Below are 72,089 nucleotides of genomic sequence, written 5' to 3' on the forward strand. Positions count from 1 at the left end.
AAGCTACAGATCCCGTGGACTCAAACCTCAGGCCGTGCCGATAAAAAGTTGTTTTGTCGGAGTCTGGAAGTTGGAAGTATATACATTTCAGTGCCTCGGAAAGCACATTAAGTCTTTGGTCCTGCTCCCGATATCATTCCATGAGATTAATAAAATGATGGAATAGACACAGAGCACCTGTGCTTGCGCTAACACTTGTGCACTAAAGTATAGCCTGTTGACTCGTCGCGCTTAAATACTTTTGCTACTAAAATGATTTATTCTGCTCTGATTCTATTTCTTATCGACTGTATTCGAAAATATGCTCTTCCTTTATTTTTGAAAAGACTTTTTATTCTATTTAATATTGTACATAATGTTATTATATAAATATATAAAGCATAAACGACGAGATATAATACACAGATAGAATACAGTAAACGAGTATTACCTACTTCTGGTAACCCTATGCAATAATTCACACAAACAAGACGGTTATTAATATTTTATTTCCGTTCGAGTCTCGATTTATTTTCGTTTCACACTCATTTTAAGGTTTCAAAATTACGTCAAGTATTATTACCACAAAATTCTGCAAACTATAAATGGCTACTTACTCGCACATTCAATCTTTATCGTTTTATTTTTGAAAATACAAGGGGTTTCATGTTCAAACTATATATTTTTTTTATAATGAGCTTATAGGCCAACTGATGGTTAGTTGTCATTATGCCAAAGTCATTAGAAATAAATATCATCCATTCTTACATCGCCAGTGCGCCACCAACCTTGGGAGCTAAGGTGTCACGTCCCTTGTTCAAGTGTTTACACTGACTTATTCACGCTTTAAATCGGAACAGAACAATTTAATATGCTGTTTGGCGGTATATCTGTCGAAAACTTACCACCAAGTATATTACAATACATATGGATTCTTACCTATTTAAATATATCTTGTGATATACAACCCATCTAGTTAGTTCTTATTATACTTACGATGCAAATAAGTTTGTCTGAAATAGACATACTTATAAAAAGCATAGATACTTACTCTCTGCTACTAGATAGCATGCTACTTTACAGATAAATGTCTTTGTGTAACTGTATTAAAACAAATCAAATAAGCGTTATAAGCAGGTAAGATGCAAAGGTTCCGCTATTAATAGTACACATAACTTATGCTTTATAGAATGTGGCTCAAATCTAGGTAAACACTGTTTTAATTGTTGTTTATATTTCATATCGAGCTTATTGGTAAAATAAAAAGTTTCAACGGTATAAAGGTTACCAACCTACAGTGAGGCAGCGTTTGTTTATGGCTCGTTACGTAAAAGTAAAGAGCAAAATCGATGAAAGTAACTTGCACGGTGATTCTGTAAAAAAGTCACTTCGTATCTCACTCGTGATATGTTGACAACCGACTTACGGCGACACGCCATTTTGATACGCGTATCCTTTTAATTTTAGTCCATGTCGCAGATCACATTCTGACATTTGACGCTTGTGTTCTGAGGTGAGTTTCGAATTTCTTCTTACAGAATACTTCAACTTAAGTAGCTACATTCACTAGTCGATTCCGTCACACGTCACCGGTCCACTTGTAATGTAATCATGTGGGAGGCCGTATGTCATTTATGACGTTATCGGATTCAAAGGCTCGCATCAGAATCACGAACATAATAACCGATGTTATCTCGTCTCTATGAAAATTATTCTTAGCCTTTTCCCAGTATCATGCCAGAGTCTCGTTGCTATTTAGATCTGCCGGACCTACAAAAACCATTAAAGTCAAGTTAAAATCAAAATCTTTATTCAATAAAGAAGCATTAAACTTGAATATTGATCGTCAAAAATCTACCAACGGTTCGGAAATGAACTCCTCGGATCCGGAGAACCGGAGTAAGAAACTCAGTGGGCTCTTTTTATCTTAAATTTAACAATTGTAAATAACAATAACATTTTTTTTATTTGTTTAATTACAATAACCTGATTATTTACAATAGTGGTTCTAATTCTGATTATTTATATAAATACTTATACAAATATTTTGATATTCGATAGTCGAACTTCAAAATCGACTATCAAAATCCAAATTCAAAATATACCTTCCGTAATCTCTTGCAAGCACTTCTACCAAAAAGAACTGTCAAGTAGCTCAGTCATTAAATTCAGTAAGTTAAACGACCCCAGTCTTTATATAATCGATTAGAAAATCGAAATTTTTTAGGTTGATATTCGAGGTATCACTATATCACGACGACCTCCGTGGTCGAGTAGTGTGTACACCGGTTTTCATGGGTACGCCACTTCGAGGTCCCGGGTTTGATTCCCGGCCGAGTCGATGTAGAAAAAGTTCATTAGTTTTCTATGTTGTCTTGGGTCTGGGTGTTTGTGGTACCGTCGTTACTTCTGATTTCCATAACACAAGTGCTTTAGCTACTTAAATTGGGATCAGAGTAATTGTATGTGATGTTGTCCAATATTTATATTTATTTATTTATATGTATGTACATATGTACATCAGATTACAATCGGTAACAGAACAAAGGGATGATAGGCAAGTGTGTAGGGGTACTGGTCCTTGGCTTACTTGTAGTACTCCTTGGTAATAAAATAACACTTGCTTGCCTGTCGGATCGCAATGAATTCATTTAAAAATGTGTCAATATATATACAAAAACATAAAATAGAATTAACCAAGATAATTACACAGCATATTTACAATTTTGTCCAAAGAAAACGCTTACATTTATACAATTTAAAAACGATAAAAATTTACATTTAGCCAATTAAAAGTTATACATTAAAGTTGAAAATATATGAGAAATTAAATTACAAATTAAATATCAGTTTTTCTACCAATGACGAAGACTCAGTATTATCGTATGATTCTGTAAGAGCGCGACGGGTGAGCGCCGTACAGGTACACTTCCCGTTTTCGCACGATATATACGAAATGCAGTATTTTGTTTGACTTACTCGGAGCGCGTCTCTGGACTCTGATGGTCGTATGTGATTAACTAACGTAAATCCTATAAGTATTTATTGATAATAAAACACAGAAATTTCTTATTAGATTTATTTTCTTGTGTATTTATTTATCGATGTAACATAATACGAATCAAATCAAATTCCCTTATTGAATATAGAAGCTTTATTGATGGACAAATTAACCACTACCAACGGTTCGTGTTTTCCGAACCGGACCTTAAAGATTTCAACGGTTTATTATTATACGGTAATAATTGAAACGTTTATAATTTCCTAGTTCAATTCTGAAATACATGGAATGAAGTATGTGATGGAATACGACGAGGGAAAATAGGCACATGAGTATACAACAAAGTAACAATACGTTGATGGTGAACTCTCTGCTCAGGCTCGCTCGTCGCTCGGGGCTATAAAACTGCAATTGTTATAAAATATAAACTCAAATTAAATTTTGTAAGGTTACAAAGGACTCGTTTGATTTTCGGAATTGCTATTTGACGGGGAATGTTTACATTCCCGTGGCCATTCCACACAATCACGATTTACAAGTGTTTCTTTTTCAATACTTCTTCTAAATTCGTGAGGCCAAGGTACGAAACGATTTAAAAGAAAAACTAAACGTCCACACTGTCAAAAACGCAAAATTCGAGATCGTACTTACACGAAAATATAATAATAATACAGAGGGAAATAAAAAGCATAATTAATAAATGTATATTATGTTAGTAAGTAATATCACATGTGTCATCTTCAATTAAGATATATTATAAAACTGATTAGTATATCTGAACGCGTTACTCTTAGGACCTACCAGTCCAATTGGAAAGATTACTTTTGCGTCAGTTGGTTCATTTATTGTAAGCAGCCTCCAGGCGCGGTCCGAGAGGGGACCTAGGGGTCGTTTATGTGTCGTAAATTCAAAATCATATTCTATCTCCATAATGTGCGATTTGTTGAAGCGTCATAAAATATAGAACAAGAATGTTATCCAGATAAGCCCAGATGTCTCAAATATAATCAACTGACTCACTTATCAATCTATATGCAATAATATCTTATTGAATAGAAATAACAGCTTCAAAGTCTCTGGCTGCGAACGCTCCTGATTTTGAGAATGGTCCTACACTAGATACCTACATAAAATAATTCTCCGACCCATAGAGTCAAAGCATTTGAGTTTAACGTGCTATAGTACCTAATTGCTATCAGTAGACCTACTCCGTAAAGAAAAAGAGAAATTCTGTGATCGTGAAATGTTAGAAAGTGTTATGCGACGTAGCTTCAACAATTAATATTTAAAGGTTATTCAAATAAAGCATATGACCGAAGGCAATTTTCAATATTTCACGAATAAGTTCTCACAGAATAACAGTACAAGCGACTGCCTTAGTTAGTAGATTTAACTACCTATAAGACCATTCAAACATCTGATCTAGCAGCTGATGGCTTGCCTGATCGTTGTCCGCCTTATAAATAACCCTCTCATCTCGCCGGCGGGCGTCACGCTCCACCGCCCGCCCTACGGGACGCCTTTACCCATAACTAACAAAATATTTACAACCTTAAATGCTTACCTATTAAGTGCATTTTACAATAATCACGAATAAGGAATTTAAAGATGGAAGGGGTACAGTTAATTTAAAATCTTATTACCTTGAAATAAGAGTTCTTATAATATTACAGATTTATAGAGATCTCTGTCAAAAATGCGGTTCATTATGTTTAGTTTGAAAGGATTTGAACCTTATCGACCTGAAATAAGGTATAAAAAGGGCTGAAGACAACGGAAGTAGATATATGATAATATCTGCAGTTTTAATTAGTTTGCTTAATTAAGAATATCGAGTCATTCGAAGCGATAATTGGATCGTTTATTTGAATTTCACGTCTTTGCGGTGTTGCCATTTAACATAACTTTATTTATTTTATTGTATTCTGATATTTACTTATCGTATTGTGTTATCATAGGCTAACGATGACGAATCTCACGTGTAATGATATTTTTGACGTAAAGGATCATTTATTACAGTAAGTCCATCTCAATCTTTAAATAAAAACTTATAAAGTACCGTTATTTAATAATCATCCGATAGGTATTTATTATTAACGAAATGTAAATTGTACTCGTCTTTTAAATAGACTTCTTCTATTTAAGACAATTATATAATATATATTTGAGTCTGTATATAATATATAAAGCTATTTAAAAACATGTGTAGTTTTAAACAGAAGCACATCCGCGACGTCTCGACAAACTGACAAGTATCGATATCAAAGAGACACCGCTTCCCACAACTATGTCGACATTAAGTGAGGAGACGCGGTCACGATATGTCGATACTTTTAGAAAGATCATAATTTAATAATTATTTACGCAAAGGTAATCCTTTGCGTCGTTTATTCAATTGCATTTTCCGCTGCAACCCCGACCTTCAACATTGATTTCCTGTTATGAGACATGTCCATAAGTCGACAGATACAGCGTTTTTCAAAAGTGGCCCTCATTCGCAAAGAACCAGTGTCAGCCAATCACGAGGACTACTTCCACAGGGTTCGACCAGGGTAGCAGAAACGTCTGTAATGGGAAGAGCCTTATATTATAGCCTTAAGTGAACTGACCGCCAATATAAAACAACTTCGACGAGAAAAAGCGTGTGAACCGGAAGAGTCTTCTTTTTTTATAAGTGCTTAGGTAAATTAAAGTAATTAAAGTATACATTAAAATTTTATTATTATCCATGTTATTATTTCAACATATTTGTCTATTATTGACGTGAAGCACTTAATATTGTTGTGGGTCCGTTTTTGTGCCTTCACTCCACTCCTTGCGATTTATCTGGTTTACCCGTACCAAGATTACTTCAATAAAATTATCCAAAGCTGCTATATATACTTCTGCTGTTCTAGAGTCACTGGGTGAAGTTGACCGTATATATATATGCCTTTTATATAATGAAATAATTAAATTGATATTTGAATCGACAGGTCCATGTTACAACACTACGGCGTCACATATCGCCAGGATAGTGTTGCGACAGCCACATGCGACTGATTAGGCACTTTAGGCGCCGTCCATTGTTGACTGTCTGTCTGTCACAGTTACACTCGCAACAGAATACGATATGTTTGAACGTGGTTGACATGAAATTGTATATCTTGAACAGGTTCATCCGATGTTACATATGTTGATACTCTTAATATGTTTTTCTGTAAAATCGATCAAATTTAAACGTAGCGTTAAAATTACTGGAGTAGGTCATTTATAACAATCAATGTCGGATTCACGCTATATTTCTATGAAGGTAAATAAGTGAAAGGTTGAGGAACACCAAAATCAAATCCAATCAAATCAAAATACACTTTATACAAGTTTTATTTACTTGATACTTTTTTAAACAATAAAACTAGCCATATACTTAATATTCTATAGGCCATAAAGAAAGCTTGTACCTCCTTACAAAGTCACACCGAAAGGCTCGCCTATATATGGGCAATGGAAACAACGATTTCAAAGTCTTCGCATGTAAATTCTACGGACGGACACCATCGGACAATCCAGGTGGTCACCACTGCTTATAGACGTTGAAGCTGTAAGAAATGATAGGTGTAAGTACTGCAAATCTTTTCAAAGATAGATTAACTATTGTACATATCTTTTATCTATATCTTCACCATAGACACGGTTACGTGCATCAATATCATTACATTGTATAAAACAATGTCGCTTACCGCTATCTGTGCCTGTGTACGCTTTAATCTTTAAAATTACCCAACGGATTTTGATGCGGTTTTTTAATAGATAGATTGATTCAAGATGAATGTTCATACGTATAATACATGCACAATATAGTAGAGAAACACTGATAATTTTGCAAACGCTGGCTGAACCCAAGAGATAGATCAAAATAATGTACTACAGTATTGTACACCTTAAAAGGTCTATGTCTGTCTCTTGGGAATAACCCTCAATAACCATTTTTTATCCTTTACTTTTTACGAGAAATAATGGCTTATTTTCGAAGCGATTTAACCACCTATCGTAGAAAAAGGCACATCGTGTGTCTATTGAGACATATCGGATAGTTCTCATTAATTATTAATCAAAGTTTTTCTCTCAACGCGCCTATAAACGCAATCGGCCGCTGCGCCGCTTGCCTTTGTAGTAACGCCAGTTGGTAACGGCACATACGTCAGTCGTTCAGCGACGCCCGCACTGCCTGTCCGTCGCTTGTCAACGGTATCATTTTAGATCATTAAGGAATAATTTAATTTAATAATTGTAGATACATATAGATATAGATAGAGCATTAAGGTGAAGTAAGTATTCTCGATATACTTATAAAAATGAAATAATATTATTTATTGAAATAATTTTAATGAAAACTAGGTAAACTTAAAGCAAATTACAATATAAGTAATATTTTAATTAAGTAATTATAATATTTATGTAACAGACTCAGATATTTTCCACGAAATGCTATAGCCGACAACACCATACCATTCAGCCTAAACCTCAAAACTGTGTCAATTAAAAAAATTTAAAGAAATTCTCATGATTTCGGACAAAATAGATATAACAATTTATTCTATTTTAATATAAGTGTAATGTAGAATGTTTAAAGAACAGTTATATCATCAGTAATGTAATCCAAGTTTAAAATACATGCCTCTTTATATAATTATAAAGCCAGCGGCGCACTAGGCGACGCGCCGCCGCGCTTCAGTGGCGCGGCGGCGCGTCGCGTGTCTTCGAGGAAACGGGCTTTCATCTTCACCACCGTAAATACGCAAAACTCGCCTGTTCACTGTCATTTAGCAAATTAGCTCAATTCTATGACCCCTTGCCAATAAAAGGCGGTTTCGCAGTAAAAAGTAGATACTAAAAACTATTTAATACATATCCATTAAAAGAAACGAAAAAGTAGTTAGAATATATTTTAATTTAAGTTACTCATATAGTTTTCCTATGACAATCACAAAGTAACCAATCAATATCATTATTTACATAGTATAAAACAAAGTCGCTTACCGCTGTCTGTCCTTATGTAGGCTTAGATCTTTAAAATTACACAACGTATTTTTATGCGTTTTTTTTAATGAGTAGATTGATTCAAGAGGAAGGTTTATATGTATAATACATGCACAACATAGTAGAGAAACACTGATAATTTTAGAGTTTTCTAAAGTGATGTCGTAAAAAAAAATACATTATTTGCGCTTACATTGCAAACGCTGGCTGAACCCTACGAGATAGATCAAAATAATGTAGTACAGTATTTGTTCACCTTTAAAAGGTCCTCAATAAAGTCCACGCTAGTATATGTCTATCTCTTAGGGGTAGCCCACGACAACCATTTTGTTATCCTTTACTTTTTACGAGAAATAATTTCTTATTTTCGAAGAGATTTTAAGCAATACAGCATTAATCCTTATCCTTAAACACTTTGTAAATTTGATATAGAATCAATATGACCCTTTACAGCATGTAATTTAAATGAATATTTTCGAACATATTACGGATTTAAAACGCAGGGACATAGCGATTTGTATTGTCTAATGACAAAAAAGCTGTGAACGTTGTATACATTCTGTAGTATATTTAGTATCAGCATTCCACCCGTGCGTAGCCGGGGCGGGTCGCTAGTATATAATAGACCACATGAATAAATTATATAGGTATATAAGTAGTTACTTTCAGTAATTAATTTCTTGACTGTTGTTAAGTAACTAAAACGGATTTTTTCTGCATTTTGTTCAAAATAGGTATTATTATTTTTAGTGAAATAGACCGCGCTACATTTAAGTGATTTCAGGTCCGATCATAAAACAACTTTGCTTTAAATCATTTCCCGAACTTCATGAAGATATTACTCATCGTAAATATAATTGTACATAAAACTAATATCAATTAGAGTCTGTCAGTACATCAATTGCAGAGTAACGAGGTGTGCGTTAATTGCGCCGCGATGCGTGGCCGCGGCGCGTCGCGATGCGTCTGGCTGCAGGCCATTGCGCGGGCGCGAGACGATACACCTTGTTGAGGAGCGTTCGCGTCTACTGAGCGAGCGTGCGCCATTGCGTTTGCTAACCTAGTGTGGCGCTACACTTGACATTTTTGAAAATAAATTATCATGGCACCCTAACACAAAGACAGATACACTTTAAAGATTCCCTTTTTAAAACAATAGAATTATTCTTTGACAAATCTCCACGTATTCATTTTTACAGAGTTAAATTTTGAGTTATATCTCTGTATGCGTATCTGCAAGTATACGGTATGTTTCTTTTTAAACGCTAAGGCTAAAATTTTTATTTAAGCAACGAACAAAGACAGAAATAGGTACTTGCTATACTAATTTGATCATTATATAGACTAAAGAAGACTTTATGAAACTGATCTTCATCGTATATGACACTGACGACAGCGATGCGAAGCAGGCACAAAATACGACTAACAAGGAACTTCTGGACTACAACCTAAACATAACGATCCATATTAGGATGATCTCATCGTTTATATACTGGGCGAATGCCACCAGACCAATCTAGCAATCCAGAATCCCAAGAAAATCGCCATTCCTTTAAAAAGACAACTGGCAAACAGTACCAAATTAGTCACAAATAAAATAATAACCACGACTGAAATCCAATTTAATCCTCAAAATTCGATTGCAACGCTGCCTGGCAATAAACAAGTGGGAAAATAAAAGATAACCTCAATCAAAACAATAGAAGGTGTCAAATAGATAACATGCAACTGGCATGGTCAAGTATCAAAAATGTATTATATTATACAAATCCTGTTAGAACATACTTTCAGAACGATTTTCTTTCGTCTTAATATCAACAAAGATCATGAGTCGTACAATATAAGAGTTAATATGCCTATTTTTACAAACGTAAAAAGCCGAAAACTAACCAATAAATTTATTAAAAGACGTGTGGAATACAATTATTTCCAAACTTTTAAAAAAATGTCGATTAGTTACGGACGTTTTCGTCTCAATTCAATATGTTTCGAGATCTAGAAATATAACGAAATAATCCGTGAACGAGACGTACCGCGCTATTTATCAGCTAAACGTTTTATTTGCAACGGTTACGCCAGATACGTCTTAAAAACAAACAAACAAGATGGCGACTGTTTCGGCGGGAAGCGGTCGTAATGGCGGCGGCGTGGCTCGCTTTGATCGCGACACGACAGATTGATTAATTGTTTCGTTTGTTTTTGGTTTTTAATGTAAAGTACGACAAATCAAAATTAATACTGTCATAACATGGTGGAGTGTCTTTTGTTTGCGAGATGGCAGTAAATTGAGTAGGACAGTAGTAAATATATATCGAAATAGTCAGTTAATGTCATTCTGTGCATCTACACGTACATTTGTACTGCACGTGATAAAACGGTAGACTATGAAATCAACGTTGATAGATACATTTAATAAATGACCAAATTTATCTAAGTTAGAGGAGGGGTGGACCTTCACGCTTATTTGTAATATGCATATATTTCATACTTAATCAATATTAAGCTTTTAAAGTATTTTTATCTGTATTTTCCATAATCATAAAATAACTAAATAATTAATTTGCTTAACCATCGTACCGATAATAAGATAATGTAATTACGATATTGCACTTCATCTATATTTGGCTAACTAATAATATCCGGTAGTTCAGCGACAACCGCATCGGCAGCGGGCCATCCGTCGCAGGCATCAATTACGGCAAGCAGCGTGACGGGAGAGAGAGACAAAAATGCGTGATGGAATACAAACAGTCCCGGCGCCGAGTACACTCGATGACAAGAGTGCCTGAGTTTTGAAAACACTGTACTATTTATTCTAGGTGTCGAGTCAAATACATTTTGATGATATACATTACATGATACCTCCTTTATATTAGTTGCTCTAGTTTGTACCTTTTAAATCGTTAATTAAGATATTTTTTCGGCATTAAAATCACAAGTTACTTTTATGAATTGTAATAAGTATTTTATTTACTATGTTTTTTATATGCTGCATGAAAATCAACGAATTTTATGAATTTTATTGTGTGTGTAAATATTAACTACCTCTTAAAGCGTACTAGTAGCTAGCTTAAAATATGGCTATAGATCCGGAGGTCCTTTAATCCCTGAATCGGCCCACTAAAGTTACTGAGTATATCAGTTGAGAAATTCTATTTTGCAGCTCATGGATTCTGAATTTTAACTTTTAATACAATTTCGAATACTTGAATACTATAATTTTATAAATAATCGATAGTATATTTTGTTTTTGATTTTGAAGAACGGATTAACCATGTCTGGGCCCTTTGGCAACGCACCTTTCGGAGCTGCTTGACCCTTTTCTATCGATTATATATAAAATATTATTTTCTAACTCAAAGCAATTTTATTCATAATTTTAATGTTTTTTTTTTGTATTTATTACTAAGTATTGCGAAAAATATCATCACCATCATCCTAATTTCATGATTGTTAAAATCAAAATCAAAATATACTTTATTCAAGCACCTTTGAATTGTCATTAATAAAAGTATGACAGATAAGTTTCACTAAAAAACCATGTAATGAAATGACTTGCTTTATATACTTGTCGGAGGAGCAGGATGCCGAACAGTTGGGTTCGGGCCTCGGGGATTGATCCAACATTTGGAAGACTATGTGGGCGTGAAATGCAGATATTCATAAAATAAAACGTATTTAATATCGTCTAATCACTGTATTAATTGATTAAATAATCGTACACCACAATAATATCAAAAGATTACAACAATTCATCTCGATTAAGAGCAAATGGGTTTGCAAGTAACCATTGCATTCGAATCGCTTGTCAAAACATAACAACTCGCGTTGCCATGACTCTTACAACTCCATTCGGGGTGACCCGCTCTTAAAAGTAAATCAGCCATCAAACATTATTGACAACTAATCGATTAATTAATTATCCAAATCAACGACCAAGGTATACTTATATTTTTTATTTTAAAATAATAATAACAATTATTCTTGAACATTGTCACTGTATTAACAATAAAAAAAATGATAACAATTACTTCGTATAGGTACTACAACATTTCTTGTTAATTCTATAAAACTCACTACAATATTAAAATCAATTTCTGACTGAACTTTTCGAAGCCCACGCTCTATCGTCGTCATATCTAAAACATCTTCCGAATAACAAATTTAATTTTTAATTAAACTTATATTACACCCGACATGAACGCGCTCGTCCTGACATTCGTGCGCGAGTTCCAACAGACAGCCATTTTTCATACACGCGTGAACGCTCGGCCGCCGTTCGGATTTAGACGACGCCTCACCGCGCATTACAGCTAATTGCTTTTTTCATTGCTACCACTACCACGGTACCGAGATACCACTTTGAAATATCGGTGCTTAACTAAACACCGCACAAATTTAGTTATTTACATCTCTGTATGTCATTAAAAATAAAGTTTGCCACGCTTTCGAACTTTTATTTTTAAATGTATTAATATAATTACGTTTGCTTCTGAATTTACTTTAATTAAGGTATTTCGGTAATCAAATCCTTATTTTTATTATTATTATGCTTAAATCATTCATATGCTAAATATTACATATAAGCAAGTATAGGAACAACTCTCATTTCCTTATGTTGAACCTTTAAGGGGAGGATTAATTCTACGGACTTTCCGTAGGACTAACCCAAAAGCCATGGCTTAGAGCTCATTTCACTACGCTGCTCTATTGCGGCTTGGTTGTCATATTATACCTTTACCATAATTTCATCAGACACACGCAGATAGGGCAGTAAGGACGATTTTCTTTGATAGAGCACGACATAAATTCATTACAAATAGGGTACATGGAAAGTCAGGGGTTTTTTAGCATCGTTCTATCCACTTTGCGTTCTGGGGTCTCGTTTTACTTCCCCAATAATTATATTTATCAAAATAACAATGTATGTACTAAATATAATGTTATTCGAACGTGGACACATGTTTATCTTCTTCTTAAGTACAGATGTACGTGCAATAGATCTTTGCGTCAGCAAGTTGTGACAGTTACAGTCGTGGGCGTACAATTCGGAAATCATTATATGCCAAGCTGTAGGGAATGAACTCACCTGACCGACTGAGGCAAGCGAGAGTTTTTTTTATTAAATAATCTACATTAAGAAATGAGCAGTTTTTAACATACAATAGTATTATAGATAGTATATATATATTTAAATAAATTTTTATATTAAAGCGTGAATTTCCAGTCTTGTGTATTTTCAACAAAATAAATTAAAGATTATAACGTCGACACTAAACACTATGAATTTTCGTTTTACTCTGTAGAATAAAGTAAAGTAATCGAAAGCTATATGGATGCATGCCAGGGTTCACTAGGGAAGCGAAACCATATATATGTATACGTATTCCATCGGTTAAACATTATTTAGAAACCAAAATTCCGTTACGAAAATGCCGTAACAGTTATCCACACTCATAGTGGAGGCTTAAACGCCGGTTTCTATTATTCAACCTTTTAAAAATGACGAACTAAAACATTGAGGAGGAAAGCTGAATGTCTCTCATCGAGAGTCAGGACGAGATTTAAAGCTATAAAGGAATAAAGGCCCTGGAACAACAGAGGAGTGGGGGCAACTAAATTGGCACAAATTAATTTGAACAGTTTCATTTCTGTCAGTAAGATTTTTGTCAATAATTTATTTACTCTTTGTAATAGTCAATTTTAAAACAGCAATTAGTGGTATTACTATAATTTGACTATATCTAGACTATATCAATTATGGAGTCCATTCTCTTGTGGAAACCCCAGTCTAGTTGCTCTGATTGCCCTCTCCTAAGTCCGGCACTATCGAGAGTAGAGGGGTTTATCCACGTCGAGAATATTTACACGCTGCGAACTACTCTATAAAGTAGGTATAATGTACACATAATTATGCTTGATGATAAATTGCATACTTTGTGTTATCTTTTAACATTTTATAATAATCATATAGAAGCAACTTACTCCCTAGCTTATTTTTCATTTCAAACTGTACACGTACAAAAAATAAATCTGTAGTTTTATAAGAATTATAAATATATTAGTCGATTTAATCGGGTTTTTTTTTAAATATAATAATAAGTTTATTGTAAAATTATTGACGGGCTGCACGATGTAGGTACTTGTCATCTGTCAAATGTGTCGACAGCTGACAGAAATTGCGGGTCGCATCCCGCGTGAAATTAATAATCCCAACGGAATATCCTTGATATTTTTACCAGAATATGATGAACAAGAAAACTTGCTCCGATACTCGACTTTGTTATTAGTATTTGTTGTGTATTTTATAATTTTAAAATGTAACAATCTGTAAATGTTCAAGTTCTGAAACACTTAAAAACTATAAAAAGATGCGTATGGGCAATATCGGCAATGGGGTAAGACCGTAGCGATCGAATCCCGGCTACTTTGACCACTTTTTATATGCTGTTATCCAGTCAATAGATGCAGTTTTATTAGCTTGTATTGCCTAAAGAACGAGGTTAATAGAAGGTGCACGAATCAGTCAAAAATTAAGTAAAGAAAATTTAATGATAGCCCGAATTTGAACCCGCGTTCTTCGGTTAATCGTATACTACGAATGACAAATTAACGATTAATCAGTTATTCTTCTATAAAGAGTAGTGTATAATTTAATCAAGTAGTTAAGGTGGTATTTTTATTATACATGCAATACATTAATGGATGTCATTAATATTTACAAATAAACGTGTACCATTTATCAATTTCATTAAAAAAATCAAGAATATGTTTTGGTATATAATTTACCTTGATTAGTAAAAGACTAGTAAAAGCCTACTTGAATAAATAATATTTTGATTTAGGTGGTTAGGTTCTTCATGGTTTACTATGTTAGTACCTACTTCTAATAGGTATATTGAGATATATACGTAATAATATATTTAAATGTTCATTTTTACTACTATATACTGCCATCTAGTTGTGAATAGAGAAACTTAAATAATAAATTTTAGACAATAGAAAAAAATATATATTTTTAAGTAATAGTAATAAAATAGTACCATTTATGTTTAAATATTTAACTTTTTTTAACAATCACACCTTATGGAATAAATACAGATAGCTTAAAAATTTAATAGCATAGTACAAAGGAACGTATTTATGTAAATATTCTATTTTATCTGTATGAACAATAGTCAAAAGCAAACTTGCGATCGTAAAGTATAAGAAATGAAATTGAACATTTACTAAATTTTATTTATAATCAAAATATGGGGACCGAGATAGCTATATCGTTTAGTACCTTACGTGCTCAATTAGAGAGTGAAAAAAGTAATTTGTATAAAATTGATGAAAACATTAAGAAAATTGTACAAACCTCAGGACGGTTTTCAGATAGGTTAGTGATCTTTAAACTTATACCCTTTTTTTAAGTTGAATTTAGTGTTAATTACTTATTTGCTTGCAGATTTAACGCTCCTGCCGATTACACAAGAGGTGGTTCGCGGTTAGGTGGTAGAAATGCTTACCCTGACGTAGCTAATAATTACAAAAATGAAGATCAATCGAAGCGCAAACATGAAACCAAGACAGTCTTTAGCAGGTAAGTGTTATTAATATATTTTTAAGCGTATTAGTGTAATTATTCAGAAATTAATGTGTACAAATTTTACTCTTATCCATTTTGCATTATAACTAATACTATTTTTTGAAAATTTGTTTCCTTTAAATATTAAACTATTTATAAAAACTTTAGATTATCTGCAAGATTCAATGACAGTGATGGAGAAGATGACGGCCCAGGACCAAAGAGGAACAAAGTACCCTCAACAGTGTGCCGGGAGCTCCCGACCAGAGCTGCAGTTCTGCGAGCCCAAGGAGACGACGAACAGGCAAGGAAACGTAATAGGAGAATATTTGGATCATTGCTTGGAACACTTCAGAAGTTCAAGCAAGAGGAGATTGTCTTGCAGACTAAAGTGAGTTTACGTTACTCTATTGAAAACTTCATAGACTCCATGAAACATTGTTGAAACTATAATCAATTTAATATTTTTCAGGAAGATAAAAGAGCACTAGTTGAAAAAAAAATCGAGGAGCAGGCAAGATTAGAAAAGGAAAGAGAATTGAAAGAGCGAAAGACATTATTTGCTGAGCGGGATCATAAAAAAGCCACCATAAAAGCCTTAGAAGCAAAGATGGCACGTGTGCATGAGTTTGAGAAGTGGGAAGCATCACAGCAATGCTTAAGTAACTTCATTCTGACTAGAACCAAACCACATATATACTGGCTACCAAAGAAGATATCGGAGAAAGCGACCGAAAGATTAAATTCCAGTAGAAAATTCCATGAGAGTAAGTTCTTTAGTACTATAGGTCTAGTGACTAAGATGTCATTTTAATCAGAACTGTGATGCATAAAATGTTTCTATATGGCATAAGTTATTCTAATTATTTAGTTTCTTAAAATTTGCAGCTAAGTATGGTCCTATTTATCGCAGTGAGTAAATAATTAAATAATTAACTTTCTGTAACTTTTCTGTAACATATGTAAAGAACATGAATGCAATTAGTTCTTATATGTATTTACTAACATATTATGGGGCTTATTGGAACATATTATAATATGAAATCCTGCATAGGTTATATGGCGAGGAAACGGGAAGAATTACAAGATGAATTACAACGGATAGAGAATAGGTGTCTCCGGCCAAGGGGTCCCGGTGCTAAGGAGAATGATCTGGAAAACCATCATAGGAATTATGTTTTTGAGAAATCTCCTATCATTGAGGAAATCAAGCAGGAGGATAGGGGAAGGAAGAGAGATAAGTTTGCTATGGATGTGGATGAAAAGGATCGAGATGAAAGTGACGGTGAAGACAGACATAACGAAGTTCAGGAAAACGAAGCGGAAAAAATAGGTAAACAGATTGTAGATATATTATTTAAAAAAATCCAAAAAATAGTAGTGAATTCTTCTACTTGGAAGTCACTTTTAATCTTAGTTTCTAATTTGCAGTAGAACCTGATGTGAAGTAGTCTTCATTACACATGGACCATAGGCTAATAGCCTTTGCGTAAACACAGTAATATCATCGATCCATTGCAATTTAATAAACATAATTAGAATAATTGAGGATTGGTAAATACCTAAACAGACCTGCACTGTTAACACAAACTTGAGTTTGCTCTGAAATACCATAATTATCATTTATCCTTGAAAAAAGATTCAATATAAATGGATATTGATTAAAGTACAAAATTGATGTCCAGACATTAATGTATTACAATAATATGTTCAAATGGTTTTATTTGAAATATAATTTTATATTCAACAAATGTTATTAAATGTGGTCCCTGTTATCTTTTTACTCATAATTGTATAAATTCTCTCCTCCTCCAGAATCAGATGAAAACAAAATGGACACCAGCACAGAGCAGCAAACTATTTCTGAAACCGAAGAAGCAACAAACAAAGAAGATACAAACGAACCTATCACTGCTAATGAATGTGAAGAAATGAAAGATGTGACATCTGATCCGTAACCAGCTTCATGTACCGACTATATAAGGGATATCTTGACTTTAATAAAAACTGCGAAAATCAAGCAAAATACATTTTATTTTTGGCACGTGTTTATGAAAAACTGGCACTTGTTTGTAGCTTTTATTTTGTCTCCTTAATATCTCTCATTATCAGAATTTCATTTATCAAAAATGTATCGCAATATGTATATATATATATATATCTTTATTACCCACATATTGAATCTTAGGTATGTATCACATAAAATAATTGAACAACATAAGACTTATTTTTCAATTGATAATCAGTTTTTATTGTTTTAAATGTCATGCAAAGGCTACTGGACCTATTGTGATGTAACTTCTTGTGTTTATTAGGTTATTATTGGACTTAACACTGGTATGTAATATAACTCACTATGTTGAATAGAACTGGAAATATAACAAGAAAAACATACTTCTCCACAGCCAAATGCACACATAAAATGTGCTCGCACTTTACACAATCCCCTGTTAGTGTCCCATGTACATCATCAACAAAGATTAGTATTAAATCTTTTTATTAGGTATATATGAGTGCATTAGTTTGGTATATCGCGAAGAGATATAGACTACTTTTTATCTTTTTTGTATGCTTTAAATACAATAATTAATTAATTTCAGATCTTTTTAATTAAAGAATCATTGAACAGATATTTGTGTGACCATTGTAACAGAAGAACATACATTTTGACATAAATACCATCACCATTTGAATATCAATTATTTTTTATATTTTAATATGAGAAGTATTGGCTATGGTATATAGATTGTTGAACTGAATTAGAATATAGGTAATGAGCATTTACAATTTAAAAAATTATACAAAGTAAAAATATATAATATCCTTTAGAATAGTAAAAGTTTTTCCAAGTTTAATATAAGCACTAAGGTTATTTAAAGAGCATGTTATGTAAAATATGGGATTGTGTTTGCCACAACATTTTTCTGGGTATATCTATGATACACTATCTTATGAATCACATGTTTTTATAAATATCACTAAAATTAATGTACGAAAATTTTCGATGTTACATAATATGTAGATTTATTTATTATAAATGAAGAACTGACAAGTGTACCAACATTTTTTAAACAAAATTAAAAACAGATTTATTTCCGAGTGTTATTTTCATGTTTGACCTCATGTATGACCTATCAATAGATGTAAGGAATAGCGAAAAAGGCAAATAAAAGAGCTGTTTATTATTAAGAAATATAATGAGAAAAATAAAGATCACAGGTTGCATGAAATGTTCACATCATAGGCACGAATATAGTACAAAAAACACTGTGTGATATTCATTATGCTTTTAAGAATAATGGTAAGCTGGAATTTCTTTATATGTAATGTAATAAATAATACTATAATGAAAAGTTTAATTTTTAATATTTGTTACATTTTCAGCAACTACACTACATGAGTATGTAATTCTTAAATAAACAAAATTATGCAATTCATAGTTTTTTAATATTTTAAAGTTAATTTAAATGCAATATTAATTATTATAATTACTATTAATGTTTTCAAATAAAACATATGTATTAGTTAAATAACGAATCAAGACAACTTTACATTGTTCAGTCAAGGGTAAATATCCTGGATGCTATATCATCTAGCATCCAATCCATTCCCTCTAGCAAGTTCTCTCCAGTGACAGCTGAGCAACGCAAAATACGCCAATGATGTGTTTTGATGCCATCCAGCTCAAGTGCCTGAAAAGGATTATTGCTAATAAAATAAGTATTAAGTACAGAAAGTTGTTTAAAAAATTACAATTGCAGTTCGTAAATTAAAAAAAAAATCAATTCGAATAATTAAACATGGAACATAATGAAAATTTTTATTTATAAGATTTATCAATTATTAAAATAATTCCTGCAAACAAAAAAAATGATACAACACTAGCGACCCGCCCTGGCTTCACACGGATGCAACGCTCTTACTAAATATACTAGTCTCTTACAAAATTCATAGTTTTTCAGTCATTAGACAATACAAAACCCTATGTCCCTGCGTTTTAAATCTGTAATATCTTCGAAAATATTAATTTAAATTACATGCTGTAAAGGGCCATATTGATCTATATTAAATGCACAAAGTATTTAAGGTAGATTAAGATAATAAGCCATTATTTCTCATAAAAAGTAAAGGAAATTGTTATTTTGGGTTATCCCTAAGAGATAGACATATACTATCATGGACTTTTACTGTAGTACATTATTTTGATCTATCTTGTAGAGTTCAGCCAGCTTTTGCAATGTAAGCGCAAAGAAATGTTTTTAAGGTCATAGCTCATTAGAGCCACCCGGCACCCACTCCGCACCGCCTCGTCGCACGGCGTCCACTCGTTGTCGACAGGTGGTCCACGGGTGGACACCGTGTTATCACCAATAAACGTCGCGCGGTCAACCATTGGACCTCGCATCGTCACCCAGTGGACCCCGCGCTGGCCGCTGGTGGACCCCGCGTGGTCTACGACTGGAGACCGGTTAGGTAAGGCTGGGAATGAAGGGAGGGTGGGGAGCGATGCATCGCCAACGCGTCGCCCTCGAGTGAATCACTCGCAGGCAGCGCGCGGTCTACGTGCGGCAAGCATGCGAGTTGCGAGTTGTCACCGAGTGGTCCACGCGCCGCCCGCGCGTGGGCAACTTGCGAGCGAGGCGATCCGGAATTGATGTAATGAGCGTATACCCATAGAAATCCATACACACAATATCAACCGCACTAGTTGAGGCGGTGAGGGTCGGGTGCCGGGTGGCTCTAATGAGCTATGACCTTTATTTACGACATTACTTTAGAAAGCTCTAAAATTATTGTTTCTCTACTATATTGTGCAAGTATCACACATATATACTGCTTGAATCAATCTATCTATCAAAAAAACACATTAAAATTCTTTGTGTAATTTTTAAGATCTAAGCATACACAGGGACAGACGGCAGTAAACCACTTTGTTTTATACTATGTAATGATTACCACATTTTTTAAAGAATACTCTTATAAATTTTTTTTTTTTATAACCTCTCTTATTTCCTGCAGTGTCAAAGCACCCGGGAGGTCTGACTTATTGGCCAAAACCAGTAGTGTAGCACCAGCTAATCTCTCCTCTCTCAGCAATGAATGTAGTTCTTTAGCGCAGTCTGCTAATCTCCTGGCATCAGCACTGTCAACTACCCAGGCCACCCCATCAGTGCTCTCAAAGTAATTCTTCCAATATGATCTGTATTACAAAATGCTAAAGTAATGATTTCATATAAGATTTTAATACAATGGGACCTCCTAGGAAGTGGTCAAGACCACCTATAGATATTGCTGTTGACCATGTGAAGTAAGATGTTATGTCCCTCGTGTGTGTAACACAGTAATACTTTAGAATAAATGTATATTTTCTATTACTTTGTGTCCTAGATGAATTCTATAAGATAAACAGTATCTGGCTCGATATCTACCTCGATAAAAAAATATAAATGCAAAATAGAAAATAGAGCTTATAAAATCATGTATTATAACAGAGACATGATTTTTATTTGATCTACTTCACATCAATAATAATTTTATGCAAAATTTTTTTTGGAGAAAGTTTTTGTTATCAACTTTGCCGTAGATCTGTAATGGCTTGTACATATTAATCTTAAATGATCGCAGGTTCAAATCTGAGCAAGCGACACTGCATTTTCAGGATGTGAAATGAATGTCTTTTATATGCGTTTCATTCACCCAAGTTATAACAGTGGTGGAATAAGCATCAAATTATGAGGGATGGCTTTAGTCCATCATTGACAAAATACAAGCTGTTTCTTTACTGTGTTGTAACTCATCATTAGATGATGATGCAGTATTGTTTCTATGCCATTAAACTGATTGAACTGTTAATTGATATATATTTGAGCATAGATAATATTTTGGCACAAGTCATATGGGATAGTAGCTTATTTAATTTGTATCTAAGCTATTATACTAGCATATGGCATTGCATTAAGTAGTTATATCATAAAACTTCAATGTAAAACAAATAACAACAACGATATTAGCAACATGTGTGGCAAGTATGAAATTAAGTATAGATTACAAGCAAATGCAGGTTGTTTTACTATACTAAACCTTAATGATTTTTGTCCTCCCACATCCCATATATTAAGTTTATATCCTCGGTGTTCTAAAGTCTTTATGTTGAAGCCAAGTGTTGGGGATATAGTGTCTATCGGCTCTCCGTTAAAACGTTTTAAAATTGTCGTTTTGCCTGCATTATCAAGACCACTGTTTACTTCATTAAGAAAACTATATTTTTCAATGGTTTAACAAAAAGTAATGCTCTGAACATAAAACATATTTACAAAAATGAGTCATAAACATAACCTTTACTTTTAGAAAGTTAATAAGTAATGATAAAAAAGGATACAGCATCAGTATACGCATTTCTTTTTCCTTTTGGCGGAGTTTCTTTAAGATAGTTAGAAAACCCATTGTTTAATGTAAATGCAACTAACTAGCATTGTTTTTATTTAAAAACTATTACCAGCCTGAAATAAACTGCTTATTTCGACAATTGTTTGAAACTTAATGTTGTTTGACAGTTGACGTCGTTGACGACTGTCATGACTTGCGAAGGTTGTATTATTATTTATTATATTAAAACTGCATGCAGAATGACACAAATATTATACGATACCCTAGGTACTTTTCCATTGATAATTCAAATAATAATTACTGTTTAAAAGTGTGAAAACGTCTTTCGAAATGGCTACAATTACCATTATTTAAAGCAGAACTTACAGTAAAAATGAGCGGTCAGATATGTGAATACATTTAAAAATAAGAAACGGCGTGAAACGCTAAATTTGAGTATAAATCTTGATTGTTTAAGATTTCAACTAATAATATCTCATCAACTATAAATAGTTTCTATACCGTAGGTAGTATACAGTATCTAGATTATTTTATTTATAAAGAAATACTGCACTAACACAAAACATTCTAGAGCGAGTTAATAGAATCTTACGAGACCATTCAATCACCTGGTTTTTAAAGAATGATGATGTGGATGTGATACATCGTTATTATATCCGTTAATGGTTATATCGACATAGCTTAAATTCGTATAGACTGATCGGGTGGACGAACCATCTAAATACTAGATACAGAACGTAAGCTTATAAGTTACAACCCGTTAGAACATACAATTTTTCGATTGGGTCTACACGTTACATTTGGCCGCACCATAAAAATCTTATGTATGATAAAACAAGAACAAATATCTACTATGGAAAAATTAAATTTAGAACTACCGACTCAATTTGATAATATGTTAATTACTAAGTATTGAATAATGTTTATTAAGTTTTTATAAGTTTAGCATTAACTTTATTATATGTATAATTTATCTTTACAAAACCACAAGCAAAAATAAGTTTTTTCAGAATCCAATATCCAATATGAATTCATTATTTACCATAGAGAAAGTAAATCTATCCATGGCCGATCTCATCGCTGTCAAGTCTCTATTTCTATCCCAATTATGAAGCATCTTCAATGATTTTTAGTGGTTTTAAAAAGTGGAAGTGATAGTGTGGCGGTGCGGTCTCGGAGATAGTGCTCGTTGGTCGGCAGCACCATGTTCAGCGGGACGGTGCGTGTGAAGGTGTGTGAGGCGACGGGCCTCAGGCCGACCGACTTTCAGAAACGGCACAACATGACCTTCGGAAAGCCAGGTAAGTCCCACCACAATATAAAATATCCCACTAAGGTCCTTAACTCGAAACATCAAAATACATAATATTAAGTGTCAATTTTATATAAACAAAATTTGCGCATAAAATAGGCGTTGCATGTTTACCGAATTGGGTGTTGCTATTATTTGTAAATATCGAGTTATCTTTGCAGACGACCAGCCAATAGATCCGTATGTGTCGATCGATGCCGACGAGCACCATCTAGACCGGTCGAGCACCAAACCGAAAACGTTCGACCCTGTGTGGAATGAGACATTCATACACGAGGTTCAGAACGTCACAAGGTACGTCGTTGTCGGATACCCAATTAGGATTTGATAATTTATTTGTTGTTAATCGATTTTATGTATTTTAGCTTGGGCATCACAGTATTTCATGATGCAGCAATTCCCCCTGATGATTTTGTTGCAAACTGCACTATTCCCTTTGAAGATTTGATGCACCGTGAGAAAGATGCTACTGATTTCTGGGTGAGTATTTATTTCAGTATTCCATTTAGATTCAGCTTACAACTGAATTACTAGAAGCTTATCTTATCTAAGATACTATGTTATAGTAAGATTTATTACTATAGAGAATATTATCGTATACCACATAATACATAAATTAATTTGTTTGTTTTGATTAGTTTGATAACAATCAAATGTCAAATCAACAACAATGTGTATATTGATTTGAATACTGAGTAAATGGTTAACATATGAATGGACAAAATATTTAATAGTTTAAAATAAAAACAAATTGAAGTATGAAGTTTTCTAAGAAGTAACTGAGGTGCCAACACCATGTTTCTGCGAACTAACTGCTAGGTCTAGGCGGGTGATCAGTCCCGATTAAGGATGAAATATATCCTCTATCAGGACTGATCATCCGACTGGCTCGAGCTACAGTCATCATTTGGAAGATGTGTGACTCATCATTTTTGGAGATTTTCCTCATCTAGTTATATTTGTGCTTATTCATAAGTGAAAGTGTTTTCCTAGTGTTGTTTTTATTTGTATGAAGGTCATCGTTTTGGGGTTTATACAGAGTTGACGTAGGGCTTCTTTGATGTCTTATTGTTTGACAATTTATATTCTCAATTATATACAGATATATGTTGTGTAAATATTAAATGTTTTTAATATTGAAATTATTTGTGAGTTTTCTGCTTGTATAAGGCATTTTTTAAGTACTTAATATAAAATAAAATAAGTAGTATAAAATCAGTATGACTATGGGCACAAGGGACATCTTAGTTCCCGAGGATGGTGGCGCATTGGTGATGTAAGGAATGTTGAACATATCCTACAGTGCAAAAATGTTTTTTTTTTTTAATATACCTTAAATATGAAGTGTTCTTTATTTTAAGGGTGTCGCAAAAATGTCTGATGCACTATATGACGTACTTACTGATATCAGCCACTGTGATATGAGTTAGTTTGTTAGTCAAGGATATTCAATTAAATAGTTTAAAGTTATACGATGAGTATTGAAATGCATATTTTAATCTTAGTTGTTTATTTTAACATTTAATCTGCAAATCTTTAAATATATGAATAAATGTAAAGTCTCTATATTAGTTATTCTTTAAGTACAGATGGAGTTTATAAAAATCTTCATATGTCTTGATACGGAGCTTGTTTTACAGGTGGACTTAGAACCTCAGGGCAAATTACACCTGAAAATTGATCTGAAATGGAATTCTCAAGGTCAGTGCCCTAGCGCTTGTTTAATTTGGTCGTAGGGCTTTGTGCAAGTTCACCTGGGTAAGTACCCCCACTGATAAGATATTCTTCCACTAAGCAGCAATGCTTAGTATTGTTGTGTATTGGTTGAAAGGGTGAATGAGCCTGTGTAACTACAGGCGTGATGCCATTACATGTTAGTTTCTAAAGTCAATGGTGAATGGTAAATATTTCTTAATATCTGGGCAGTGACGACCACTAGCCGCGGCGCGGCGGCAGTAGTACTGATTTTTTTTTTAGTGAATGAAAGAGCCACTTATCTAAAACAGTAACAGCCTGTACATTTCACACTGCTGGGCTAAGGCCTTCTCTCCGTTTAAGTAGAAGGCTCGGAGCTTATTCCACCACGCTGCTCCAAGGCGGGTCGCTGGATAAACATGTGTCATTTCGTTGAAATTAGACAGATGCAAGTTTCCTCGCGATGTTTTACTTCACCGCCGACCACGAGAACGAATTATAAACACAAATTAAGCACACGCAAATTCAGTTGTGCTCGCCTGGGCTTGAACCCGCAATCATCGGGTGAGATGCCCGCGCTCGAACCACCGGGCTTTCTCGGCCGCACTTATCCACGTGGGGGTAGCGTGTGGCAGCGTGAGGTAGCGTGTGGTAGCGTGTGGTAGCGTGTGGTAGCGTGTGGCAGCGTGTGGCAGCGTGTGGCAGCAATGGTGTGCCGTTCCAGTGGCGGCGGCGGCGGGCGCGCGCGCGGCGCGGGGGCGCGAGTTCAAGGAGGGCGCGGGGTTCGCGCGGCGGCGCGGGGCCATGCGGCGCCGCGTGCACCAGGTCAACGGCCACAAGTTCATGGCCACCTTCCTGCGCCAGCCCACCTTCTGCAGCCACTGCCGCGAGTTCATCTGGTGAGTCCTCTCCTCGACCTCCTTTCGTCTACTGACCGGTGCCCGATTTAGATAAACTATCGCAACGGGCGCACTGCGGTGGCCGTAGTCTCATTACTCGTCGAGCCGGCTGCGTTCGTTAAGTCTACTCACGGAGGGACGAGCTTCCGAGACAGTATTGTTTTTTTTAATTTTCGTGGAGAGTTTAATTACAAATGTTGTTTGAATTTTCCAGGGGTATCGGGAAACAAGGATACCAGTGTCAAGGTATATATCATTGAACCTTACTCGTATCTTAATTGCTCAGTCTTCGTTAGAAATGTAATTGACTATTACAGTAGAAACTAAATTATTTCCTAAAAGTTGTCTGATATCGTCGATCTTACCTGCTTGGTTTATTATAATGTCCAGTTTCTAAAACGTTCATCAGAGTAACTGAATACTTAACGCTCATTGGTCGCCTATCGCGTTAGCTACCATGGACCGATTACAGCTCAGAGTAAATTCTGAAAATTTGATCCATATTTGATCAGCGTTTCAGAAATTAAAACTAGATAAGTACCTACTTAACTATTAAAATTAAGATATTTATTAATTCGGTATGTTTTTATAAGAATAATGAATGAATTCTTCAATAGAACAATGTTATTTTTTGTGTAGTTTGTACTTGCGTCGTACACAAGCGGTGCCATTCGTCCGTCGTCACCAAATGTCCCGGGATGAAGGAGGAGGTTTGTTGTTTTTAAATGTCGTTTCTTAATGTCTTTAAAAATGAACTTCGTGTGTGCCATGCCACTGACTTCTATGACTAATGTATTAGATGTAGAATCTGATCTGAATGAAGTTTCGCCTTGATATGTTAGTGAAGCGCTGGTCAAGGATAGATGAATTCATTTGGCTTTGCGTCATCAGCTAACATCTACGACTGACAATAAGCCAAATTATACCCTATTTCGACCACAAGAGGGCAAAAACCCAAATAAACATTTGACACGAATTGACGCGATATCATTGGCCGAGAGCTTCAATGAAATCTATGATATTCATTATGTACGTTCGATAAAATTTATTTTTGAACGTTAACGAAACTGTATTCGGAAGTTAAATTAAAGTGGATATAAGTAGTTTAGAGAAATAGTGTTGTATAATAAATAAAGATAAAGTATTCAAGAGCTGTTAATACACAATATAGCTGTGCTGTTATGTAAATCTAAGGTTTGTTTATATTCATTCCTTTTTCGATCGGCGTAGGCTATAGTACAGTTGCCCGCTCTTAGTATTTTTGAGCGAATGTGGTTCCTCAATCTTTTCGCAGTAAAGTGTTGTGACGCTTTGCTTTTCCGTTTTGTATAATTTTTAACTTCGTGAAGTAGTTTTCCTTATAATAGGTAGCCAAATTGACCAAATTTTATAATCGGCCAATGATTTAACGGTAAAAAAAATTGTGCATATTTATATTTCGAATATTTTCCGTGCCCAGTTTTTAAAGAGCATACAAAATAGGTCGTACCCTCGCCACTATTTGGGCTTACGAGCGTTACAATACATCCTCTGTACGAAGCAGCAGCCCCTGTAGTGCCCCGGGTGTGTAGTGTGTGCGTGTGGGTCCGCAGCAGCTGGGCGACGTGGACGTGTCGGGCGGGCAGCGCTTCAACGTGAACGTGCCGCACCGGTTCGTGGTGCACTCCTACAAGCGCTTCACGTTCTGCGACCACTGCGGCTCGCTGCTCTACGGGCTCATCAAGCAGGGCCTGCAGTGCGAAGGTACACCAGGAAACGGACGAACGTTTCGAATTTCGAAGAGGTTTCGAAAGTTTCCTCTGACGCGGACACGTTTTGGCGCCCGTTCGGGTGGACACAGTGTAACCGATTTCGACGAGACAAACATTTCGCCATCTCTACCCCGTGCGAGGGGCTAAAGGGGGTAGTCCACTTGAGATCGTGTTCACCAGGACTAGCGCCAATGCCTCCGTAACCTAGTTAGTCCCAGCTGCGCGGCACCGTACCGTGAGTGTAACCGTGCGTTGCTCAGTGTGTTCCATGAACGTGCACAAGCGCTGTCAGAAGAACGTGGCCAACAACTGCGGCATCAACACCAAGCGCATGGCCGTCATCCTGCACGAGATCGGCGTGTCGCCCGACAAGCACCCGCGGCCCAAGGCCTCCAAGGTGACCGGCTTCTTCTTTTCATTTCATTGCTTTGGGTCGAGACTATTTTGGTGCGATTTTACTCAGCTTGGCCCGTTGCCTCTGTTGCAGTATTTGAACACGTCGCTGATGGAGGGACCCCCGGAGCTGTCGTCCGACGAGGGGAAGGATTCTGACAAACACGACGACAAAAGTGAGTCGCCCATATGTGGAATACAGCATTTTTGTCTGCCCTCAAACTTGTTTAAGCTCTAAAGCTGACCTTTCCTTTACCTTAAAGATATGTCGTTAAGGTAAAGGAAAGGTCAGCTTTAGAGCTTCCCCATAGGGAAGGGGGACTTGTTAGCGATGCGTTATTTTTTTTAAATGTTTGATCAAAATATACTTCTCCTGTTTAATATTTTGGATATAATTATTATGTCTGTGTCTTTTTGATGAACGTAAGTCGGTATGTTGTGTTTTTTGTGTTTGATTATAATTTAATTGCCCTTAAGTTTTGTTTAGTTATTTGATACTTGATATAGTGCCATGGGATCTAATGAGGATTTTTGGATGACTTCAAAATGGAATTGTAATTAAATGAGTACGTAACAGTTATAAAATTAATTATGATTTTTTTTGAGAACCGGTAACATATTCTCTAATCATAATACAAAATAATTTGAAGTTTACTTTTAATGCTGAATTAATATCGAACCAAAAACACTGTCCCACTGTTATCGGACTTTTCGGCAAATGTCATAGACTATAGTCAATTGCGCAAAAAATACGCACAGACACACACACGCACAAGGAGGGGTTTCGGTCTGAGCTGGCGCTATACTGACGGCGTGTTGTGCTTCGAAGCACAAAATATTGAATACTAACTGTGCCCGCGACTTCGTGCACATTTGAATTTAAGATATTTGAAGATTACAGCGGAGCCAAGTTACTCATTATTACATCAGCTATCTGCCAACGAAAGTCCCGTCAAAATCGGTCCAACCGTTCCAGAGATTAGTCGGAACAAACGGACACACAAAAATTGTAAAAAAATGTTATTTTGGTGGACATATGTACCGCGTACACATACATACGCATTTAGTAAAAAGCGGTCATTTTAATATCACAAACAGACACTCCAATTTTATCAAATGCATAGATAGGGGATACCCCTGTTCTTTAGTAAAAGTTCGTTAGTAAAAAGGTCGTAATGTTATCGATACCCACGTGGCCCCCCGGCCGGTGGGGCCTCGCGCGGTACACGTGTTGGGTGTGCAGGTGTGCCGGCCGCGCTGTGGGACTCGCACTGGGCCGAGCTCCAGGAAATATTCACGTGCTACGAAGGTTTTTTATTTTGTTACATACGGGCTTCCGGTGGATGGGTGTTGCTTTTTCGTTTCTGTTGTTATTGTTGCTTGATTTTTGTTGTGCGTTTGTTAGCAATATTGAAAAAAAACCTCTCGTGGTTGTTGTCGCATCAAAACGTAACAGATGGACGACTTAATTTGAGGCGTCAATAGCTCAACGGTTTACGGGCCGCCTACCGACGTGAAGTCGCAGGATCGGTCCTGACCCCTTGGGCTATTGTCGTCCCCGCTCCTAACGCGAGTGATAAACTTAAAAGGAGGGGTAAATGGAAATATTGTAATTCTTTAATTAAATTGGAGCGTATAATTTAAAAAAAAATTGTTTGATGTTGTTTTTACATTTGAGAGTATAATATTAATTAACCTAAATAATATTATTAATATAATTGTATGCGGGAATGTCTGTGGAAATATATAGGCATCTGTATAATATAGCGGTTCTTTATTACAAATCGATAGAATTCGATCGTTGCTATTCTTGCAGGATATATGATAATTTAATTGTATTTAAGTAACATGTCTGTGTAATTTAATTTTTGAAAAAACTCAATGCTAAGTCTCCCGTCGGGTTTTTTGGGGTAATCTTCATTCTAAGGAGATTGAATTGAATCCGGCATTTGGCGGCTCTAAAATCTCTTTTGAGTTGACTCAACTAAATTAAAATGCATCTGGATCAATTTATTCAATCAAAACATTATTATGACCTATGTATAACATATGTTTTAGTTTATCTGCAATGAAACGAAAGAGATTAATGTAATACTGAGCACTCCCGCGCTAACGGCGACACTATTGCTAACGAACACACGCTTTGTTATGTTGTATTACGTTTTGTTGCACAAATTCACTCGTCTAACTCTAAACCTAGGTGCGAAGCGGGAGCCGCCGTGGCGTTCTCACTGGGACGATCTGCAGGACATATTTAGTGGCCAAGGTTCTATATTCATTTCAGTCGAACGAAAAGCCATCGTAAATCGTAATTATGTCTTTCAGTTTATTTGGTTCCTAATCATGAAATAAAATAAAAATATTCGAGACAGCTCGTATGTCCCATTCGAACACTTCCGAGTCACTCGACGATCCTCCGACGCGAGGAGGGCTCGCGTCGCCCCCCTCGGCCGGAGGGGAGGGGGGCGAGGCGGGCGCTGCAGCGTGCGCGTGTCGCAGGCGGCGACGGCGACGGCGACGGCGACGGCGACGGCGACGGCGGCCACAAGGTGTCGCTGGCCGACTTCCACTTCATCAAGGTGCTCGGCAAGGGCTCGTTCGGCAAGGTGATGCTGGCCGAGAAGAAGGGCACGGACGAGGTGTACGCGGTGAAGGTGCTGAAGAAGGACGCCATCATCCAGGACGACGACGTGGAGTGCACGCTGACGGAGCGGCGCGTGCTGGCGCTGGCGGCGCGCCACCCGTTCCTCACGGCGCTGCACTGCGCCTTCCAGACGCCCGAGCGGCTGTTCTTCGTGATGGAGTACGTGGACGGCGGCGACCTGATGTTCCAGATCCAGCGCGCGCGCAAGTTCGACGAGCCGCGCGCGCGCTTCTACGCCGCCGAGGTCACGCTGGCGCTCACCTTCCTGCACTCGCACGGCGTCATCTACCGCGACCTCAAGCTGGACAACATCCTGCTGGACAGCGAGGGCCACTGCAAGCTGGCCGACTTCGGCATGTGCAAGGAGGGCATCCTGGGTGCGTACCCGCCGCCGCTGTCCATGCCGGTGCCGGTGCTGCCCTATACGATGTACTGAGCTGCCGCCTCTTTTCCAGACGGTGCGACCACCACGACTTTCTGCGGGACTCCGGATTATATTGCGCCGGAGGTGAGTCCGTAGCGTGTTCTTGATGACTTCTGACTTCTATAAACATGATCTAAATGTACCAGTGGGCCGTTGGATTTGAATTGTGCCCGTTCTATATCAGATGCGAAGATTTGTGTTACAAGTTCTACTCAATTTTTCGTGTCACAGATCATTCATTCTCTCCTCATTATGGATGTGATATCGTTTTGAACATATTGTCGTGTCACCGTAACGTTTTATTTTATAGTGTAGGTAGTAAATGGCCCACCTGATGGTAAATGGTCACCGACCCCCGTAGACATTAGCGCTGTAAAAATAATTAACCATTATTAACATTTTAGATTAGATGTCGTGTTCCTCGTGTCTGTGGTTACACTGGCTCACTCATCTTTCTAACCGCAATACAACAATAATAAGTATTGCTGTGTGCCGGTAGAACGTCTGTGCTGAAAGTGGGTGTTCCACAAGGAACTTCACAATCAACTTTAGATCCGTTACTGTTTTTAGTGTATATAAATGAACTTATTTTCTATACGCGATTGGTACACAACAAATAATTCAGTTTCAAATGTCTTTAACCTACCTGACGCTAGAAGGCAAGATTATAATATATCACTTAACAGTAATGGTCTTGATGTAACCGATGCTATGGTGTTTTTAGGAATAATATTAGATTCCATCCTTCAGTAAAATTTTTATTTATCGCCCTTAACAGGGAGACACAGCTCCACGATTACAAAAGTTACACAACAGACTTTGATAACGCTCGTCTAGTATATTTCGAATTGAGATGGAATGTTTTTATTTCACAAAAGGGAACTTTCATAAACGTAAAAAGGGCTTAAGATGGAACCCTCTGGAATACCTACTCGTTGCATATCGTTCCTTTAAAAACGAGTCAAGTATGAAGCAATCATGATATTGATTGCTTCATACTATACAGATCAAGAAATTCCTCCAAAATACCTGTAGAATTTTCTAGTTTATATAGAAGTGTTTCGTTTGTTTGAAATTCTTTTATAACATCGACGTCGGTCGTCAGTCGACGCCGAGTCGAGTCAAAGCGACAAGCTCAAAGATCGTCGCGTCCGCGTCCACAGATCCTGCAGGAGCTCGAGTACGGCCCGTCGGTGGACTGGTGGGCGCTGGGCGTGCTGCTGTACGAGATGCTGGCGGGGCAGCCGCCCTTCGAGGCCGACAACGAGGACGACCTGTTCGAGTCCATCCTGCACGACGACGTGTTGTACCCCGTGTGGCTCTCCAAGGACGCCGTCTCCATACTGAAGGGTACGGCCTAGCCTAGCGGCCCCCGGGCGGCCTCCCGCCCCCCCCGGCCCCCCGCCCCGCACTGACCCCTGGCGTGCCCGCAGGCTTCATGACGAAGAACCCGTCGCGGCGGCTCGGCGTGCTGGGCGGCGCGGGCGGCATCCGCCAGCACGGCTTCTTCCGCGACGTGGACTGGGACGCGCTGGCGCAGCGCCGCCTGCGCCCGCCCTTCCGGCCCAAGGTGAGCCTCGCCCCAGGCGCTAGCGCTCTCTGGGAATATTTTGTACAGTAGCCGAGGATGGAATTCGCCATGTCTATAATTTTCGTGAAATTATTCGTTTCCAAGAAAATACAAATCGAGTTACTTACTGAGCATCGCATATTTATTTATTTATTTTATATGTTAAACATATAAACTGGTGTAATTCTTTCCTTGTGCTGATGATGTTTGCTTGCTTTGCTACAGTCAGCAGGAGTGCCCAAATGGATGCTCACTTTTGTTCCGATTCCGTCCGCAGAAGAGCAAGCGCGAGGCGGCCAACTTCGACGCGGAGTTCACGAAGGAGGAGCCCGGCCTGACGCCCGTGCCGCCCAACGTGCTGCGCGCCATCAACCAGGTGCGCCCTCCCCCCGCGCCGGCCCCGCGCCCCGCTGGCCCCGCAGGCCCCGCAGGCCCCGCGCCCCGCTGGCCCCGCAGGCCCCGCAGGCCCCGCTCACCCGTGTTCTCGTGTTGCAGGAGGAGTTCAAGGGCTTCTCGTTCGTCAACAAGGACTTCAACCCCGCGCCGCCGCAGCCCTGAGCCCCCCCGCCGCCCGCCCCGCCCCGCCCGCGCCCCCCCATGTGACAGTTCTATTTAACGTTTCGGTGACGACTCTAGTCACGGCAGTATCGGCCGACCTCGTACGCGATACTTGTTTTTTAATAGACGACTGCGTTTGTAAATATATTCCGCGGGTACATGTTGATATTCTCGAGAATGTACTCCGCTGCCGCAGCGGCGGCGGCGCTGCGGAGTCGCCGCCGGCGAAGCTTTATTTATGAACTCGTCCGAGTTCGGAACCGCGATTTAACTATTATTTATATTTAGAAAAAAAATTAAATCTCGATCTCTATTGCGAGGTCAAATATTTACCTAAAACAAATATGTTTTTTTATGATATGGATCATTAAAAATATGTAAGCGACTGTGGCCTAAAGCGTTGGAAGGATTGCAATAAATACCGGACAAACAGTATGACTATCATGTTAAATAGAATTGTCAGTGACCGTGAAGTGTCCAACATATTGTGTATAAGTTTTACCGAAATGTTATTTGAGCGTAGCGATAGCGTCAGTAGTCACGATCGTAAGGCTGTTCCGAAACATATTATAAGAATAACCTTAGTTCTGTAGGTTTTCGTTGCAATGGGGTATTCGCTCGTTTGCGTTACGTGCTGGTCTTTATAGTTTCGACGCGAGGCTAAAGTTAGATCGTCGTATAGAAGACGAGACCTAAAACATTGCCATCTCTCTCCGACGCGTGCGGTCGAAAGAGACAGCGATATAGACAGATAACGCATCTTCAGTTCGCTACCGACGGAACAGCATCGCACGTGCCGCCGTCCGCGCTCGGTCGAATACCTCACTGTGGCGTAAGTTCCCGCAAACACGTGGTCCCGTTAGTAGTTTAGTATAAACGATTACCTCATACGTTTACGACTCTAGTCGGAGACTGGCCTCGCGCATGTCGTCACCGGCCCGCGTTAAAGTTGCCAAAAGATCTGTTTCGCCTGTGACGTCACGGCCCTCCCGGGGGCCCGCGACCCGGCCCGGCCTCTGGTCTACGGCGTCACGTCTAAGCTTGTGTAATATATGAAGCATGTACATTATATAAAATCTCGTGAAAATATTAAATTAATTAAATCGATTACACTAATCGTTGGGAGGATATAATTTTAAGTAACGATGACGAGTGACCGTCGATCGTCACGTGGCGAGTCCCGGTGCGGCCCGTCCGCCCTCCCCGTGGCGGGCCCCCCGGGCCCCCCGGGCCCCCCGGGCCGGCTCGAGCGTTTGCCGAATTTCCGGACCAGTTGAACGTTTCGCGTTAAATCTGAACATATATTCGTTTCAGTACCGGACGTAGTCCCGGTAGCGATGCTGCCTCAGGCATCCTCGCGGAGGTCGCTCGCTAGAGTAAACCCCAGGAGTCGCTCGGCGAGTACGTTTTCACTAGCTTAGGTTTTTTAAATCTCGCGAGATGAACCTTGTTCGAGGTGCTTTACTACGGTAAGTTTTGATGATGTTAGAGAATTTTAACTGTCGTGTTGATGTCACTCTAGTTTCGTAGTCGGTTCCTAATTCGTTAAGCGTGCCGCTCCTAGTCCCGCGTCGTAGCGCGTGCGGTGCCGGCGACCGGCGACCGGCGACCGGCGACCGGCGACCGGCGACCGGCACTCGATCGTTATATCGATCGATCATTGGAATTATTTATAGTCTCGACTTAAATGGTTTTATAATAATCGATTTCACTAGCAGTTTTATAAATTCGGAATCGATATATCTATAGCCGAGTAGCCCATTGCCAAAACACGCGATTATTATTTATGAACTTGTCGAGTTTTTCTATATTATTTTATGTTAAGCGCCTGTATATTTATAGCTGGTACTGAGAGTACAAAATATATTGAACTAACGTTAGTTTTGCATGATTATATTATATTCGTTTATGAGATTATATTTTGAATTTTCTGTAAAAAAATATTCGTGAATTTGCGAAAATACAATGCTAGTCATAATGTCTAAATTTATTACTTTATTGAATATTATTATTATTATTATTTCATAGCAACTTAAATGTATAGGATATTACTAAAATGCCCAATGTCGAAGCAATTAAATTGAGTCGTTAATATTCTACACTAGTGTTGCTTCATTTATATCGATATTGTTGTTTTCCTGTGATATCGATAAACTATCGATTGTCGTGCAACTAAAATGTTACAATGATTTTAACAGTGACACGAACAAAATTATTTTTTCAAATGATCAAAGCGATGGCCGATTGAGATTATCGAGTGACTCGTTTGGAAAATTCAAAATATATTCGTGTTGAAATTTTCCGTTGTAGATATGTGAACGTGCGTCACGATGCTGACGTAGTATTATTTATAGTTTTAACACCGATACCAAAGGTTATTATAAGTTGAGGTCGATTTGGACCGTAGTTGTTATTACTTTGTGCGTTTATGTTACATATACGTCGAGAGCAGCGCAGAGCACAGAATCGATGCTTTATGTAGGCGTTAGTGTGTATTATAAATAAATATAAATTATAAATCTCTGTATGCAAAATCAATCGATATATTCTATGATGCAGACGATGTCCTACGTCCTTACGTGTGCTGTTGCTTACCGTCGTCCGTTTATTGGTCTGTTTCCATCTCAGGCGCGGACAGAGCGATGTTGGGTTTCGAGAGTTCTATACCATACGCGTTATATACCATTTGAAAGGGTTTTAAGTACGCGTAAGTACATACACGTCGTCGTCGATCGCGCTAGAGGACATCCCGCCTCACGGTTCGATTTAATTTCTGCGTATTTATTCTCAGTGTACGTGTGGTATTCAGTTATATAAGTGAGCCGTACTAATATAAATTAGCGTTAGCAATGTAATGTGTTTATTCGAGTATATTTTAACCCGGTGCCGTGAATGCGTAGTGTTGCGAGGCGTTTCTGCATTTGAACGACCAATAAATCGTATGAATTTTGCCTTACGTTACTAGAGATAATAAACAATAAATAATAATTTACATATAAATATATAGGTCAATCGATCCGGACTATTCGGAATCGTATTCCGTTTCAGCCTTATCTTAGTCTCGATCGCGAGATGTCGATAACTCGATACAGTCGCACAACACTACGCCGTCACTCGTCTAGTTAGCCGGAGACGTGCACATTTGTATGTAAACTTTAGTATAGGTCTTAGCGATATGGATAGTGATACAAGTCACCGAGGTCGAAGTCGAAGCCTAGAACATGTTCCAGAACAATCGTCACAGTCGACCGCCACTATTGATTTTGACGTCTGACTGTTCGAAATTTGAATATTGTCTGTGTGCGTGCGTAATATAAATGCAAGTGTTTTAAAGTTTAAAAACCGCCTTAAGATTATCTTTATTAACATTAACTGTTCCGGTTTTGCATAAGTCATTTGTCGAGGAGCGCTCGACATATTTTTCGAGAAGACTACGATCTATTGTTTATTTATTACTGTTCTGCGAATTCGTGCGCTGACACGTGTCGAGCATTCGTCGATAAACGACGGAAGTAATATAAATAAATACGGTTCATTTAATCGTATAATAATACGATTCGGTATAGAACGGTCCTACTGAACAGGCGACGCGTGTGACGTCACTCGACAGCTAACGCGACACGTCGCACCGCCGATATCGACGACGTGCGAGCGTCGAGAGCAAATAGTTTGTGGATAATTTATAACAAAGTATCAAAACGTATTAATTTTGTATCGAGCGATGAATGTTATTCTAACGGAGTGATTTATTTTCCGGTGGGGTATTTCGCACTCGTTTAAATAAGGAGGGTTAGGAATCCGCGTAGGGGTGTGAGTGCACGGGGAAGTCAGGCCGTCGAATTGTGGACGTCTGTTCGGCGCTCGTGAGTAGATTCCGACCTATTTTTTTGTACGAAACATTTTTTTCTAGTTTTCTTTTACACTTTATAGTATTTCCTTTCGTATTGATCCTTTGTTTATTTTTTACTTTTTTAGTATTAACAAGTATTAATAGCGGTTTAAGTAGAACAATTTTCGCGTTACCTTTTGATTTTTATCAATCATCTATCGCAGTATCTGTTACGTAATAAGTTTTTGCAATTGTATTACGAATTCGTTGTTTTTAACGTCCGAATGGAAAACGGCCCGCTTTTAGATAAATATTTTTATACATTATTAATCAATATATTCTGTTTTTATTTGTATTGAATCGGTTTTGCAAAGTTCATACGAAGCTCGGGAAGATGTTTTGTCTTCCGTTCTTTTGTTGGAGATGTGTTTTTATTGTTAATTTTTATTATTGAATTTCCAATTTTTTTTTTATAAATTATGAAACGTTTGTAAAATTTTACCGAATATTATGAAAACGGATATCAAAGTATAAGTGCATTTTATGATTTATATTTTACCAAAAGTTGTATTTAACTAATAGTAAGACAAATATTACATAAACGTTAACTCCACGCATTATAACTGAAACAAATGTTGTCTCTTTCGTTGAAACTAGAAATGCCATTAGGATAAATAAGACAAAACATATTCAGTGAAACTATATTTAAATTATTTTTATGATAAGGTTTTTTTAACACTGCGTTTCTACTAAAATTGTTGGTATTTTCTGTGTTTATAATTGTTAAAAAATATATCCGAAAGTCACAAATGTTACACTATTTTTTGTTGAAAGCTTCATAGTTTTAGAATCTCGTCACCAGACGCGTGTCGACACAAAGGTTACCGATTGTCTTTATTTTGCTTTAGAAGCTAAATAGTTGTTACGAAGCGATTTGTTTTTTACAAATATCGACCGTCCACGAGGTGGTTCGCTGAAATTGTTTAATTATAAAGTAAGTTATGTTAAAATTTTGCGCACAAAACGTTACAAATACATTTGTGTAACACAACCCTACAGACTACGTGTGGACGAATGCGTCTGTGTTCTGTAGAGGAATAATTCCGTGTCAAAATCACTGGACTAATTTGATTGGACTAGATGTATCCCCATCTCACGTGTGGGATGGGGATGAAGAGATAGTTGAGTCTTTTCAAATTAGTTCGCTTTATATAAGTTCAAAATTGTCGCCAATGTGATACACCAGTGCGGGATCCTATTGGTCCAATTTTGCGAGATCGTTGGCTGTTTTCAAATCTCAATTATGATTGGTTTATTTTATTTGTAGTTTCTAGAACATGTAAAACGTCTACTTTGAACGTCTCGCTCCACGAGAGGCCGGTTCCTATATTTAACGAATCGTTTTCGAGTTGAGAGGGTCACGTACATTTTTATTTGATCGCTTTTAAATAAATTTTCGTAGAAAATTGTACCACCCGTAAGCAAAACGAATCGTTTTTTAAATGTAGTAACCGGACAAAGGATTCGTAGTTTCGGTATGCTCGCGTAGATTATTTTCACAAGTATCTTCCAATCCAACTTTGTCATTAACTTATTTCGTGTTTGACTAAGTTCGTCTTAATTACTCGTGTCGGTTGCCTCTCGTGTACCACTCGTTTTTAACTTATTGAGGCGTTGTTTTGTTTTGTGCGTTATTCCGCCCCTCGGGAATGTCTACTTCGGTTTTGGTCGTTGTGGGTTGTGACCGACGGGAATGAGGCGATGTTGTCCAAGTAAACAGGACGAGCGGCGTCGCGGGCAGCGACTGCAATACAAACACATAATATCAACTGAGATTGTGCCAAACGTTCCTGACCTCAAAATCTTGTAATTAACTTTTTTTTGTTACGTATGTTTTATTAATTTTATAGTTTTTAATTTTCTTGTGTATTGAGATTATTGAAAACGTCGAGCTTTAGTAATACATCTTTATTCTAATCAAATATTTTAAGATATCTGTTACTGTTTTAAAAATCACAGATTATATTTAACTCTTAATCCCAGTGACGCGTACTAAGTCAGATTTGAATCGCATAATATTTAGTTTTAATTTTAGTACTTAATGTGCCCACCAAGCTGAAGTGGGATTTATTATAATTTGTAAATTTTATTCTATATTTTTTATAATTTTATTTTATTGTGCCATATAAAGGACGTGACGTAATAACACTGCTCTGTATTGTTGAAATGTTTAGAAAATTATAATTGCATGAGATCTACTTTCGCACTTAAAATTAATGTTTGACTAATAAAATAGTGCAACTCGATTCGTCGATGAAATGAAATGTCATGCGTATGCGCAAAGCCAAGCGCGAGAGTAGAGATCGTGGCCGCCATCGCAGAGACGTTAGCCATGAACACTTCACTCTGGTTGTTTTCCATAACAGAGATCTACTGAAGCTGTCCCGTGCGGAGACACGTCCGATAATTAATTATTTGCATAATATTTATATAGTTATATATTTTGTCCGAATGTTAAATTTAAGATAATTATATTGAAATGAAGCGATCTTATTTAGTGAGTTATAATTTCAGAATTCTATTCTCTCCGTTGTGCCGTCGACATTTTGAATGATCGGTGTATGTTATTTTGTACTCAAATTTTTTAAAATGTTTATAATGAAATATATTTTACGCTTCCCAGAGGTGTTTTAGCCAAAGAATGAATAAATATTGTACAAACATAGCGGCTTAAAGCCTTAAATTGTTCTTAGTTGTCTTGCCATTCGTTATTCAAATGTGTATAGAGTAATCGAAGCTTTGTACGCGAGATGTACTTTGCAGCCTGTCTCGGTACTGTTCGTTCAGAGAATCTCTTGTTTTAGATCAATGAGCCGGTTGTAGCAACGTTGTCGATTTGTATTGTTTTTCTAACCGTACCAAAGTGTATCTCGCGTGTGTTAACTGTATGTTGTGTTAATTAATCGTAGCTAACACGAGGGTGTGAGAGTGGAGGGGACGGCCCTCCCGATTATATATATATTTGTTGTATGTTCACTGATCACAATAGAACACAGTAGCTGAATAAATTAATACATATAATATAGTTTTATGATGAAATAAAATATGTATATGTAATCCTACATGTCTATTAAATCAATGAAAATAGATAATAAATGTCGATTCATTTTGGTTAGAGGTTCGACGAGGCGACTTGTGGTCGGACATCGGCCTCCTAGACCGACTGGGCCGACATAAAGTTGCAGTTTTATAAATAACTTTCATTTCGTAATTCAGGCCTTTTCAATATTAAAAACTGATTTTTTTAACCTAAAATGAGAAAAAATTAAGAGAAAATGATTTATCAAGTTAGTTTGACATCACAGTGACCTAAATCCGTACAATAAGTGATGTGACAATGGTCTTCATAGCCAATTTTCTTATTAATGCTATATGTTGTGACTGCACAACAATTCTGAATTTTCCAATATGAAATATTTTCATCTGGGTCACCTTTATCCTATCCCCATTTTGACCCAATTAACTATTAAACTTTCAGTGCATATTGGCAGGCTCAGCAGGCAGGTAATATCATCCCGATCATTCTAGTAATCCATTTTATCACTAAGATCAACAGTATCCCTTCAAGGGAAACTGGCTAACACTGTAACGGAGTAGCACCAAAACAAATTAAGACCTGGAAATAAAATATCAAGGCATATCCACCTATTAAAATCAACTAAAATACGCCAAAATACTAATGGCACAAAAACGCACATGTTGGTTTGACGTGTTAGACTGACGTTGGGCCGGTGTACTGGCCACAATAGAAGCACTGCTTTAATGTTGAAAAATTTATTTTTAGTCTTAAAAAACAATTCTTTAATTAAAAAAACCTAATTCATTATTTCTCCTGCTTACAAATTAATCGAAATTCTTTTATATTATTTTTTTTTTTATGAAAGGTAGGTAAATAGGTAACTTTGTTTTCATACTGGTCAAGTCTTGGATTCTATATTTTTATTTGGCTATTGGTGTATGACCAAAATTATATACATTGCCAACTTTTATTTTTATTATATGACAATAAAAAAACAAAGAATAATTCTTTATTGACGCTTAATAAAGACACTGAATAAATGGCCCGGCTGTTAATGCTGTTGGTGAAGATCCTGTGAGGTGTTTATGAAGAACTGACGCAATGTGGCTGGATGGTCACGTTCCCGCAATGCTTTGGCGACAGGCTTGCCATAGAAACACATACGAGAGGAAACCTGTCTGTCTGTTTGGTTTTCGTCTCATTACTGAACCGATCAATGATAGGTATTTGGAATAAAGTAAGTCTGGGATCTGGATAACGTTGTTGTGTATATAAATTACGGGATTTATTGAAAAAATGAATTTGACGCGAATGTTGTCACGGGGAACAACTGCTATTAATTCATATGTTGAACAAATAAGACGAAATATTTTTTTTATACATGTTTGGGAACAAAATAACGATAATTCACCAAGTGTAACGTGGAAATGAATAAAAATTCAATGAAATCAATTATTTGTTATTTACCTAATAGTTTCGGGACAACAATATGTTTTGACGACATATTACACGGTATTCACTAACGAAGGCACTCCCCTCCAGGTCAAATTATCGGCGTGCATTAGTATGAGCGAGCAACGGTCGGACTTCCAAAATATGTAGCCTGCGTGAGACGACTAAGAATAAAGACAGCAAAAAATACAAATTTGTTTATTTTATAAAAACGCTGATAATTTAACGTGTAACGGAGGATTGTCTTCGCCGTCGTAATGAGTTATATTTATACCGACTAGTCCAAAGGAAGATAAGGTGAGATGCAATGTGATGACTAATGCAAGTTATACAAAACAGTGCGGTGACATAAAATAAGCCTTCAGCTATTTAAGAGAAATAACAAATCTTTCACCATCAATAAAGAGTAGATTAAAATTAAATACCCACAAGTTATTACTTGAAAGCCGGTTTAATCCTTTTAATTTGATCAATAAAATAGAATTTCCCGAGCAACGGTTTATATTAATGCGGTAGATAAGTCCGCAACAAATATCATTCTCTTAGCAAAGCGAGCTAATGAAGCGGTGCGCAGGCGCAGGCCGTGGGTCACTCGTCGCGTACATGCATGGCTGCAGCTGTTTAACTGTTTATGAAAAATGAAAATATATGTGTTTGTTTCGGAAAAAAAAAATAACTAATAATTTTATTTGTTTACCAAATAAAGCAGACATACATACATACATATTTAGACGAACATCTGTTTTTGGAAAAGCTGAGCAATTTTAATTTAATTTGCTAAAAAAAGCAATTTCAGTAGAGAGCGTCCTGGATTTCTATAAAGTTCTGTCAGATTATTAATATAATTGAATATAAATATAAAATAAACTATTTAAGTAGGTTTCTGCTAGTTATTGCTAAAGCGTTGTAAATATAAAAACATCAACTGTATTGTTAGGTAATCTATCAACCTTGAGATAGGTTTGTATTATTTGATTGTGTCAGGTAACATTCTATAAATATTTTATATTTTGTTAAAATGCAAAAAAACAAACAGGAGTTATGAGAGTCTGTTCAATGAGTTTAAATGAACGGCGGATGCATTGCTATTTTTACTTAATTAAAAATATCTTTATAACCTTTATATCTTTATAATAAAAAATATTTTTTGCTATCTAAAATGTATAGCATCTAATACTATCTTTTGCTGACGATGTATTTCATAGACCAAACAGCAATGCAGTAACGACATACCATTTAAGTAACACAAAACCTCCCCGGGAGTCCCACCGCCTTCGTGCTGCCGAGTCGAGGTGAGTCATTCGGCTTGATTCGTGTTAAAGGTCAAAACCGATTGCAAGCTAACCGTGATCGATGCCAAGTCTTCAATTTAATCTTTTGTTGTTGGCTAACATGTTATTAACTCGAGACAGCTGATATTTAGATTAGTTTTTGTTTAAATCAGTGAAACCTATCTTGTTCTAAAAAAAAAAGAATTATGAAGACGTTCCGAATAGGTACTTGATTATTTCATTGATTCATAGTGTCTGAAATAATTAGAAATTATCAAGTAGTAGAGTTTGAAACGATCAATCTTTATTATAGAAAGCTTTTGACGTTAAAATTAGTGTAGTGTTTCCCATACTTTGTTGAAAGAAAAAGAAAAAGAATTCTTGCGTGATTACGATTACATATTTTGTTGAATTTTATTCTGGATTTATACCTATTTGTTATTATTATTTAACATACCGATCTACTATAATTGTTTGATAAACTAGCTATCTATTGAGTTTCTTGCTGGTTCCTCTTCATGAACGTTACATTTAATCGGTAATAACTACCTACCACCTACTTACAACGTTTTTAATATTTTTCTTATATTCTTTTATTTGTGGTAGAGCTTTGTGCAAACCTGTCTACCTATCAGACATTCTGCCGCTAAAAAGCAATACTTACTATTATTGTGTCTCAGTTTGAAGGGTGTGTTAGCCATTGTAACTACAGGCACAAATCTTAAGCTTAAGCAATATCTTAGCTCCCAAGTTTAGTGGCGATGTAAGGAAAGTTGTAATATTTCTTTCAGCGCTAACGTCTATGGGCAGTGGTGACCACTTACCATTTGCCGGTTCGCCTACCTATACATAAAAATGTAGCTTATTTTAATTAAGTCGCGGTACATAACTTTGGCATAATAACATAAAAAGTATAGATTATTTTGCTGTTCATCGTTATACATACATTATAATGGCGCATGCCTTTGTGTGTCTATTATGGTAATTGTTTTTTCTATACACGTACATATGTACCCCAAACTATTTTCTAAACATTTGTCAATTGATTCCGATGGCCCACTTGTTGCAAACTACGAATTAATTCATCTTATCATAAAAAATAGGGTTATCATTGTATTTTGATCGCGCTATTTTCGCGAGGGTTCTTTATAATGTAGCGTTTTGAGGGCAGGTTTTTTATAATGTCAGCTGCACAAGTGGGCCTCTATTGTCTGTGGTTCGACAAAAATGGGATTAAATTGACCCTAATATATTTTATTGCCTTATCTCATTGCGCCATAAGGTGTATATTTTAGAAGGGTATATCTCATGCGGTTTAAATCAAACATGTGCGATCAATTGCTGCAGTAAGGGCCGCCCCGCGGGATTTAATCTTTTTTTATTCATTAGTTGTTATTGTATTTAACGGAGCATCGCGGCGTGAAATCGTATTTACGTATTCGAATTAACGCTTCATCGGAATAAGTAGATTATGTAGACTGGAACGTATACTATGAGGTTTTTATGCTACCGTTACTTATTGATGGCGCAAGGAAGTCGTGACCAATCGTTTAATTTACATTTTGAACTATGATGTAACTGTTTTAATTATATTTATTATAAATACTCTCGAGGTATTTTTTCTTTATCTCGTAATCAGAATAAACGGGATTGTCAATGTATTTGTCATTACTTTGACTTTGCCTATTACATAGAGAAAAAGTTTTCTGGAAGAGTTTTTATTCTAATCTCTTCTAATTGACCTTCGTCCGTGCCCAGGTTAAAGACAAACTGTTGCTGCTGCTCGCACTACTCGTTTGTTGTTATGCGTTCCATTAAATATCTTTGAAGATCGCTGAAATTATTTATTAATGCTGCTTGGAGTTTTGGCGGAAATTTCTTTCTCCGGATACGGCAGAGAGGAGGTAAAAATGATTAATTTATCTCTTTGATTTCGCATTTTTGTTTACAATATATTATTTACTTTTTTAGTGATTAAATATTATAATTTAATGAGCACGCCGTAAATAACAAGTTATAAAATAAAAATAAAATATAGCTACGTGTAAGAAGGTAGGAACTAATGAAATTATCTTTTAAAATATTTTTATTTTTCTTAACGTCTTTAGCGATGAATCAGACACGAGTTTGCGTGTCACATGAAACATTTCGTATCGCAACATCAACATTGTCCTTTCTTGTCTTCGAGTTCGCACTTTTAAAACCTCACATAGTACTGGAACTTTATTATAATTAAAATATTTGAAATGGAATTTTACTAAAAAAATAAATCATTAATTGTCTATAAAAGTTAGAAATGCTTGTTCGATTGTTACTATTATAATAAGTAGGTATATTCAAATTCATTTTCCAAACACATAATTTGTAGATATGTACTGTATGTATATGTAACTAAATATATTTGCTCAATATAGTACAAATAAATAACATACTTCCCATTTATGTCCAAGTATTTATTTCTGTTATTTCTGGTCTATTGTTTATGGTATTACTTTTAGCGTTGAATTTGTTTGGAAATTGAGTGATGCTTAAATAAATATACCTAATAGTCTAGTAGTTGGCAATAGGTTGTGTTGGCATTATATTATGTGCCCAGCGCTACTTAGACCCACTGATCCATCAGTGAATTAAGTAGATTTAGTTATTTCATTGTTGTCGAGATATTAATATACAGGGCCGGACCGTAAGTTTAGGGGGCCCTGGGCTAAAATTACTTAGGGGCCCCTAACCTAAGACATATCTGAACGTAGACACGAATTAAATTAATTGAATGGGTTTGATTAATTGCAGGACTCGCAGGGCTGCAAACCGTACGATCTGTTTAATTTAATACAGTTAAGGATTCTTTCGGATTATCGTCTATTTTTGACTTTGACTTGACTTAGCTGGGACCCCTTGAATCCACGGGGCCCTGGGCTGAAGCCCAAAAAGCCATATGGTAGATCCGGCCCTGTTAATATATGTTCTTTGTATATATTAGATTTAAATTATTTTATTTACCGTATCTAGACTCCTACCTACTTATCTAAAGACCCACTTAGCTAAGAGAGAAGGGGTTTAAGATTTGTATAAGCCTCTAATCCAAATTAATCTGGATTTACTTAACTGTTAAGTGAAAACTCTGTCTAATATTTTGTTGATACATTACATTTGAGAAGTATTCAATTGTAATTCCCTTGTACAATTTTGAATAGCACAAAACACAATTAGGAATAATTTAGTCTGCTAGTTGATTGTCGTCGTTCATATATTTAAATTTCCTTTGAAACGTGAAGCTCACTGGAGTTGTCTTTGGACGTAATAAAATATCTTATCTCATGTTTATTTGTTTATAAAATAGTCGTTGTCTCGTTCCCATAATACAGGTGGTCCGTGCTCAGAATAATTTATGAGCTCATGTGTAATTATGTTTATGTTAATTATCCACAATCTCTTGAAGCTTTGTAATTGGGGCTATCGTTACGTGGGTACTTATGTAGCCATTGAAGTGAAGCTGATCGGTTATCGAGGAATTTCCGAACCGAATAGCTTTATTTACTTATCGTTGAATAATTTGAGCCTGGGAGGTTTTGGTTTCTGTAATTATTTGGCCCCGTAATTAACCAATCTTTCGAATGGTCGTAAATTACGGGTACGTTTGCTACTGTTCGTGTTTCTTGTTGTCCATCTGATATCTCAACAGTATTCTAACAGTAATAGTTTTAAGTATCGTGAGAGTAGGAAAGGTGTGAAGTGTTGTTATTATAATGAAAGATATTTTTTAGATTATTTATTTATTTTGAGGAATGTTTAAATTGGAAATGGGAAATAAAGTATCTTCACCAACAGACTTCACTATAAAAAGTATGTATCACTTCTGACACAGTCAATATAATAATATTTAAAACTAGCTTTACCATTGGTGTATTTATAAGTTTTTAAGGTTTAAGGCCAAAATATCGAAATTACAGAACAGTTCCAAGGTGTGAAGGTTACGAATCTAAAACCAAAATGTCACAAGTAAAATTTGTAAATAATCGAATGTAAATAATGAAGGTACTTTAAAATTCGAGATATTACACGTTCTATTCATTTCTTCCCTTTAAAAAAAAGTATAGGGGGAACTATGTACTACTACTAATGTCAGATCCTGCCCACGCGGAATGGTGAGAAGAAGGCTTGCCGAGTTTCCTCGTTTAAATTCCAATACAAAATTCAAACCCTGTTAGAGCCATATTTTGACACCCGTTGTGTTCAAGAAAATAATATCACAGACAGCCACTGGCCGAACTGTTTTAAATTTGAAATATGAAATCAAGAGAAATCTAATTTACTAAGGACATAAAGTTATTCCATCGTCTCTCTGACACAATTAACGGTTTTCGGTTGTAATTGAAACTGTTAACTGAGATATAAGGCATTTACATAAAGGCCTGGAGGCTCGTCCGTCGTATTAATATGCTAATCTAAGCGACTATTTACGGCCAGGCCAGTGATCTGGCCCATGCCGAGTGAGTCGTTTTTATTTCATAATTGTTTTAAACGTAATCTTGATGCTCATTGCTGTGATATCTTAGCTCTTGATGTTGTTTAGGTAAGTTACGTCATACACGTAGGTATTTATTTTGTAAAGGTTTTCATAATATTCTTACTGTCTGAATCACTCAAGACAACCGTGAAAATTAAAGCCACTTGCTTGCAGGTTCCGTATATATTGGAATTATTGGTTGCTTATGCAATTAGAAATGTAACGTGACTCATTTTAGCTCACTCGGATAAAAAGCGGAACTTTGTTGACTCAATCTCATAGTAGTTAATTTTAGCTAATCAAGTAAGCAGATAATCAAGTTTAGATTTCAAATCGAGGATTCGATGAATAAAAAGACTTAAGTTAGCAATATTACACATCCATTATTCGGAAAACACGTCGAGCCGTTCGCACTACGATTATGAATGTATGTTATTTTTTTTGTATCATACTGCATTTACTTATTTTAGATCACTAGGAATATTAACCGTAAAATACGAGGACAAGCCCGTGCAAGTACCACAGATTTTTTAAATGTCTAATTCATGTGTATAATTTATCTGGTACTCTTGGTGCAGCAAAACATCGTGAAGAAACCTGATTTTGCTTGTTGGTTCTAAATATTTCTGTACTTATGAACAAATATATATATATATTTATATTTTCTTATACATACGAGGTATAACATTAGTATTTAGTTATCTTTGACATTCGTTATTATCCTGCCGTGTGTTCATAAAAATAGCTGAACGTGTATTACGCTGGACCGATCTTAAATAGAGCAAAATTAAGACTCATCGAGTAGAGGGGTCGAGGACAGCAAGCAGCCGGACCGAGACAGATTACAGTCGGCGAATCCACTCCTCCGCTGTTCGCAGTACTGTCGCCACAGTCTTTGATACATTATGGATACGCAATTAAAACATATATGGATTAATGCAAAATTTCCATACCTGATATTTGACTCTGTGTGTCCTGAAATGAAAACCAAGCTATTATACTTTAGTTCTATTTATTTTTAAACCAATTTCAATGGCAATTAGTACACTAGATTATACTCGAACAGATATGTGTACAAAATTCAAATATACGATCAATAAACAGTTTTTTTATGGGATGTGAACAGACTTACGGAAGGCTCACCTGACAGAAAGTGACCATCATCGCCCATAGACATCTGCAATACCGGAAGGCTTGCAGGTGCATTGCCTCTTAGGAATAAAAACCAACAACAGCTGAAGTTTATAAGTCGCTGGTAATTACATTAATTGTATCTGTCACCGTCATTACGACATATCTCTTAAAATCAAAAACTAAGTTTATTATAAAAGGTACAAGACAACCGCACTTACCCATTCGTAACACGAATAAGGGTATTCATCACGTCATTACAAGAGCTTAGCATTAAAACGTATTCATGACAACGTGTATACAAATACATCAGTCTTAACGAAATCCGAAAGGGCGCAGTTGATTAGGAAACTTTACGGCCTCCTTTATCGATAACGATAGATATAAAATAGTGTCCATTAGAAGTAACGGCAGACCCTTTATGACGGTCGCCGGCGCTGGTCCCCATAAATCACTGCATTGTGGTACATCGGGCTGTTGACGTACCAATTTACTTTACACGTATTTATTTTTAGGAATGCCGTGTAAATCTGATTAGAATTCGTGTATTTGTTAAGCTAACGATGCGGAGATAAATAGCCCTCGTTTGTACACGAATGTGGGCGAAATCGATCACCCATCGATAGTTTTATTTGTATTAGGAATTAGAAATCGTTTGAAAAATTTGTGCGTCGGAAGAAAGTGCGTTTCACCCATTAAACCGAAGGATATCTGTGATGCTTAGCGTTAAGAGTAGTCGTTTACAGGGTGATGTACGATCGAGATGATTGCATTTTGTATTTAGTCGTTATAGGTATGTATTGAATATATATATCATATAGAATTTGTTATAATTGTTCTCAATCACAAATATATAAAGAATGACACTGTTCGCAACGACGATAAAATACTTGTCTACGTGAATATTTTCACCTTGTTCCCAAACGTTTCTTCAAATTGACGTATGAGTAGGTTATATTTCTAAAAAACATGCGTGGGGTACGCATCTTTTTTTAGAAACATACGATCCTTTTGCAGATGTATAAAATTACAATCGTTTAAACAAACCGAATATGCAATGGTCCTGACTCTGCAATTGTGTCAGAGTCTCTCATTTCGCTGTTCGCTGGCGACCCCAGCACAGGGCAGGGAGCAAAATGAAAAGCCTCATACATTACAGCGAAGCGGCGCGTGACGGGCAATTGCGCGCCGTCACGAAACTAGCGCGGTCGTGCGCGCGCGCAGCCGATGCTTTGTTTATGATCCCACTGCTCTCAGCTCGGAGCTCAGATCCTGTAATGATAGATGATTTTTTGTTGGGAAAGAATATGTTGGATGAATGTTGTTAAGCGATACGGGTTGCATTTAGATCTGTTTTGTTGGAAGGATTCGCAACAACGAACGAATGATGAATGAAACGAAGTAGTGGATCTACTTTCGTAGAAGTTTGGTGCTTATTTCTGGTTCTGTTTAGATTATTTAAATATTCATTTTCATTAAACCATTTGTTTTATAATAGTCTACGAACATAAGAGTTATACTAAATACATTAAATATTATGGGTTTTCCTTTTTTGAGACTTGTATCCGTCTTATCCAGGTTGAATTACCTATAAATCACAAAGAGAATATTGCATTAATTACGTTTTTATCTAAAGGTATATATTTTTAATAATACGCAAACGAAGTCGACGCTATGTTTACACGAATTTCAACAGTTATTAATGACTTCCAACCAACACTTGTCGGAAAGGACAGAGTTCCAGAACATTTAATTTAATTTTGTCTGACTTATGATCTAATTTAACGTAACGATCTCAGCAACCTATAGCACCGAGGGGCAGAGGTCACCGGGCGGCCGTGGCGTGCCGCGCGCTCGTTTGTCCGCGCCGATTTATTACCGATGCGCCGCCGATACCGCGCCGCGCCGCCGCGCCGTCGCCGCCGATAGTGTGAAAATGTCGACCGTGTCGGTGTTCTAGTGGCTTGTACAGACTAATGAGCTGTAAGTGTTCTATAACCCGCGATGTTACTGCTTTATCTTTGTTTAATTTATTGCGAGCGTATGGATTGTTCCTTTTGATTGTCTGCGGTGAAGGGGAAGCTGGAGTTATTAATACAGAAGACAATCCCGACACAACATTCTGGCCAGTGAAGAAGTCGTCAATTTAACCAAATAGTAACATCAGTAGACAGTATATGTGTATAGACAAAAAAAAACCAAAAGAATAAATAAAAGACACTTTAAAACAACATCTCCGAGGAGATTTGATTATTTAAGAACAATATAGGTATATTAAAAGAGTTAGCTCCACAATCCCGTACCGAGACGAAAGTTTTTAAGTAGATGCCTAATGCACGTAACGATCACTATACTGACTGCCGTAGTAACAGTACGACTGTTCGATTCCCGCTCATGACAAATATTTGTTTAAGTACCTAATAGAGTGTTGACCGTCAGTGGTAATTTATTATAACACGGAGTATTTCAATGCAGGGGCGGTATTTAAATAACATTAATGAGCATGGATCACGTGACAAAGAATATTGTATATTTTAATAAACATTAACTTATGTAACACAGTTATGATTTAAATTTGGACGAGTTTAGAACCTTTGGTTATATTATATTTTTTAATATAACTATTATTTTAGTTCCAAAATATTGATTTTCTTTCCCAGAATTATTTCACATTTATTGTAGTCGATGTTGCTTATTTGAAAAAGAAATTTCTTTTTGTAATCGTAAGAGAAAAGGGATTAAAGTTAGTTATCAAATGAATAGCTATGCTAGCAATAATGAGCTAGTTCCTTATAAACGTAGAATTGAAATAGAAAGTAGGCAATTCAAAAGGAATTAGCGATTCAATTTCTCGCAAATATAATCTGTAGCGTTTCTCTCACCGGACCATTAAAGATGCGATATCATTGAACAGATAAACCCATTCCGCACAAACAGGCAGTAAGTCAATTTATTGATAAGTTCTCAATTCTGCACAGACTCCCAATAAGTCAAGTTAGAACGGCTGATCTGATAAGCGTTCGTTATATTGCTACAAGTCCCCCGTGTTTGTTGATGGCTGATAAAGGCTAGACTTCGCTTCTAGGATACCTTTAATTAAAAATGAGATGCGACGCAAAGTGCTTGACTTATACATCTATTTAAACTCATCGATGGTAGAATTATCGTCGTCGTTAATTATAGCATTAAAATATACTACCTTGTGTCCTATGGCTGAGCGTCTTCTCCGTTGAAGCTTTTGCCACCTTGCTGTTTCACTACGGGTTGGTGGATGCACATGTGGCAGATTTTTATCCGAGACATGCAGGTTTCCTCACGATCTTAAGATTCAACGACGCTTGCAAGTGCAAGATTGACTCCGAGTTCGGATCGGTACTTATATAGTTCATTAAATATGAACAAACTACATAGTATAACATAAAGTCGCTACCCGCCGTTTGTACGTTTCGATTTTAATGCAAGTTTTACCAATAAGCAGAGTGATTGTTTTTCAATCTTTGTGGATAGATACCGTGTACCTACCTTCACCGTGTGGAGCTGCGACAGGTGGCTAGTATAAACAAATGTAATGTAAAAGTCATATGTATTAAGTTTATATACATTTTTTATCAATAAAAACAATGCCATGAATTATACGGCGGCAATATTTCAATTTCACACTTCGTACTCCAATTTCATTGGAAACAGTCGACGACCGCTGTTTTTACCAGGGATCGGATCGGCTGGTCATTGATCCCGACGAGATCACTCGGAGCCTTAGATGAATCGTAGACGTACCTGGGCAAGCAGTTAAAGAGACACCTCAGAACTGTAAGGTAGGTAAAAATAACATGGGCGAAGTTCACACATACTCTTGAATGTGAACAAGAGTTAGATACTATTGAGATTCTTGCCGATTCTATTCAGTGATGTAGCTTTAAATATTATATAGTCTTGTAAAATGACGATTCAAAAGTGTACACGTAATAATTATTGCAACGTGTATTTACATAATTCGTTATATTTTAGTTTTCTATAAGACAATTGGATCACACTTCTGGCTTCGTAGAATGAAATCGAGAGTTTTCATCCTTCAATACTAATATTTAACGTATAGTTTGATACTTTAGCTGCATGCCATTTCTGTTACTTCCACCGTTCTGATTGGCGCGCTGAACCTCGCAACATAATTGGCCAATTATACCTGTTCTTACCCGCAACATCGTCTGTAAATATTGATGCGGAGCAACGTGTTACATATTTAAAGATAAACTCGCGAGTTACTCGACCTGCCTTGTCTGTGTGCGTGACATCCTTCTGTATAATTCAATGAGTGTAAAGATGTATCTTTATCCGCAATAATGTTATTAAAAAAATAGGTAGGTACTTGTAGTTCATTGTTTCAAATAATGTTATTATTTAAAACTAAATCAAAGATGTATTGTTATATTCGGTTTCTAATCTCGGTAAACACCTTAAAGTGTTAAATTTGTTTGTTGGCTAAATTCAGCCTGCCCGTGGCGAACTCATTTGACACAAAACCTTACCAACCCGAATTCATGCGTCGGGATGCTAGATTAAATATCTTAAAATTACATTTTGCACGTATGGAAATGTTAACGTAAAATATATATCTTATAATAATGTACTGTTTGTGATCACTTATACGTTCGTTAATATTATATTTAAATGAGATAGTGAATAGACTAATATTAATGAGGTTATTTGACTTCGTGAGGTGAGACGTCGGTACGGAAACACTACCACTAAGTAACTTCAGAAGTGCATAGAGCGTAGTGTTCCGAGCCCATGTTTATGTTCTTAGATACGATTTAGTACAAACCGAATAATCGTGAATTGTTTTATTTATATTCGCTATGTGTGAGGCTTGAGTCCGCGTATTATTATCCTAGGCGTGTATTCAAATGTCTCAATGACCTGTCTACTGGTTCAAATCGCTCAATGCAAACTCTCTAAACACACCTTCGGGTTGTAGGCGCTTGTGTTGGGAGCTTCAGGTTTTTTTTGCAGCTGGGATTGCCTCGCACTGTCATATACACCGATAATTTGGTGCTGTCGTCCCAACCCGGCTTCGGAACATGTCTCTACACCCTCCGATCCGTTCCGTTGACGACTGTAAGAAAACAATTACATCGGATTTCCTCTAAGTAATTTTGATTAAGCCATAAAAACAAAAATGAGTGGTCTAGTACCACATACGTAGAAAAACATAATTAAAAAAGTGGCAGTCTGTAATTTTTTCACTTTTATCTTGAAAACTGGTATAGGGATTAAAGTAGGTATATACTTAGTCGAGCACAATCACAATAGAATAAGCTGACAGTTGAAACCCGTTATCGATTTGAGTTAAAAGCAGATTATTCGTTTAATGTTACGTAATACGTACATCTGGTAGAGATACTGTTACACATTTTTTACAATAAGAATGAATTTTGCATGTTTATTGATAACAATGAAGCTCTACAACAGTTATCAAACAAAAAAATATATATCATCAGTTGACATACAGAGGGGAAAAGTACTGAATCGTACATCTCACCTATTTAGCTTAAGGCTCGTGTGAGAAGTGGGAAGGATAATAACCCAAGGATAAAACTACAAATTGTTTATAGTCAAAATAAAAATATCATCTTATCAGGTTCGGAGTATATACCCAGACTTGAAAAGAATTTGTAAAGTCCACTTAGGTATATGTAAATCGCTGTAAAGTTTAAGCAAAGATGTGGTTGTAACTAAAGTTGCTCGACTTTAAATTAGCTTTATAAGCCATTCAAAGTTCTAATATATATTTTTAAGTTCAAATGAAGATTGATATCATTTCAATCCGTCATTGGTATAGAAAAAATCAAGTATACTTAAGGAAGGACGACCAATATATATGGATTTATGTCTGTTATATCATAAAAACTCTGGTTTCCAAATGGTTTCTCTTTATTTATGTAATGGTCGTACGTTTATCTGCTAATACAGAAGTGATATCGTAATAAAATGTAACGATAGAACGGAGCCCGGTGCGCAGAACATCTCGGAAACGTGTCGGGTGTTATCTTCAGCTGTTATCACGAGATAGCGGGTGAGGTCGAGGTGTCGTGAGGAACGAGGATAGCTGAGTGCTCGACTGGCTGAGACTGTGGCCAGGAGCGTGACGGGGTGGGCGGGGCGATCGGGTGGGCGTGGCCTCCGCACCCGCCATTGGCCATCCGGTGCGCATGCGCCAAAGTTAAACAATACTGCGCAAACAATAGCTGAAACGTGATGCGTTACTGATGTTTTTGCGATTTCGTTGCTTTGTAATAAGGGATTACGTACTCGTATTAAAAGTTAAGTTAAGTTAAGTGTGTTTGTGCAGTTCGTAATTAAAGGTCATTGAACTTACTGTAGTTTTTGCTTATGTTATAAGGACCTTAATTCTAAAACTATACTATTACATAATAAATAAATAACTATAATATTGTTGAGTATATATATATTTGGATTTGAATTAAAGTTAAAATTAATCTTAAGACTGTCGGTGCGTAATAATTACATTAGGTAAGCACCTACCTCTCTTCGGCAAAACCAAATCGCGATTGCACTACGATTGCCAACGCCTGCGTCCGAACAAAACCAAGCAGAGCAGTTCCAGTGTACTCCGCCGCCCCTCCATTCGGCAGTACCGACGACGACTTTAGTTTAATTTATCGATTCTGTCCCGTTTTGCTCCTTAAATGTCAATTGCTGCGTTTAATGTTAGAGAAAGTCAAGTAATATTTTAACGAAATATGGTTCCGTGGTTATTTTCCATTTGTTACGACTATTTATAGTTGTCCTGTTTATTGATGTTACGATATTCGAAATCGATCGAATGAATACATTAAATCCATCGACTAGATAGTCCAGAGGATATAAGCCTTATGTACCTGTTTTAACTTTGCCAATTAATTTAAATCGTCTGTTAATAAAATAAATACGGCAAACCCATAATTGATTACTAAACACAGAATTCTATGGGTTACAATGTAAGTACTCCTTAACTTTCAGGTGGAATATGAATACGTTTAATTGTGTTTGATTGAGTTTACATTTCAAATTGTGGTAAATAGTTACTTCTGATTTATTGCCGGTTCATCTTCCGGTTGAATCTTCATTCGGAATCAGTGATTTTTTAGGTAATTCAGTAAAATAACGATACAAAAGTGTTTGGCGAAGCATACTCAAAAAAGTATATTGAGATTTCATTCTTCTGTCGGGGACTTTTTCACCCCACTGAAAAAACGTTTTCATTTTAAAATTAAAAATAATCAATTGTGGAATTAAAAAAAAAATCTGCTTTAAAATTATATGCCCATGGCATTCAGGAGGAGGTAATGAACACGAGGGTTGAGTAATACCGTCCACATTGGTTGAGTGATTGATAGTCACGTTATGTTAGCTTAGGAGCTGTACCTATATTTATTTCATAAGGTAATTGGTTAACATCCGCCCCCCCCCCATCACAGCAAAATCTGCGAATACACCAATAAAGGTTGGATAAGGTTTTTTTTTTATAAAAAGGTTTTATTCGGTGTTGTGTTGTGTATGTGTATATTATGATGTCCGGTAACCGAAGGTTGTCTGAAAGAAATTGCTCGTTTACGCAATAAGACCGGCTTGTTTTATTTTTGTTTTTTTAGGTGTTTGCTATCTGGAATAAATAAACAAAACTATTATTACTGTTCCATCTTTTTTTGTAAATATATTTATGGTTCTCTTTGATTTAGTGTCTTCCCTCCGATTCCTATTTTCCCCTACGAAGGAGACGTACTATTTAGGTAAGTTATACTATGCCATAGGCATACATAGCCCATACTGTGAATAAGTAGTTATAGTAATCATGTATTCAGATTCTTATCATAGCTTACTTTTCTTATATCTTCTTTTAAATTGATAAAACTCTGTTTTTTTTTCAAAACAAAGTCTCTCCGTACATAATTATCCGAATGTCCTTCCTGTTCTATCGTGTGGAACGAACGGTTGATACCGAACATCAATCGTTTAAATAGTTTTTGCGTGATTCCGAAAACAATAACCAATTTAAAAAAGCAATGATTAGCGAAAATATATTTTTATTCGCATAAACTCCGTGTTCTCAGTCGTCTAATACTTACCGTTAGTGTTGCCTTCCGATCTACATGTTTATAAGTCTTCAGCGTTTCGCAGCTTTCCTTCTAATAATATATCTAAGTCAAATCGAGTTATACGTCTGGGGAATAGGAATGAAATGAAATAGACGCGACCGATGTTGCCGATCACTTTCAGTCTGGTTTCAATACTATCGCTGCCTATTTCACTCAAAAAGTGTCAGTTTACAAGAAAATTGATCGTAGAAACTCCAATAGATCTGCATATTACTTAAAAGATAGATAAATCTGTCGAAATAAACGGGAAACGTTCAGAAATCGTGACTTCTGTGCCCATTGAGAGAACTTTAAGCAAGCTAAGGTAGTTTCAAACATTTTTCATTTTATTATGGATATCATATTTTTCCTGGTAGCGGAGAGGCTCGCCCATTGGGGGACGTATAGTAGGTATAATTTAACAAGGTTTTCACTTGTCACTAAATCGTTTCGGAATAAATTCTTTACACTCAATCTTTGTTGCAGTATATGCTAAATTACTTACTAAAAAGTTTTTATATAATTTATTGAAAATTATAATTAGATATTAACACACTACACACACTGACATGACGATTCAAAAGTGCTTTGGTGCGCTAACTTGAATAAATAATATTATGATTAAAAAACTAATACTTTTTCTTGAACGTTTTTCTGACGTCGGTTAGTAATTAATACCGAGAACATATCGTCGATAGACTGATTAAATTAGAACTTCTGTCTGTTTATTGAACTCATAGGATCAAAAACATTATTATTAATTGATTGGGTTTTTTTTAAATCGGTATGATTTATTTTATCGATACACTTTATGTGAAATAAAACTTGTCTGACAAAATTACTATTTTGGATTCCTGAGTCTTGGGAGTTATGTACATTAGGTCGTATCATCTATAGTTAAAAAAATATAATTAGTATTTAAAATAAAAATCTCTAAATCGTCTATTATTTAAATGGATCACATATTTTATAAATGAGGACTACGAGTGAAGTGTTTTTGTTGAAGCATTCCCAATGTTTGTATTATTGTCTCGACTAAGCGGTGCGCTCGTGCTGGGGGCCCGTGCAGTAAAAACTCAGAACCGACCCAGCTTTCACAATGCCATGTGACCCGTATACAAATGAACAATTGAGGCTTAGCTGTTTGTGAAATTTATTTTATACATAACTGTGTATTGGTGTTTCAAATTTCAATTGCCTTTTGTTAAAACAAATTTCAATCGTTTTTTTTTCTCCATTTATTTTAAAGAGGGTGTTTTCTTCGAGAAAATGCCACCCTCATACTGCTAACAGAACATTTTACTCGTTTCGTGTCGTATTAGTCGCTGATATTCATACGGAGTACTATAAGATACCCATGTAATTTAATTTTGGAAAACAAAATTCCAAATCGGTGGTAACTTTAAATATGATTGAATAATGAATCTTTATGATGACGATTCAGAGGTAAGTAAGAGTCTGTTTGAATTAAATATATTTTTATATTCAGCTTTAAATAACCTCTAATGAGACAATCCATAAATTCCGAACAGTAATAAGTCGAATTCATACACATCGTCGGTCGTTTTTCTCACTTTAAACTTTAAAAAATTCGAAATGCGTCATAAAATCAATCCTCTCGGACGGACGACCGTTTAAAGAGAAATATGGTAATACGTTTTGTTACGAAGTGCGAATTCATGTGTTTCCTGCAGCTCGCATTTCGGAATCGACGTGAGAGCACAATTAAGTACGTGAGACGACTGCGAGCGGGACGCGAGGCGCATCCTAACTGGCGCTGCTGTTCCCGCGTAGTGATGTCGGTAGGACTGAAGTTGGTTGGAAAAATCGGGACAAAAATTGGGACAGGTGAATTGTTGCTGATAATCATGTGTAGTATTCATTAGGACGGTGCAGTGATAATGGAATTTAACTAATCGAAACAATAAGTGAGATTTTCACGTCGTTTTCGAGGCACAAAAATAGATAGAAATATAATTATCTCAAAAAAAGTCCCCTTGAGAAAATCCCAATAATTTTTACAGTCGAACCGGGATTTGAATCCAGAAATAGATCTGCAACTAGAACAACAATTTGCGCACTACACTGGTAATACTAAATACGTAGGGACCGTAGTGACTGCAGTGTAGCCGGGACGTCCCGCGATATTCCAGTCTCTTGGCGCCACTGACGCAAGTATAACTCATCGCGAAGACCATCGAGCGACTAAGTGATTTGTGTGGGCCGTCGCATGATTAATCTGCTGCCGCTCAGAATCTTAAGCAGACGGACTGGCATTAAGTCGTTTAAAGGGAAACATTGTTTTACCGTCATTATATTATTATTTTATGTTATAAAAATACAGCTTTCTTTGTGTTTATGGAAGGACAAAGCAATTTATATTCAGATTGATGAAACCAGCAACACTATGGACTGTATTATTAATACGTGATAAATACAAAAATGTATACGAATGTTTGTTGTTTACGACCAAAGAAAATACTGAGTTTCTTGTTGGAGAAGTTGCAACTCTGGATTGGATTTAGCCATAGAACTATTAGTTAGATAAATGACTATCTTTTGAAATTATATTATAAGAGCGGGTCGATTTGTGTCGAGCGTTTTGGGTCTTTACTGTATGATTTTATTTCATGTGTTTATCTCTGTGTTTTTATTTCCGGCGTTACAAATTAAATAGGCTTTCTAATATATAAAGCTCAAAAGTTAAAGGCCAGAATAATATATTTTCTTTTACTTAATAAAGACTAAGCAACCCTGGAGCAAAGTATCCCGAGGGCTCGTCTCAAACGAAGAGGAACTGTTAGTATAAATACCTGCAAATAACAATTTAAATAATTACATTTAACTTGCATAATTAACTCATTAACTGTTTATGAGTCACGCTTTCATTATTCCTTTAAGGACTCGAATTTGACACAGATGGAGGGACTGGGGAAATGGCATCGAACGTCCACAGACTGACATCACGGTTTCGTTTAAAGAAAATCTTACTTTTAAAATGTAAGGTTCAAATTATTACATTATAAGACATTATAGCTCACTGTAATGGTACTCCTCGTATAAGATTATTTAATAAATTGTGTTTCGATATTTGTGATACTAGTTAATCTGTGAAGAATTTCGTATTGCGGCCGGCATTTCGCAGCGTGTTATAGGTGTTTTTATACCCAATATTGCACTGACATTAATATTTATATCGTGTTTATTAACATTCATATTTATGTGTATTGTGGACAATCACATCGCCGGTCGACTTTATGGCACTTTAAAATAAACTAATATTCGTGCGTCGCCATTGACAAAATAAGGCGTTATGTCCCTTGTGATTACACTGGCTCACACGTTGTGCAAACAGAAATAAATAGGGAAATAAAAAATAATGTATGATGGTAAAATAATGAATTGATTAGCTCCCAAGACAGGCTTGTACAAAGTCCTCCCATGCCACTTCCAGTTTATTGACTAATCAATGTCCCAGCCCCTTATCTAAATGAACCTCTCACGTAGACTCGATAACGCTAAATTGGCACACCGTGACGTGCGCGATATCGATACATCGATGTATCGACTTAATTGCGACGATACATCCTCGGCGAGACCGTTAGCACGATAAACGTCTCTCATTAGTATGTCTTTAATGTACGTGGGACTGTCATTTGTTATTATTTCATTTACGACTCGATTATGTACACAAGTACGCGTCGACTTTTGTGCCGTCGGTGCTTGTGCCGGAATATCTTTGATTACGCGAGTGTTATATCGGGTCGATTATAGGTTTCGGTAAAATATGAATTTTCTATTTTCATTGAATTACAATCAATTTAGCAAAATAAAGCCATAAATTACTTGTGCAAGCAATGTTCTGGCGATCTCATCCTCCAAAAAATAATCCTCTGAGGCGCCTTACAGATGGTCCAAGACTTGACCATCATCAGCGAGGCACCTTCCAAACCCACCCGGGATTTTTCACTGTACTTTGGATTAAGACGGTCTCGGTGTGTATTATGCGATATAATTTTATTCAGATTATTCAGTAGTATAAACATTATTATAAGCGCTGCAATAAAACTTGGTACATTATTATTTGTTCATGAATTATTAATATTTGTGGTACTAATAATTAATTATAAACTGTTCATACAATGCAACAATGTACAAACAGCATATTCGTAGTTCGTACAGCTCTTTAAACATCGCATGCTTTGTAACTCAGTTTATTTTATTAGTGGAACAGTACCTACGTGAAGTACATCGTATAAGTTGCCAAGTTTTCAAATCAAATCAAAATCGTCATCCCAAAAGCTAATTATGAATGTAGGTTTCCGGTTTGGAATGTAGATTCTACAAAGAAGAATCGGCAAGAAATAAAAGGCAATTCGCAATCGCTAAACGAACCCCACGTCGTGAGTGACATGTTTATCTTAATAATTGAATTAGCAAAGTTGACAAGTATATTATTGTTATTACGTAAGTTAAGTGACGTTCCAAGTGACCGGAAAGCAACTAATAGAATTGTCTCCGATCATCCTACTGTGATGAGAAACTAATTAATTGTTCTCATTAAATTCATAGTTATTTCTGCAGTTGTCCGTCCGTGCAGCCGTCCAGCTGTAGCCGACAAGCATCGGGACGGTTTAATTGGCCGTCGCAGTATCTCAGGATCTAGATAGCCGCGTCTCTCATTGCCGCCGACCCCCCGCAGGCTCTTCATAAACTATGAGCTGTTTCTTGATCGTCCGGTAATTGAGTGCGCCGGCGCAGGACGTACACGTCATATACAATCACTATCGGGATAAATGGGGAAACGGTACTTCTTTGAATTATATGCGTGTTTGATATTGTAAAGTTGATTTTATTTGGAATTGTGTTACATTACTCTGGTAGAAGTATTTTGAAGGGTCTGGGGAGAGATTTTATACAATTATAAGTTGTGTTAATAAATGCAAAATATCTTGGAAACATGAATATTTTAATTACGTTCGGAAAGCACATTTGCATCATCAAAAATAAAAATAATTTACTATAATAAAACAAGTAGACAGTTACAACACGAGGGACGTAACATCTCAGATTCCAAGGTTACGTAAAAGAAATATTAAAATATACGACGGCAATGTCTAAGGGCAGCGGTGACCACTTACCATGAGGTGGCCCGGTTGTTCGACTGCCTACCGATGTCATCCAAAAATGACATGCTTTGCTGCATATATCTGTCTATTCCGTTCACCTATCTGTGTAGTCATCGCAATATTTTCGCCTCTTTTATCTTTATTACAAAAAGAGACTTTGTTTATTGTGAGGCGCTGATAGGAGTTGCCAAATATTGTGAGTGGTCGGCGCGGCCAGAGGTCTGGGAATGATGCCCGCTGAGGCAATCGGCTGATTCTTGTAACGATAGTTGTCGGAACGGCGACGGTGCGCTTCGTGAAGTGTGTGGTAAGCGGAGCGGTTTCTGTTATTATTAGTTATTGGTATATCTAATTTATTTCTAGGTATAGTAACAAACTATCAATCTTTTGTACCCACGACACAGGATTATCTAGTATAATGTAAACAAACAGATATATTAGAAAATTGTCGAAGTTGTTCTTTGCAAAATAAACATGGGTCCAGTAAAGTAACCTTTTTTCGAATATGGTTATCTCTTGCGCTCATGGTTGCAGACCGCGCGCCGTCACAGTTTCGCGGGAGGTCACGGGTTGCATAGTGATTGACCATTGTTAGTACTGGCTGCGGTAATTATGTCCCGATAGCACGGCCTCGCCCTGGCTCCTATCACGAGGGCGCAGAGACCACATTGCCTTACTTGGTCTGCTGATTTTGAGATTCCGCCTTGTGATTGGGTACTCGATACAGAACGTAGATAAGAATTAAAAAGGCGATGTCTAATAATTCTTTGTGGTTATTGTTCTATGCATCGCGTGTCAATATGAAATATTTTCAAACTTTATCGATTTGGGTTTCATTGTTCAGATCAAAAGTGACGAGATGATGAGGTAGAATTGCTTGGTACTTATGAACTGAGCTTTTGTTTATTTATTTGTACAAATTATTTAAAGGCGGACGTGCGTGGAACCAAAATATATTTTGTTCATTGATGAATCACGTTAGAGAATCGCGTTATTTGTTACGATAAATTTGTCTTATGAGTCAACCCGTTGGTCTAGTAGATAGTTTACACGGCTGCGCAAAATGGAGGCTCAGTTTTTAATCCCAGTCGGGCCAATGAAACATTTTCAGTCAAACATTCTACTATAATACTATATATCAGAATTTGAATTTGGGTTTGTTACATTCTGGATCTGTTCTGTTGGATTATTACCCCATCTCTCAAGTCTTCACTCTCATAGTACCTGAGGGACGAGGGAAACAGATGCACCTGCTTCTTTGAATTTCTGCACTTATTTATCCGAATTTTAATCTATTACTTTAGCGGGATTCAAACCTGCGAATTAGTTAGGATGCTCCTAACGACTACACCATCACATTTCCTCACCTAAAACACGAAGCACGAGATGCGGTCGCCACGACGTTGTCCCGTTTAATCAGCGCCGGCCATTAGCGTATCTGTAGAGAGGGCACGCGACCGTCGGGTGGTCGGGTCGCCTCTAACGGTGCTCTGATGGTACCACAGGGTTGTGAGTTTAATACGTTGTACTATTTGTATTATTCATTGTTTATTTATAGAATATTAATACCGAAGAAGTTTTATTTACATATTATAATATAATTCTTGAATATTACAACGAAAATATTTTATACATTAACAGCCTGTACATTTCCCACTGCTGGGCTAAGCCTCTTCTCCCTTTGAGGAGAAGGTTTGGAGCATATTCCAACACGTTGCACCAATGAGGGTTAATAAATACACATGTGGCAGAATTTCGTTGAAATTAGACACGTGCAGGTTTCCTCACGATGTTTTCCTTCACCGCCGAGCACGAGATGAATTATAAACATAAATTAAGCATATGTATATTCAGTGGTGCTTGCCTGGGTTTGAACCCGCAATCATCGGTTAAGATGCACGCCTCTGGGCCATCTCGATTCCTACAGGGCCATCCTGGCTCCTCAAAAAAAACTTTTATACCTAAGTACTACTTTTAAAATATTCTGAATATTATACATAGACATTTTAGAGAATAATTGATTATTGTAAAGTTCACTAACACTTGTAAGCTATTCTGAAAGAACACCGCTTTGCACTATGTTGCTTTTATTTAATATTTCTGGTAATGTCCCTTTATAATTAATTATTAATGTTCCTATTTACCCCTCCATTTAAGCTAAAAGCTTGTGTTAGGAATGGGTACGACAATAGCCCCAGGGATCAGGATCGATCCTGCGACTTTTTTCACCGCTCGCTTCAACCATTGCGCTATTGACGCTTCGAACTTGAAAACTCACTTGTTTAAGTTCTACAATTGTGATAGTCAATGCCGCGTATTCCGTTCTGTGTTCATGGTGTTCTCGTTAGGAGAATACTTATTTATTTATTTATTTATACTTTATTGCACCCAAACTTAAAACTAAAAATTACAATATTGAAACAAAAAGTTGCATGAGGTGCAACAGGCGGCCTTATCGCTCAGTAGCGATCTCTTCCAGGCAACCTTTGGGCAGAGGATCATAGTATTTACATATATGGGAAGGGTACACTAATTTAAGTCAAAATAAAATACATACATAATATAAAAATGTTAACACAATACACAGATAACAATAAATATATATAATATAAATATATACTATAATAAATATTTACATAAATAAATACATAAAATATATATATGAAAAAAAAAAAAAAAATAATAAATAAATAAATAAATAAAAAGGAGATATAACAGAACAAAAAATTAACAACGACAACGACTGCTTAATGCGACAAGTAAAAGTCCTTAACCATACTTTTAAAAACGGCTAACGACTGTGCGCGTCTTATAGCTAAGGGTAATGAATTCCAAATTCGAGAAGCTACAACAGTGAAGGACTTAGAATAATAAGAAGAAGAGTGGGAAGGAATGGAGAGAATTAAATTTTCATTCGAGCGAAGAGCGCGCTTATGAGTCTCCCTGAGGAGTACTTACCAACTTTTTCTTACACGTACTCTACTCCTTACCAATTTACCAGTCTCTAGTCCTGCTTATATCTGAGTTTTGAGTTTGTGCGTAATGGTTTTTTTTAATTATTATACTAGGTAGGCGCAATACCAGATTGTTACCTAATGGTGAGTGGTCAAAACGACTTGCGTTACACCCACTTCATACACAGTCAATGTGCCATCGCCTTAGGTACCTTTAAAATTGCATCCTTGAGATATATAAAATTTTTAGTAGTTTCTCGTTTTGGTTGTTTGGACAGCCCTGATTAAATCGACATCCAGATCGGAAAGTAATATAATTCCTCCATGTTGACCTCCGGAATAAGGCGATTACAATAATACCCCTCTCTCCCGGGCGAGACGTGCTCAGCCCGGACCACGAACCCACTTCACATCGCTAGTGCACCGACAAGACCATCTAGAAGTATTTTCTAATGCTTTAAAGAATCATCCACTAACATAATAATACGCAAATAAAACGATATTAATATAAATTACTTGACACCTTGTGTTGTCAAATATATTTATTAAATGTTTATAAAGCTGAACGAGGCAAGTGTAAAACATATATCATCCTTTAATAAAGAACGTCGGATAATTTAATTGGATTTATCTGCATATGAAAGCGATCAATATGCGCGCGCTCGTCGTCCGCGCCGACGCCGGTGCGTTTACATTTCTTTCGATTACACAATAAAATCGACGTGAACTGATTATGTAGAGATTTATATTATTGAGTATTCATATTTTAAAAAACAATTGATAATATTATTTGATTTGTTTGAATTTGGTTGATTAAATATTTTGACTATGAATAAGCTCTTCATTTCTATTATTAAGATCATAATATCTACTCTCTCAATAAATGTTACGTTGTCGTCACAATGAGTCACAAATAAACAAAATATTGCATTCCAAGTTTCATTGAACATTATGATCTGTTCACCTATTCAAAATAAGTTTGCTCGACAAAAATAAAACGTGAAAAATATTTAACCTTAGTGTAAATCCAAGTTTGCAATCCTTTTAAAATAATGTCCTACAATACCATTTTAGGCTGTGCAATTCGTTTATAAACGGTCTAGTCCGCGTCAAAATAAATCTTTAAACTAATTTATCGATGAAAACGCCTTCCCGTTAACAGCTTCACGGTGTACGGCCTCGCGATTTAGACGATCTTTTTAATAGCAGAGAGTGAATTACGCGATATTAAAGTGGCAATAGTTACAGAGCCCAGGGGCCCGAAGCCCGGGGCGCGGGGCAGGGGGTCAATTAAGATGCGGTCCATTAAGAGGCGCCTCGGGCGGCGCCGGGCGTACGGCTTGTGTGATTAAGTTCTCAGGGAATCTGGGATGGTTCTGTTACTTGTTGTTGGTACTTTTTAATTCACATCTGAATAATTGTTGTTTGAGAAATTGTTGTTGAATGATATTTCAGAAATATAGCTATTTGTGTAGGTCTCGTTTGCCTTGGCTAGCTTGAACATCTCTTCTGTGGCTGAAATCGGTCAGGATGACATCACATTAGGTTTTGAAGTATTTCAGTAGGTAATATTCATTTTGCTTGAATACTGTAGTAAATTGAGCGGTTATGTTGATACCTTTCTCGACAAATATTGAAATCTCAGAATGTAAATGTTACTTTAAAAGGGCTATAATAATAAGGCTAAAGTATAATTTCACTATCAAGTTCACAAAGTATTGTGATTAATTTCTCATGAATAATCTTAGTGCGTTGCTTAGAACTTAGATAATTAGTATTTAAACAGTTTGTTCTCAAAATGCATTTTTCCTACGTCATGAACACACAGTGAGGATTCCTTGATATAAAAAATAATTGTAATGTTTTAACTAGGTATATGAATACATCTAGAGTTAAAGATATCGATTTCGTTTAAAAACAAACTATAAATAAATCATTAGTACAACAAATACAAATATATTATCGAGCAGTTCCACGGAGCTGACATGGAGGCGTTAAGCAATAACTTACAATGGAATTTTTATTCAATTTTAAATCCACTAGATAAATTTCAGTGCGCGGCGCAGCGGTCGCGCGGAGCCGCTGCGCCGGCTTATCGGCCGAGGTGTTAATAATGAAAGAATAAGACAACGCTCCTTCATACATTATCGTAAGTTATGGGGAATATCTCCCGTATTATTTATCTTATTTGTACCTATTTCCATAATTACGCTGTCACCGGGTGCTGTAATAGTATATCGTAATAAATCTCGCAGCAATTAGACGGCGCGCGGCCGCGTTGTTTCGGTATCGCTACTTTATCGATGTGTTACGAGTATGTCACACACACTTAAGGCGATGCTTTAAGCCGAGGGCTCTGCGTGCAGGCGCCGTGGAAAGATACGGTTCGGCTTACCAACGAACGCGGTGATTTTCAGGGAAGGATTTGGAATTACGCTACTAGGGCAGTATAAGGATTACTCAGTGGTAGTACCACCCACTCATCAGGTATTCTGCCGCCAAAAAGCAATACTCAGTATTGTTGTGTTCCGGTTTAAAGGTGAGTTATTGGAGTGACCAGTGGAGGTGAATATAAGGAACATAAAGTGGGCGGTGGTGACCACTTAACATCTGATGGCTCATTCGCACGTTCGCCTTCTTATAATTTAAAAAAATGTTACAAGCTATTTGTCAAAATAGTTTTTGGGACCATGCCTGAACCACTTTACTTAAGAATTATTATTAGCTGAAATGACTGTAATTCGATAAAAAGACAATACTAAAGTAAATTCGTTTCACAAAATGTCGAATCAGAAGGGCTCATAAGGGTCTGTTTGAATAGAGTATATTATTGATTGACTTTGAATGCGTTGTTATTGGCAAGTACTTATTTGCTTATCCGTCTGTTGGTTGGTTTTCTTTCCATACAAGCGATGAGAACGTTTTAAAGTTGGAAGATGCCTCTCAAAGCGTACACGACACACGTGATCAGTCGATCAACAGACAACATCATACGAATACAGCAGTGTGCTCGAGTGCTCCTCGATACTACAAACTCATTCAACATCCGTTCTGTACTTAGACCTGAGGATACGATGGAAGTGTTATCAGCACGATCGTAATGAATATTGGAGGGAACAAAAAATGGTTTAGCTTGAAGTGAAAATAGTTTGATCGATGCAGTAGAATATTATTGCTTAAAGCGTCACGTCAAGGTTGCACTGAACTTAATAATAGGAAAAATATAAGTACTTGGTTTCTGTCCAGTTTTCAAGTTTACATTTATTTTACTCTCTCAGAATGAGTTTAATTAGGTAAAAGCAGTAAAACTAGATTATAACCGATTAATCGATGTCATTTCTAATGTAAACTGTTTGCTGAGACCGCGTGGGCGATGTACAAACTTGCATAGTGATGCTTGAGTTTGTTTACAATAAATACTTATTTCTAATTAAATATTCCACCGACCAGTAGTTAACCCAACTGATTGTCTTAGAACTGCCTCTAGAATAAACAATATTATATTTAAATATTTAGAAAATGCTGTGTATTAAGTATTTTTAATATCTAATAAGTAGTATTACTAAAATATTGCTGTTCTCGTAAATTTTCGTTTAGATTTTCGACTCTTGCTCGACTGTGAAGGAATACATTGTGAGGAAACGTAGATCTCACCGTAAGATGATGTCTTCATTGGTACTGCGTGGTAGAGTATGCTCTAATCCTATACAGAAGGAGCGAAAGTCTTTGCCCAACAGTGGGACATATAGAGCTTGTTAATAGAAGTAATTATAATGCTAGTTATAGTATTCAGCTTTGCTTTCACAGCTAAAAATAAAAATAAAAATTAGAGTAATTCTAAGCGTTCCTCCCACGCGTCCGTCTGTTTGTCTCTCATAGAGCGTAACTCGTACACATAACTGTTGTGAATAGTTCGTGGAGAAGCTTTAAACGTTAATGTTTTAAGTACCGTTTAAACAAGCGCGCTATTAATTTCAAATTAAGTCATTATTTGCTTAGAAATGATGTGAAATAAATTTTCGTTGTCATAATAGCTTTTTGTCTAACGAAGAATTTCGACGATTTTTTTATTCAATATAAATTTCCATGGAATAAAATCTAGATAAAAACCAATTTTTTTTTCCTAATCGGTTAATCGATTACGGAGATCTGAGAAAACAAAAAAAGAAGAAATAAAACCGATTGAGAACCTCCTTCTCCCTTTGATTTCGGTTAATAAACAACTAACATAATTCTCCAATAACAGTGAATTCACACGCGAATCTGATTCATCGGTTAGAATTATCGAGCACAAATAAATCTATCGATACAGCGTGAACAGCGGGCTTTAAATACGAGGTTCTAATCCGCTAGTGTTGTGGCGTGTCGATAAATCGTGCTATCAAGCGGGAAGTGTCGATGCGCGCGATGAGGCGTGAACTCGCGGGATGTTCTGCTATCGTGGACGTCGGGTGTATCTGGACATCACGAGCGCTATCGAATGCGAAGTGCACGCGATGTTCCCTTGCTATTAAAAATAAAGAAACGAATCTATGGACAGACAATTTTAACAAATTTAAAACTCGACAACGTTATATAAGTTTGATAATGCACAGTCGCCGAATCCGTACTTACTCTCTGCTCGACTTCACTACGACTCTTATTTTTTATATTTAAAAGTAGTCACCGCAGCCAATGCGCCATCAACTTGTTACCTGAGATGCTATGTCCACCGTGCCACTGGCTCACGTACTCTTCAAACAGGAACACAACAATACGAAGTATTGCTGTTTGGCGGTACAATATGTGATGAGTGGTTGAAACCCCTATGAGCTCTAATCGGCTGCCACCAGCTGTTAATTCGCGGATTCTGAAAGGAATTATATACAAACAGTGAAATGAAAGTAAGCTTTTCAAAAATCTTAATGTTATTTGTAAAATAGAACGTATATTAATGACTATTTACTAATTGACGACCTCCGTGGTCGAGTAGTGTATACACCGGTTTTCTTGGGTACGCTACTCCGAGTTCTCGGGTTCATTAGAAAAAAAGTTCATTAGGTTTCTATGTTGTCTTGGTTCTGGGTGTTTGTGGTACCGTCGTTACTTCTGATTTCCATAACACAAGTGCTTTAGCTACTTACATTGGGATCAGAGTAATGTATGTGATGTTGTCCAATATTTATTTATTTACTATACAAATAATAAATTATAATTTATAATGGAATTTATTATTTTTAAAAGAGACAAATGTAAATTACACAATGCTGCATTGCAGACAAATGTCGTCCGTACATGCCGGAAGAAATATTGTCATAGACGATAATAACGCATTCCCGTGTCCGGCGCGTCCGGCCCCCTCGCGTCCGCCCCCCTCCGTCTCGAGAACTATCTCTTGTTATCAGCTATCGTGTGTATGTTATGAAAATCCTAATGTAAGTTTGTACAAATTTTTCGTCCGACACACGTTTGTTTGGATTTTTTTTATTTTATATATTTTGAGAGACAGGTCATATTCTTTACATTCGTAGAAGCGTAACTATGATTGTATTCATAGTGTGTTTTAGTTTGATACTCGTTGTTATTGAAAAATAAAATATTTGTTTAATTATTGGTAACCCAACAGCATTTTAATGTTACAATAGTAATCATTCTATTGATATTTTTATAAGTCTAGATTGACTGTCAAAGCTGAGAACGCGTAGAAATGAATAAACGCACATTGATAAAGTAGTACTAGTGCGCTTCCCGCGAAAATTTGCTTTTATTCAAAGGTTTTTTAAGAATTTCTAAACTTAAAACAGTTTTTGTTTTGATTTTATTTCATTGTAAACTGCAAGTCACTCATGTAAATTTGGCGCCAAAATGATGACACCTCTTAAATGAAATTTTTAATATCTGATAGTACATTAGTTCAGTTAGATTTGGAGTTTGTCGAAAACAATTTACTTTAATTTTGTTTACGGTTTTTTTTCTTAAGCAGCCGTAGTACAACTCGTTATTAATATAAGTTTATAGGATGACGTATGTCGAGTGTCAAGCGGAGCTGTCACTTGCACCAGGACAGTGAAGTTGGCCCGATTCTTTTAGATATTTTTTGTAGAGCGATACTCTAAGTATAGGTACTTAGGTAGGTACATTTTATACGTATCCAAAGTAATCTAACTAGTCAGCCCTTCTAAAAAACAAATAATTTAATGGATCTTATTTAAACAGACGAAACACATAAATATTGTATAGATTTCATGACCTTAACCTTAAAATGATTCGAAAATAATATTTTTTCGAACAAAATCATGGAATATGAGTTAGTTACACCTGTACGTCGAAGTCGATAAGTCGCGGACCTATTTATCAGATCACTCTCAATACCCGTATTAACATAGAACCCTCGTACGGCGATCATATCGAAACCACAGCGACTTCCTGGACATTGAGAACAACTGTCTCGGACCACTGCCATTCGTCAACTGTTTGACTAATTTGTATATCAAGATGTCCTGAGATAGGTCCAAACAGCTAAACCTACAAGTTCGTGATAAAAGTTAGCATAATCAGGATAGTTGCATTTTTAGAATGCTGCATATCTTAGGACTAAATCGCCGCCAGGACATGTCAGAATTTTGTAAAGTTTCATTATATTTTTAAGTAAATAGAAAACGCTGGGTTCGCCGCTTGTACTTAATTCTATTTTTATACTAGTGGTTTTATATCTAAGTAAGAAATTTAAATTTGGTATTAAAGCGTTCAACACACTGGCATCCGACCACTATACTATTTGTACAAATAAGCGTTAGCAATGTGCTGCAATTAGCATAAACTTATTCATAGCGTATGCACCTCACCTCGTCTAGACGCCTCCTGCAGTGATAAGAAGGCTTGCCTGCCTTTTTACTCGAACAGTTAGTCTAATGATTTAGTTGGAAACCCAGCGGGCATTCTATAGCAGACTACTGGATGACTATTTTTGTCTAAAATGGCTTATGAGACATAGGTACTCGTATTATATATTACCTATTAAATTGCTTTAAAAAGTGTTTTGTTATTTCTCAACCATGAATTTCCGTGAATTCAATATATACCTGGGGCATTCGATTCTATATTAAAATCTTGCGGGTACTCTTAGCTTTAGACAATACAAGAACGTGAAATAAAGCAGGTGAAACTGCGAAACTCAGTTATTTATAATACTAGTTGCTACGTCCCGACTTCGTCTCGTCTTCGACTTTAAACCTTATGGTATAAGTTTATGTATATTGGTTTAGTAGGTTTTTTCAGATCGGCATTAAAGACATTCCTTTTTAAATTAGATGATTACAATAATAGAGCTAGTACTTATGTGTTTATTTCGACATGTTGATTAGTACATGTTCTTTTGTAGTATAGCTGGATGTGAAAAGGTGACCTGAAGATAAACATCA

General features: G+C 36.5%; 3 protein-coding genes across 5 annotated transcripts; 2 read left to right on the forward strand and 1 right to left on the reverse strand.

Annotated features, from left to right (window-relative positions):
- Positions 1-15,182: 15,182 nt before the first annotated feature.
- Positions 15,183-17,578, forward strand: LOC113393849 (pinin). Its single transcript, XM_026630941.2, has 6 exons — positions 15,183-15,380; positions 15,450-15,584; positions 15,738-15,960; positions 16,042-16,336; positions 16,624-16,902; positions 17,385-17,578. The coding sequence occupies exons 1-6, from the start codon at positions 15,253-15,255 to the stop codon at positions 17,525-17,527; spliced, it is 1,203 nt and encodes a 400-aa protein (XP_026486726.1). The 5' UTR covers positions 15,183-15,252; the 3' UTR covers positions 17,528-17,578.
- Positions 17,579-18,747: 1,169 nt separating this feature from the next.
- Positions 18,748-22,135, reverse strand: LOC113393850 (ADP-ribosylation factor-like protein 2). Its single transcript, XM_026630942.2, has 4 exons — positions 21,949-22,135; positions 21,651-21,806; positions 20,571-20,769; positions 18,748-19,261 (listed from the first exon to the last, which is right to left on the reverse strand). Exons 1-4 carry the CDS (start codon positions 22,011-22,013, stop codon positions 19,127-19,129), a joined length of 555 nt encoding a protein of 184 aa, XP_026486727.1. The 5' UTR covers positions 22,014-22,135; the 3' UTR covers positions 18,748-19,126.
- An 845-nt stretch (positions 22,136-22,980) lies between these two features.
- LOC113393848 (protein kinase C) lies at positions 22,981-33,313 on the forward strand. 3 transcript variants are annotated; one of them, XM_064217852.1, is made up of 18 exons: positions 22,981-23,257; positions 23,430-23,562; positions 23,634-23,748; positions 24,909-24,969; positions 25,688-25,862; positions 26,077-26,108; positions 26,502-26,572; positions 27,455-27,605; positions 27,874-28,010; positions 28,101-28,182; positions 29,250-29,315; positions 30,207-30,272; positions 30,506-31,027; positions 31,106-31,158; positions 32,238-32,424; positions 32,508-32,644; positions 32,922-33,020; positions 33,140-33,313. In XM_064217852.1, exons 1-18 carry the CDS (start codon positions 23,161-23,163, stop codon positions 33,200-33,202), a joined length of 2,247 nt encoding a protein of 748 aa, XP_064073922.1. In that variant the 5' UTR covers positions 22,981-23,160; the 3' UTR covers positions 33,203-33,313. The 3 variants fall into 3 exon arrangements, with proteins under 3 accessions (XP_064073922.1, XP_064073923.1, XP_026486723.1); XM_064217853.1 differs by lacking the exon at positions 30,207-30,272 and having other exon boundaries at positions 22,982-23,257; XM_026630938.2 differs by lacking the exons at positions 29,250-29,315; positions 30,207-30,272 and having other exon boundaries at positions 22,983-23,257; positions 33,140-33,312.
- Positions 33,314-72,089: the final 38,776 nt, after the last annotated feature.

The sequence above is a fragment of the Vanessa tameamea genome, chromosome 19 (assembly GCF_037043105.1).
Source record: "Vanessa tameamea isolate UH-Manoa-2023 chromosome 19, ilVanTame1 primary haplotype, whole genome shotgun sequence".
Classification (NCBI taxonomy): domain Eukaryota; kingdom Metazoa; phylum Arthropoda; class Insecta; order Lepidoptera; family Nymphalidae; genus Vanessa; species Vanessa tameamea.

Coding starts and splice junctions, on each gene's coding strand:
- LOC113393849 (XM_026630941.2), top strand. CDS start 15,253: ATGGGGACCGAGATAGCTATATCGTTTAGTACCTTACGTGCTCAATTA. Junction 15,381..15,449: donor TCAGGACGGTTTTCAGATAG/GTTAGTGATCTT, acceptor ATTTGCTTGCAG/ATTTAACGCTCCTGCCGATT. Junction 15,961..16,041: donor AGATTGTCTTGCAGACTAAA/GTGAGTTTACGT, acceptor AATATTTTTCAG/GAAGATAAAAGAGCACTAGT.
- LOC113393850 (XM_026630942.2), bottom strand. CDS start 22,013: ATGGGTTTTCTAACTATCTTAAAGAAACTCCGCCAAAAGGAAAAAGAA. Junction 21,807..21,948: donor GAAATGCGTATACTGATGCT/GTATCCTTTTTT, acceptor TGAAGTAAACAG/TGGTCTTGATAATGCAGGCA. Junction 20,770..21,650: donor GGAGGACAAAAATCATTAAG/GTTTAGTATAGT, acceptor TTTGTAATACAG/ATCATATTGGAAGAATTACT.
- LOC113393848 (XM_064217852.1), top strand. CDS start 23,161: ATGTTCAGCGGGACGGTGCGTGTGAAGGTGTGTGAGGCGACGGGCCTC. Junction 24,970..25,687: donor TCTGAAATGGAATTCTCAAG/GTCAGTGCCCTA, acceptor GTGCCGTTCCAG/TGGCGGCGGCGGCGGGCGCG. Junction 33,021..33,139: donor TGCTGCGCGCCATCAACCAG/GTGCGCCCTCCC, acceptor CTCGTGTTGCAG/GAGGAGTTCAAGGGCTTCTC.